We start from the raw sequence: 59,227 nt of genomic DNA on the forward strand, positions 1-59,227 counted from the left end.
AATATGTAAATACTATTAGGTACATAAAATAATAATAAATATAAATTAAGTAGGTACCTACTTAAAGATATAAAAATAATTTAATAAAAAAGTACGATTCAAATTTTTTATTATTATTTAGCTCTACGACTAAAGTTAAATAAAGAATAAGTTATTTATATCTACAGATGTATCTAACTATTAAATAATAATAAAAAAAATAGTCAAATATATTATTTATACCTATAAGTTAAGTAGTAATTTATTTTATGATTGACTGAATATAATTTGTTATTATTACCTAATTCAACAGAATAAAATAATATTATGATATTCTATTTTTAAAAAAATTAAGTGCCTTGTGTAACAGACTTAAAATAATAATTGAAACACCGATAGGTAAGAAAAACGGCCCACATATACGTTGTTATAAAAAATCATGTTTTTTTAATATAAAAACTAGAAAATTAGGCTCATTTTTAAATGAATATTAAGACCCACTTTTATAATCGTTTTAATAATAATACTAAAAATAAGTTATCTATAAAATAAATATAATAAATTGACTGAAATTTAGTTATTTTTGTAAATTTAAATTTAAAAGCTATATTTGGGCACTTTTTTTTATCATTGATTCAATGTGGTTCGTATTTATTATTGTTAATTAATTATATATAGATAAACAATATCATTATACTTTTAAAAACATCTATAATTTATATTATCCCTATTTTATTTTTAATATAGCTTACGTATGAACTAAATTCATAAACAAATATACTATAAACTATTTAAGAATACCACTGTACTTGTTTAAGTGTTTTATTTCTGTATTCAATAAAAACAGTATATTACCATTAAAAAACTAAAACATAATTATTACAGATATATTTATACTCCCCGATCTAATAGTCTAAAATATGTTATGAATTGTATTGATCAGTTAATTTTTTTTAATTTTTTTATATATTACTGTAAAAGATTTATTGTTTTTTTTCTATTTGTAGTAATAGTCTTTTATTTTTATAAATTGTGTAAAATGTATTTTTATTATATTTTCCAAAATTAAGTCTACAACATTACAAATAAATATAATTAATCTACAAAACAGAATTCATCCTTGTTCAGATTCTTTACTCCATAGTCCATACGGGATGCATGAAAAAACCTAAGTACATAATTATTACAGTTAATTCGCGTTGAGGTTCATGAAAATGGGATAGTCAAATTACACTTAGATTTAAAAAAGGTAGTGGTCGAACTGCGCACTCGGGTAAAATATAGGTGTAATAATTGAACTGCTATCAGATTAAAAACAGGTGTTCAAAAAATAATGTTTAAACTTTGTAAAACACTAGTTTCTCTTCCCTTTTAAATACAATCATTGGCCTACTAATTATTATTTTTATATTTTAGATTCTGAACGGAGTGATAAATGTATTGATTTTACAATGATTTTTGATTTTTACTTCAGCCCCTCTTTGAAAAGGAAAATTCATCTAGTTGGTACTTTGGAGGGTAAAATGTAAATAATTTCCAGAAGTTTTTAAAAGCGTCAGGAAAAACCCTGAAAAAATAACGGGAAAACAAGAATTTTAACGCATAACCACTTTTCGACAAAATAGATTTTTTTAATTTTGCTGTAACTCAAAAACAAATCATTACTAAATACTTTAAATACTTTAAATTTCCACCAAATATTTATATTAACATTATCTATTTACGATTAAATTTTCAATATATTTAGAATTTTTTTAAGCTATTTATAAACCATTGAAATTTTCGATTTTTCTAAATTTTTTTCTTGAAATGCCGATAAAAAAATTTGGCTTTCCAAAAAATCTTTAAAAATTTAATACAAGGTTTGTTATAAGTTGTACTTGTCGTAGTAAAAAAAAAAAAAATCAAAAATCATTAGTCACAATTTTTGTTTATAAGCATTTAATGTTAATGTTTACAAAATATATCAAAATCGCGAAAATTTGCAAGGAATTTTGCAAGTTGAAAATTCATAAAATTGTTGTGATTTATACCTAAGGTTAAAAAATCCAATAAAAAGTTACCCATAAGTTTTCCTTCTAGTAAGTGAAAAAAAAATTCCAGCGTCAATATAGAAAAAATTTTATGAGCGTATAAAATGAAATTTTTTTTCGAAATAGAGTAAAACAAAGATATATTACAATTTAAATATAGGTAATAATATAATATATCCTACTAATTATCATTGACTGACAAATCGTCTCCGTTCAGAATCATTTTTCGTATACACTAAACAATGATACCTGTCATTGTATTTAAATTTAACACATCCATTATAGTGACCAGTAACCTACTCTCCATCTCTACTATACAGCAGAGCGATACCCACTTGCCCACCTTTTTTAATTTTATAAAATATAATTATTATTATTATCATTATTTAATGAAACTATTTTTGTAGAAATTATAAGAAAGTATGTTATGACACAATATTATATCAAACGTTACTGCTTTTTGAACTCGATTGCAGTTATCCTGAGTGCAGTTCGATCTTTACCTATTTTTTACCCGACTGTAGTTTGACCATTACCTTTTAACTCAAGTACAATTGTTCAAAATGAATGCAATTCCACTTTACCTCATAATATTAATATTTAAAAAAATTAAATAATTTGACAATAAATATTAAATGGCAACATTGCACAAATAATCGTACGTAATCGTGTTGTTTTTGGGGTCTTTTTAATAATCTATTATTTGATCAAAATCGTACAGAATCGTGTTCTCAAAAAGATCAAATGTACGGAATCATGCTTTACCGATGAAAAAGGTACTATTAAGGACTATTACATTAATAACATAAACCCCTGATAAATAATGTCTAGTAAGTTAGTAATATACTGATTACTGGTATCATGTCCAGACATTTTGGGAGGAGATGTTACCTTAATATATGTTAGGAACGACAAAACGGTTGATTGCGAACGATTTCAAAGTCAATCATGTTAGAATTTATTTTTAGGCCACGTACACGAAATATATTATATAGATATGATTAATAATAAAAATTATTTATAGAAGTCGATTCTCAAAGGTGAAGTATATTTTTAGTAGAACTCTGCCGAAAAAGTCTGGTCATCCTTGGTATAAATAACCATACATTTCAGTGGCAGAATAAAAGATGCCATAAAAACGGTTTTTAGGGAGTACAATTATTATTATAGTTTATAACCATAAACTAAGATAAAATATACAACTTTTATAAGTATATCATACTCAATGGCTCAATGCTTATATAAGTTGCGTGTAATATGTAGATTTGCACATTTTATATAACCTATGCTATAATATATAATACAAGTATATATTATATAGCCATAAGCGTTAGGATACATTTTCCTTGCAGAATTTGAGTGTCCGATTTAAACAACAACTATGTTAAAACAAGTAAAGGCACTCTAAAAAAAAATGAATTTAAGTAGCTGCATATAACTCATTAATGACAGCATACAAGATTACCTACTAATATATTTATCATACTTAACAAAGTTTTATTTGTACATTCTTTATTTCTTTATAAAGGTAATATTAAACATGTGAACTAACATTCAGTGGCGGGGTGAGGTAAAATTTATATGTGGGTGAAGTAGACTTAAGGAGGCTCTTTTTTAAATTTTTTTAGTAAACATTATTTAAGAGGATGTCACCGCACTGTTTGTTTTCTCTCTCTAGCCCGCGCGCAACATAGACAAAGCGCATTTACGCAGTCTGAGTAGAACTCGCTCAATTTTGGTTCTAGAGTAAATATACCTATTATAAAATTAAATTTTGATAATATTTCTGAGTACAAGACGATGAGTTTTTTAAAAAAATTAAAATTTAAAAAAGTTAAAGGTTATTTAAAAATGTTGTAATTTATAGCTATTTTTAAACGATATAATTAACGTTGTATTGGGAATAATAGAAAAAACTTATCGTTTTGTACTCAGAAATATTATCAAAATTTAATTATATAATAGGTATATTTACTCTAGAACCAAAATTGAGCGAGTTCTACTCAGACTGCGTAAATGCGCTTTGTCTGTGTTGCGCGCGGGCTAGAGAGAGAAAACAAACAGTGCGCTGACATCCTCTTAAGTAACATGCAATAGTTAGGTATTTAATAAATATTAAGAATATTATAAAAAACTATAAGACGAAAGATAACATTCGGCAACAAAAGTATACACAGTACACGTGTTGGCTATAGAGGAATTCCAAGAAACGACCATTATTAGACATTAATAGTTTAATACTGACAATACTGTTTCTGTCAAATTGTCCTATGACTTTTAGAAATAATAAATCATGTTTCCAATTTTAACTGACGCTCATATATAGTGTATTTCCAATATACAATAGTAACAAAAAAGAACTACATTGGTACAAAAATGTATTCTATTATGATGAATTATTGACGAGTACCTATATAATATGTAATTATTATGTTTATGAATTTTTTTTTATAGTAAAATAATTTCATAGATACAATAATTTTTGTATAGATACTTCTCCCATATTTCTCTATGGTTAATTATAAAGCCCTTTAGAAAAAGAAGCCCTTTGAGGTGCGAAGCCGTGGGAAATGGCCCACACCACCCACGCCTGGCGCCACCACTGCTAACATTAAACATATAAGAAATGCGTAATACGGAAAACTTCGTGTGATAATGTTGTTGTGGGAAAAGAAAGTTCTATTAAAAAAAAAAGCTAATATCTCAACAAATAAGAAATGTTTTAAATTTAAAAAATAGTCAAGAAGTTGATATTTCAATATTGAGATTGAGAAACCTGTTATAGTTAATGATCGTTTCCATATAAGTATTTTCTTTTTAAATAATTTACCAAAAAAGAATTTTAGTACAAAATTATAAACTAAAATTGCATGAATATTGGAATATAGCCAACATTGTATTTTGAACCAACATTTTTTTTAAACTTATTAAATTCAGTATGATACTACCAGAAATACGCATTTCTTGCCTTTTCAATGTACCTCAATTTTAAAAAGGAAAGACTGTCTTGTAAATTTCAAATTTTGGTAACAATTTACTTTTTAAAAATTTATTTTATCTTCATTTACGACGCTTCCCTAAATATTTAAATCGAAATTTAAAATTCACTAAATACTTCTTTCCTTTTAAAATTAAGGTACAGTGAAATAGCAAGAAATACAGATTTCTGGGATATCTACTGAATTTAATCACTTTCAAAAAAATGTTGGTTCGAATACAATTGTATTGTTCGCTGTGCCAGTATTTATGCAATCATAGTTATGAATTTCGTGCGAAAGTACTTTTCTGATAAAATTACGGTTAATATAAATCACTAAGGAAATGCGTGCAACATGTGTCAACTGTACTTAGAAATAAGTAAAAATTAATTTTTTTGAAATTGTTTTTATTGTGTCTACAAAGGAAAATGACTCCTTGAATATTCAGACTAAAATTTGAAATTAACAAATTTTAAATTTAGCTTTAAAATTTAGGAACTAAGAACACCAATCTTTAATTTGATTTCGTATTTAAAATTGTGAGTACCTTACAATTTATTTCATACCTTATTTTATTCATGTATTTTGTACATTAAAATAAATACATAATGACGTGTATTTTTATAATAAAAAATACTTTATATAATTATATTTACCTTAAGCGTTTGGCCTGCAACAACGTAATTTAATAGAATTATAACCACAGACTAAATCAATTTTTCTTATCTACGTGCCTAAAATCATTTTAAATAAAAAAAATAAGGTTGGCGGTTGCAACCAAAAACCGCACAATTTTGATTTTGACCATAAAAAGGTCGATAGACAAAAACCGCACAACTTATCAGTCTTTTTATAGCAGATTACCTTACATTTAGAGTGCGTTAAAACCGCACACTATTTTTAGTGAAAATAGTGAAAAGATAAGATTATAAGATAACGATAAGTACTATACATACAATATAATCAAGTCTTCAGTTGCCACTAAAGTTGCCTATTTATTTTTAAGAGCATTTGTTTCAATTTTGGGATGAATTTTTACGTGATGGAGATCGTGTAAAGTTTTTAAATAACGTCGACAGTCGGTTTTAGTCAATCAAAATTTGAAAGTTTTAATTTTTTTTTAAATAAATATTTTAAAATTTTGAATATATAAATTTTTTTGATGAACTATGATACTAATGAGAATAAATAACAAATTATACATATCGACCTTTTTGGGGTCGAAATCATAACTGTGCGGTTTTTGGATACGACAATTTTTAAAATTGTTCGGTTTAACCGACCAAAATTGTGCGATTTTGTCCTATATTTTATCAAAATTGTGTGGTTTTTGGAGTCAACGAAAACTAAATACATATTTTCATCATTAAGACATTAACATCGTGTTTTAGATACTACTTGAAGATATTGCTTTATTTATTAAAAAATAACGAGTAAGATCTTGGATCACAGAATAATAAACATGAAGACTAGAATAAAGTAACAACAATTTGTTAATTCAAACATTTCAAATGTGCACTCTTAAACAACTCCATACTTTATTGTGGTTGTTGCATCTATTGATAGTTTGATACCATGGTCCATGACGGTAAATAGTAACCACGGTTGCATAATCCATTTAGTATATTGTTTTTATGTCTTTTAGATAATATATATTATATATTTTGAACCATGACAAATATAAATTGAATAGCTTGTAAAATTACGCAATTATACTTACACATATATAGCATGAATTAGTGATTAATTTATAATTATACATCGAAACTATAAGATTCTGACAATTTCTCACTTTGTTTGACCCCTCCCTCCCACCATTCAATATATTTTGTTCAGCTGACACCTCATAACTATAATAAAAAAAAATTCAATAAAAAATTAAACAAAGATTATAAATCATTAACATTTTAAACTAGATGATCCTACATGATGTTCCTCGTGATAAATTACAAAATGCCAGTGAATTCGTTCTAATGTATACTCATAAATTCATAACTATTTTATTTTGATTTCTATCAAAATTATTTAAGGAAACTATTTTTCAAAACTTTTCTTATATAATAGAGAGTTTTAATACAATGGAATGTCGATTATTCACACCAATTGGAACCGAGAAAGAGTAGATAATTGATTTGAACGGATAATCGAATAATGAATAAAAAAATACAATGAAAATAAATTTAAATGTTTTGTATAATTAAATATAAAATTAATGTACTGTATGTAAAATGGGTAAGTATAATCAGGTACGCCAATTTATTTTTATTTTTAAAATAGGGCTGCAAAAATTTTAAGCAAGCCACATTTTCCACCATGGTGAATGAGACCATAATAATAAAAATAGTGAAATGTATAAATATATTACTGTTTTAAAAGATAGGGCTACGTTTCTAGACTATTTATAGAAGCCTAACAGACACCCTACACTAAATTTTTTTTCTTTCAAAAAACAGTAAGCATAAGATTGAAGCTGGCCAATATGTCACAGGAAAAAAGTACGTGCTATAATATTAATTTAAATTTAAAATTCAAAAACATTAAATAAATAAACATTTTTTTAAAAAGTCCGAAGTGTGGATAACTAACGGGCTGGATAATTATATTCGGCGGTTTTATCCATGTTAGCCATTTAGAATTATATCATCAATCTATAAAATGAATCTATATTAATGTAGTTGTAAAAATAGTTTTTCAACGGATTATATGACTTATTAGTTATTATTCACTTGCATCCAATTTTATTTTTATTTTTATTTATTTTTACGGACTTAACACTTTGACAAAAGTAAACATAAGTACATGATACATAAATAATCTTATAGTGATAACAAAGAAATTTACAAACAACATATAAATTACATATTATATACTGCTAAGCTATAGTTTATAGTAGTTGTAATTAATACTAAATACTTATGTATACTTATATATTTTGGCTTCATAACAAAATAATTAGGTCAAATTTAGTTACCTATACTATAAAAAAAAAATTTTATGGATATTAAATACTTACGATTTATCAGATAGATATAGTCACAGTAGCGTAGTTAAAACAGTTATGGTGGGAAATAAGAAAGAAAGTGGTAAATTGTTATATTTGGTAAACCAAGTCAATTATAACATAAATTAAGGAAAAGCTTCTTAGAATTTAGTATTCCCAGGAAAGAGTTAGTAAAATATAAGTATAGGTATTTAAATTTTAAATATTATTAATTACTTTCAATTTTTTTTTCGAACAAATTTCATGGATGTTGTCCTTGAAAGGGGTGGGGAGTGGGAACTGAAATATATATGTTGTGCATCATAAATTTTCACCACACCACTGAATAGTATTGTAATTTTTTATATAATATATGTATAATAGGTTTTGCGTATAACAAGGTATAATATAGGTACCTAATAGTCTTAATAGGCAAAAGCCAATAGGTCTCATACATCTGAGTTTCTGATATGTTAATTTCTTCAATGTGGATCTATTTTATTGTTTATAATAAATTTCACAAATTTTCGGAGGCTCAAATTTATTTACTTTGTTCATATTGCGTAATATAAAAGTCACTGCTTGTATTTTTATAATATTTTTTTTAGAATTATATCAATAGTTTTCACTAAAATGCTCTACGTTGCAATTTTTTATTATGTAGATAGGTACATTTTAATATACATACATTATAAGTTTATAATAGAATAATAGACAGATACTTCTTTTTTAATGTTTAACCGAAAATGCTGCGGGGACTGCGTTAGCATTACTTCTGCGATGAGAATCATAGATACATATTAAATGATTTAATAATTTGTTTTAATATTACTGATATAATTAACAATTAACATTCAATCACTACAATCTCAAATTCTCAATAATAATCATTATTATTTAATATTTATTCATTTTTAATCTTGAATTAGATATATCTGAAAAATAACTGTTTATTTAAACCCCTTTTATGATATTCGTAGGCAATAAATATACGATGTTTGTTTTATCAGAAATGATAAGTAATAAAAGTACTAGAAAAACGTTCCACTGGAACCACGATTTAAGATCTTAAATTGTAACTAGAACCAAGGGCGGTGGTCCTAAACGGGGGGGGGGCAATTTGTTAATTATCAATTAAAAAAAGGTCATCATCTATTTAAAAAAAGAACTTTGTTAGAATATATGATTTTTTTTTTGTGGACGAGGGGGGGAATTGCCCACATTGCACCCTCCCATATATCTACCCTTGACTGGAACACGATCATGTTAGATACTCGAGCTATCTCGCAGAAATAATAGAAATGTGATATTTACCTATACGATTTAAGATATATTTCAAATTGCGGGTATTTGTCTGTGGTTATCACGGTCTTAGTCGTGTTGTGATAAGATATAGTACATTATCACGGTCTCTGAGTAATTTTATTCCTACATGTTTAATATTTACTATCTGTTATCGTCGATAAACGGACGACAGAAGCTTTTTTTCAAATCGTGATTATCCAAGTCTTTTAGCGTATTAATTTTTTGTAAATTATAATACAACCAAATAATCCAATTAAAGTGCGTCAAGATGGTGTACTTACACTTTCCGACGAATCTGACCGAAGAAGAACTCATGCTGCAAAATAAGTATCAAAAATTAAGAAAAAAGGTAATATTACTTAGATGCAAACGTTGTCTTATAACTCTTGATCATGCATTAACTAATTTTATATTCTTATACTTACTTTATCTAGAAAAAAGCATTGCAAGTGCAAAAAACACCTCGTCCTGAACCTGAGCCTTCGCCTGTACTCAATCCTAAAAGACCTAAAGAAACAGCTCGTGACGCCAGAGAAATAGCAAAAAAACTATTGAAGTCTGGTGCTATAGGGCCGATAAAAAAAGTACCCAATCGTACTGACCAGGAATCATTTAAGAGGCCTTGTGGAATGGAACGTAAATTGTTGACTACTACTCAGGCTTTGAGCAGCTATCAACCGTTTTCAGCAGCTTCTCCAGTCAAGGCTGAAGTCATTCCCGATAGTACTCCAAAAGCAACTCCTACCACTAAATTCTCTGTACATATAATTTTATATCTGAGTAACCTATGGTTTTAATTATTTAAAATGTCTTGTGGTTGCAGAATTTGTATAGTAGTTTTGTTTCTTCTACTTCTAAAACCACTCCACCAGCTCCAAGTTCACCAGAACCACCAGTTCCTGAAACACCTACTCGTAAAGATATCACTATATTTGTTGGAGGAAGTAGTTCAATGACTGAAGAATTTTTAAGATCTACATTTAGTAAATTTGGTAATATAATCAACATTTCAATGGAAATAGAAAAAAAGTGAGTTTTATAATATTTTACTTTTTTAAAAATCTAATTCATTAATCTTTTATTTTAGTCGAGGGTTCATCACTTTCAACTCCCCAGATACTGCTGAAAAAGCAGTAACTCAAGTAATTAATTCTAAATATTTAAAAGTTATAATAATAATTTATAAATTTAAATGTTTACATAGATGAATACTACTACAGTATCTGGTATTAAATTAAAAGTTTCAATTTCCCGAAATCAGCCTATTGAATTTGGCGATAAAGGAATTAATTCATGGAATGCCATTGGTAAGCGTTTTATTAATAATCTTAAATTTTTAATTCAATATTTGAAATTATTTGTATTTATCTATATAATATTTTGTATATTTTAAATACATCAAGTGATAATTAATTATAAATTTTTATTGGCAATACTAAAAATTCTATTAATGCCTTGAAATATTTATTCAATGATTTGTATACCTAGTGTAAAAATAAATAAAAAAATATTCATTCAAGTTTGAACTTAATATACTTTTATAGTAGAGATTGATTTTTTAATTAAATCATGTCTTGCCAAAGATTTGTGTTGAATAATTCATACAATATACATCTATTTTATTAATTGTTTAGTTGTTTAGCACCTATGCTTATTATACCATCAATCTATAGAGTGTGTAATTTAAAATTAAAAATAAAAATAAATCATATAATTCGATTTTTATACTATTTAAAGGAATTTAAAACTGAAATGCCATTTTTTTTTTTATATAAAAATTTTATATTTTTTCTAGTAAATTGCAATTTAAAAGATATTTTGAAAAAAAATAGGTTATTAGTAGGGCTTGGATTTAAATGCCCTTAAAACCATACAAATATGTTGTAAAAATAGTTAACAATTACCTTAAAAAATGCTCTATAATTTTTTTTTTTTTTTATACAATTTGGTAATTTATAAATTGTTTATATATATATATATTTTTATAATACTATTTTTAAAATGATTAGTAATATATTATTTATTGAAATATCGATTTCTAAATAGCATTTGTTATTGAAAATGTATACTGAAATGCACGCCATAAAATAAAAACATTAAAAATGGTTAAAAGTATGAATTTTTGCACAAAAATGGAGAATAAAAATCTCTATAATTGACAAAATGTACAAAGTATATATTTTTAATTTTAAAACTTGCCAATCTATAGAATTGTTTTCTAGCATAGTCTGCTATAAACTAAGTGCAAATAAAAGATATGCAACTCCTACAACTTCAAAGCCATAATTATTATAACCAAGATTTAGAGCGGTGTTATAAGATTATGATTTATTACAATCTACCTCTAAAGTGTCTTAGCTATATCCAACTGTTTAACCTACAGTCAACCCCCTTATACATTGTCTTATTAATGGAATGGTGGCTATGAGACTTTATTCTGGCCCACAAGAGAATGCACCTAGGTGGCAACCAAAATCCATCTAAATTTGCATATCCTCTATCAAATTCATATACTTGTAACGTTATTTAATATTGGTCATTACTGTCAGTCTACATGTGCGAAACATAGTTCTCTTGTGAACCAAAGTATATACTAAATTTATCTTGAATTTTTATTTGAGTGACCTTTAATAGTCCCAATGTCTATAATTCCTTATTGTTTGTAAAACCTCTGGTCATATAAAATACAACTAACAATGAGTGGTTTCTTGTCCATTGTGCATTTGTCTTGAAAATGGCCAAATTAATGTTGCCATCATAGCTTCTTTTTTCTTTTGACTATGTTATGTTGTTTAAAAAGTGTATAACACCATAACAGCAAAAAAAAATAAATGTTCCTCATTTGAAAAAATGAAGTTGGTATCGCCAAAGAATACTTCTTAAACGATATAAAAATGTAAATAATTAAAAATATGGTCCCTAAGTAAACTTAAAAATTAAAATATAAATGTATTCATTACAAAAAGAATGGAGGTGAGCACTAAGTATGTCCAGTGAATAATTCTGTGTTATAATATTAAGATTTTGATTTAAAATAATATCACAGTTAGTTTTTTTTCACTTTTATTAAATTCATAAAAATAAATTAATAATAAATATATAATATAATCATGAATTAGTTGTGAAAAAGTTCTTCTACTAAGAGATAACTACCTATAACATTATTATATTATAATATTTTTACATAATAAATTAAAATTTTTGAACCTTTAACATAATAATCTATTATGTAGATATTTTTACAGATGTCATGTGCAACAATCATTTAATTTAAAAATGTTTGAATATCAGATATGATTTAATAACATAATTCTTGGCGTGTACCTCTTATGCTAATCTCTCCTTGAATTCAGTTAAAATAATTCAACCAAAAAATTAGTTTAAATTAACTGAAAATATACTTTTATTCAGAAAATATAAACAAATAACTTAATGGTTTCAACATAATTTAGATATACAGATTTTAATTGTCAAAACTAATATGTATTATTTTTGAATTCTAGCTACTAATAAATCTCAAAAAGGAAATCAACGAGATGATCGTTCGCTGGTGACATATGATGATTTATTTTAAACAGTTGTTTTTATTTATTTTAGATTTTAATTATATAATAGAGATTTTTTTTCATGACAGTGATAAAAATGATATATTCATGTAATTTATTATATTGATGTAATTTTTATAAACTATTTATTAAAAAGAAAGTATTGCTGATTTATTGTAAATTAATTTATTGTTAATAATTTGAAAATGAATTCAGTAACCAAGTCATCATAAAATAAGTTGTTTAACAAATATTTTAGTTACCACAAAAACATGGCTTATAATAAAAATATAACTGAGATTTCAGTTATTTACGCAGAAATGGAGATTTTAAATCTAGATTCTAGACAAAATCTATTCTATTCTGTAGATAATCATACGATTTAAAAATTATAATTATAGTTTCACATTTATCTACTTATAAAGCCTTAATGAAACTAAACCTTTAACAAATAAAATAAGATCTATGCCGAAAGTGTTTAATGACAATAAATTGAATGTTTGATGATTTGATTATTATGATTATTGGTACATAAAGAGTATAGATATACTTTATGTGGCTTGTAGTCAAGTTATAGAATTTTAGTCCTCTGAGCATATTTATTGTATTTAGTCTGTAATTTGTGATTTCATATGTTAGACGCTGGTAAAGAGTCAATAGACATCAATAAATTGCGTCCAATAACACTGACTAGTAATAAATCTTAATAGTTCATTTCGGCATTTCTACTCAAACCTATAACTTTATATAATAATTTTATCCTAATCTAAACATTAAGGATAACCCAGTGTTTTTAATTCACTTTACGTTACCCCATTAAACATAAAATAGCGGAATATCATTAAACATTTTAATGAATCAATTAATATTATATTATTATTTAATATTCCTACAAAGTTTAATGCACCTACCTGTCTTTCCTACATAATATTTGTGTTCTAATCATCGCTGTTGAGTATAGCCGGCAATTATTTATTGTCAACGATTTATACGGAGATGAAAAATAGAAAATATATAACTTTCTAAATAAAACAACAAAATGTTGCAAAAATATTTTAGAAAAAAAATAAACGTGTAAAGAAAAAGTTAGGTACATAAACGAAAATCGTATAACTGTATAAGTGTTAGGTGTTTTGAATGTAAGCTCTAAGAATTATCATTTACCGGTCAGTCAATGACAGAAACGACTGTAGTGTTTATGTATAGGGAAAACATATTTTTTAACAACCGTATGCTATACAATTGAATATTAAAATATCGAAATGCAAAACAAAGAAACAACGATCGGTTAGCAACAATAACAATAACAAAAGTATCGCAACAACCCACGATGGGTGGTGTGGTTACTGATTGGGAGGGAATTGAAAATCCCAGTGGTGATGGTGTATGGTCTTCTCGTTTCCGAAGCCTAAGATCAACAGACCGGCGAGTATGATGCTCAGGAAGCACAGGGCGGCTTGCAGGTCACGCCGCTTCTCCGTGTCCTCCGGGACCACTTGCTGGACTACTTTAGTGAACAGACTGCATACGTTCGAGTGACACAACCGGAACAGCTGACAACTGAGTTCGGTGATAGATGGGTCGGCGGCGGACAGATCGACGGCACCAACGGTTCCTGGTGGTCTGCCATTTTTGCCACGGTCATTACGGTCGGTGTCGGTGGCCGAACGAGGTGAGGACGGAGGTTTACTGCGTCGACGAGGTGGTGTGGGCGCTGCTAACACGCTTGCCCGGTCCTCGTCCGAATCTACTTCCGGATACATGGACGACACGCGCGAAGACTGAATCGACGCATTGTCGTCCTGCAACAGCGACACGTGCGTTGTCAGGTCGTCACCTGCAGGCGCGGCTTGTACAGCGGCGGCTGCGGCATTCTGCTGCAGCTGCTGCAGAGACGGATGCTGAACCGCAGTAGCGAACTGAGCGATCTTCAGACTCGATCCGGACACGTCGTCGACGGCCATTCGCTGCCCGAGTATATCGGCCACGATCATCCTACCCACTTGTAGCTCTTCGACGGTTAAGCGTTGCGCGCGCACTGCCGCGACACCGCTCGCGGCATTGGTCGTTTCAGACACCATTGCGTAACCGTTGCAACTGCAGTCGTCTGCCGTGTTTACCGACATACCGGACGTCGGTCGGTCAACGTATTCGGTGACCTGGGACGACGTTCGAGATCTAGTTTGGTCGACGGGGGCGGCGGTGGTCAGCGTTTTCGGGGTGAGATGTTGTGACGTTGTTGCTACAGACTTTGTTGTCCGATCGTCCAACTCGGCCGAACAGCATGACCTGTCGTCGTGGTCGTCCGACGCGTAATCGTCCGGAGACGGGTCGGTCTGAACGGCCACAGACACGTCGTCGGTGGCGGTAACAGTGTTTCTAGCGGCAGACGCCAACAGAGCACGAGAAACGTCGGCAAAAAAATCGTTAGACGATGTTACAGACGTTTCTCGCCGATCTAAAAAAGGGACTAGTGCCGAATCGGTGTTCCTGCGCCGGTGTGGTTCGGGCGTAGCGGCGTCGTCGGCCGCTCTCGACTTCCGAGGTGGCGGTGGCGGTGACGGCAACGGCCGGAGTTTCATCTTTTCGATCACGTCGCCCGAGCACAATGCCGCCGCCGCTTTGGCCGTCCCATCGATTCTGTCTGCGCCGTCGCCTTCATCGTTGTCGTTGTGGCCACCGCTTCCGTCGTCGGTCACGTCGCCGTACTCGTGTTCGCGGACCGGTAACCGGCGCCGAAGCGGTCGAGACGGTCCAAGCGTGTTGTAGGCGCGTGCGGGTCTCGACGGCGGTGGCAGCTTTAGCGGTACAGCTGGTGTCTGCATCTGTGGACGGCCGCGCATTCCTGTCACAATAGCTGTATGACCTCGGTATGGTGAAAAACGCTCCAAACTCTTGACTTTTGATCACGTCGTATGATTTTTTCCTCCTGTGACGCACCGGCGACTGTGGTGGTAACAAAAGCGACGCTGAGGACGGCGACGATTTATCCACCGTCGCATAACCAGCGACTGTGGCCGATGTCGTTGTCGATTGTGGTGGAGGTGGTCGCGGAGGCGTGGACCTCACGGCTGCAGTGCCGTTGACCACGTGTACGGCTGTCGCAGACCGCTCTTCGACGTCTACATCTGACGTCAGCGACATTCGCGAACGGCGCAGCGGCGGTGTCGGCGCTCCTGCGCCGCTGCCGTTTACTGCCCACGAAGGCCGGCCGCCGTTATCGGTCACCGCCAACGAAATATCGCGGTCGGAACCGGCCAACGAAGTTCTGGAACGACGCATCGGAGCTTTTGGCACGGTATCTGAAAAGTTCATCGATGGCTGGAATCCCTGTGACGAAAAAAAAAATTGTCAGATTTAAATTAAAGAATTAAACTATGTATAAATGGTATACTCATATGGTTGTGTGTAGCCCAATTCTTTAGACCCGATAATATTTTCTAAAAATTATATATTATATTTAATACCTAACCTAGCTGTTATTACTATTTTTAAATTTTTTTACGCGTAGTTACGTCTCGGCAGCCGTTTCAACAGTTTTTTATGTGTTACTTTTAGTACGCCATTGTCGCCATTCGTTATGTGTTTGTTTGAACACAATACTAAAGTTATAAATAAATTAGAGAGAAATTTGAAGTTTATATACGTTTATGTATATAAATATATCAACTTCTTTAAGCCTATAATAAGGTTGTGTTGGAGTGGAGAGTTATCGATCGAATTACACAATATAAATAAAAAATAAAAAATCGTATAGGTAGGCTACGACGCTACGTTTACACTTCTAAGTTTATACTTGTTTTTGACTTGGGCGGACTAAGTTCACTCCAATTCGCGCTAACCTGCGTAATCTATACCACCTATATTACGATACCGTCGTCCGTCGACCGACTTCCTTTTGTTATATTATTATAATTTATATTTTATACCATCGGTTATTTTATTGCCATAAAACTATGAAAGTGTGCCATTTATTCTAATTAATTATTCGATTATTGTGGTTAAGTTACGCGAATTGCATACACTTATCATACGAACGGAATCGTTTTATAGGTAGATATTTCTACCTACATTTGTGTAAAAAATAGGAGCGCAATTTGACATCTGTGTGATTTTACCGCTATGACTTATGTTTCCAGTGTTTAATAGCTTATTCATTTTCTGACAAAGCGTATTTCGGTTAAAATAATGACATAACTACTACACAAGTGCATATATTATTATACAGCCAGTATTATAGGAAATTTTTTTTTAGCTGTAATTAACTTACACATTTTTTTTCGAGGCTAGCCAATCAATTTTATGGCTAAATTTATTTAATATAATATATTATACTATATAAGCCTATAAAAATGTTAAAAAAAACAATGGTTATGAGTTTATAACATTATACTAGTATATTTTATAGTGACTTACACAACTACACAGTAACGAGATCACTCGAAACACACTATATAGCAGAAGCGAGTTCTTTAGCTTTTATTTTTTTCACACTAATAATGTTGGATGCACAATTAGTTTTTCTATTATTGTATATATATATTATTTTATTTTCATCTTTAACTTTCAATTTTCATGACTTTCACTCATAAAGTCCTTTATACAATATCCTTTTTTTTATCCATTCTTTAATTTATTCCAATTTGTATTCTTGAATCGATTTTATTCATATTTATTACTTTAGTACCTACATATTTACTATTTTTTTTTTATCAAATTACAACCACCGTTGTTTTAGATATGATTGTACATTTACAACTGTGGTAACATCAAATATTTTCAAAATTATTCACTTTTGGTATTTTTTGTATACACTAAGATTTTAAGTATTCAGTCGTCAGTCAATACCTAATACTGACGTACCGAGCCAAAATATTTTGAAAATGTTGTCATGTATAGAAAGTGCGCCAATATATACAACATACAAGTATTATTGTTTAAAAAAAGGTAAAATTGAATAGTCAAACAGGCGTTGTATAATATTAGTTAATTTCCGTTGTTTTCTCCAATTTAAAATTATTAAGAAAAATCTTTCCTATGTGACCCGAAATTCAAAATACAAATTGATCAAAAATGCTACTAAAAACCACCATTGGTTTAGATGATTGGAGCAAATCTGATAAAAATCGTAACAACAGTAATAAATTTAAATTGAAAAACCGATATATTCCTTGCTTCATTTAGAATCTAAAATTACAAACATATTAAAACATTTAAAACAAATCTTAAATAACTAAAAAATAAAACAACAATTTACATTTCATTTCTTCATATTAAATAAAATATTCTTAGATTTAGTTATATTTTTATATTTTTAAAAAAAACATGAATATCAATACGTGCGTCCTGAAATTCCTTAAATAATAATATAGGAAAATATAGTATATTACTTAACAGTTAACGCATAAACATATAAACATATATTCGCCTGGTAGTCGGTAGAAGGTTAACATTAACAAACGTATGCAGGAAATAATATATCTATAATAATTCTATTTATAATATACATATGGTTTATCATAATATATAAGAACCTTAAGTAACTTTGTAGTGATTTACGAGATATTTATTTGATATTTTTTATATTAATAATTTTGTTTTCAGAAATTAATATTTTAGATCCATATTTCGTATTTTTATTTTATTACAGTTAACAATTAATGTTAACAGTATAGTCATTAGTCACAGAATAAATTAAATTTAGATTTTATCTATTCTGTGGTATAGTCTGTTAAATATCAGTCAAGCTTAATTTATTGTTTAAGACAATCGCTTTTAAAATAAAAATAAAATAAGTGTAATCTGTGTTAGGTATATTGGGAATAGTTTTCAAATATTTTTTTATTTGAGAAAGCATAGTCGTGTCTAGTAAATAAATTTAAAAGTAATCTATATTTTAAATAGTGCTATGTAGTATAAGTATATATAAAATGTATATACTTACGATTTGTGACTGGCTTCTCTTTCTGGATAAATCAATCATTGACCGCGTGTCAAACGTGGAAAACTTGGCCATGCGTTGTCTAGTCGGTGGTTTTGGCGGCATATGTGTGACAGCGGCAGAAGTAGTCTGCCTCACGGAAGTTCTCCAGGGTACCCCCGATGGTAGTATTGGATTTTGCGATGGTTCAAATGTCTGACTGGTGATGATGTTCTCGGGGGTATAGTCTTCCACGTCTTTCTTCGTCGGCCTGGTGCCACCGAACGATTTTGGCATCGTGCTGAACCGATCAGCGACATAAGATCGTTCAGTATTCGCATCAACTGCAGTATGCCGGTTAGGCCTCCTCAACGAATTGGTCCGCGACGGTCTCACCGGCGTGGAGATACCACTACTTGAGTCGCGGTTGTTTCTTGCACTCGTACCGTTGTCGTTATCATTAACGCCTTCCATAGACCGTGTCCGGTTCGACCGGAAAACGTCTCTGATCTCTGATGACAAATAATTGCTGATGTGCACGTCGCCGCGACTTAGACCTTTTTCGCGCAGGAAAAATTCGTCAGAATCAATTTCTTCAATTACACCCGACCGGTGTTCGGACAAGCTCTTCGTATCCTTCGATCGGCAGTCATCGCTCAGTGATATCACCTCCTGTAGATCGCTGTCGCCAAATTCCGCCAACGATTCCTTGGATACCTGTAGTGGAGGCTCATCTAGCTCTTCTTCCACAGCCAGCGTGGCTGTCTGTTCGTCTGTTGGAGCTGGCGTTGACTCTTTGTGTGACCGAAAGAAGCGCCGATGAAATGAGTCCTTTCGTTTGTAGTTGTTCTGTTCTGGCTCTCCTCCGTCGGAAGATGGTGGTGGCGTTTTTGCTTTGTTCGCCACGTTTGTTTTTCGACGTTTCGAAAATATCCTCGGGTATGTGCCGAAGTCCATTATCCGAGGTTTTGGACTATCCGGTTTCGACACTTTCGAAGCATCCGACCAAGTACGTGGCCGGAAATTCGGTATAGACAGTCGGGAACCACCGATTTTTACGGATTTTGATGGTTTCGGAGATTCCGACGACATCCTGGATAATCCAAAACGTGGCAGCGAGAATCGACCACTTTTCGTCTCATCCCGCACACTTTTTGTTTCGTCCGTACTAGATTCGTTCGGATCCACGGATCTTCGCGAAAAGTGTCCAAAGCTGTGGATAAATTCACTTTAGGTGCGTTAAATGTGAACTTTTTTGGCAAAGTGGCGAACTGGCCGAACTTGCGACGAGACTTTTCACCATTAGGCGCGTCTACCACTATTTTTTGCTTAGGTTTACGTTTGGTTACCCCTTGCAGCTTCGTGCGTAGTATGTCTGCTTTGACTTTAACTTTTTGTTGGAAGACCTTCATACGTGTGTTACTGGACTCCACATCGCCCACAGATGAGTTTTCGTTTTCACCCTCATAAGTTGATTCGTCGGATCGTACAACTTTTTTACCGACATTTCCGTCGTCGTCGTCGTTATCATTGTCCTCTTCCTCATCATCTTCTTCATCATCGTCATTGTCGTCGTCTTCGTTATCTTCTTCTTGTCTAGCTAATCGTAGTTGTCGTTGTTGTTGCTGATCACTTTCTGGTTCCGAACCCGTGTCATCGGCCATCACGAGTTCTTCGGTCAATGGTATGCGTAAAAAATGACGATTATCGTCTTTTTTCGAATTCGTGATGGGCAAAGATATCTGGTCAGCGTTAGCTGCTGGCGTGACAGGTTCGTATACGTGATCTCTAAAAAAAAAAAAATGTAACGTTATCAAAAACAGATCGGGCCAAACATATTTTAAATATTTGCATTAAAAATAATGGCTAGTTCACGTGTGAACGAACGGACGCAGGAAAAAACCAGTGTAACGACAGAAGGGTTAAATTTATTTATTATTTGGCGACAATGACAGAGACAGAGGATTCGACATGCCAAGAATCCTCTCGTGAGAGAGCAAAAACTTATTTATAGGTGTCTGTTGGTCCGGAGCTAAAAGTAGACGTAGAGTGGATAAGATCCGTCGTGTACCTATATACTATACAGTGTTATTATTTTTTTTTTTGTTAATTTATTCATTTGGCCGATAATAAAATATTTAAAATTGATATATCATTTCGTGATGGTATTATGTTCAATTTAAAAACATAAATTATGTATTCACTTACAATTTAAACGCATTGTCTTATTGATATTATATTACACAAAATATAATTTGTTGTCGTACAAATATAGAACAACTATAAAAAAAAATGTGGATAAAAAACGCTAGATTTATAGCTGTAAAATTATGCTTATTAATTATATTTATACACACCCAAATATAACGACCTGATTTTAAACTAAATATTCAATTTAGTAACTTCATAAATTAATATATTACATAATATTTTAAATATTTCTCTCTTTTTATTTCGTTAAATGGTCAGATCAATTTAATGATGTTGTTTACTCACCCCATGTCTGTACGTGTCTTATATTAAATCATGCAGTACAAATTTTCAAGTTAATTACGAATTCAACAGTGTGCTTGGCATCTTTGGAGGAAATATAATCTGTTGTTCAATGGTGTCGGAAGACCAGCGGCTGCAAATGATTTCCGGACTACACTGAATCGTCGTAAGGCTACATTCCCCGGTTTCGACATCGCCGCCACGCGCTACACAATCGCGCTCGATTATACGGAGAAAAAAATCGAAATTACCGTAACGGTTGCCAAATGTGTTTTGGCCGTCCGGCATAACCCGAATATTCAGACAAGAAGAGTGCTCGTTTTTTTTCACTACCAAGTTCCAACTAATATCATCTCTGGGCCAATATAGTTGAGATTTTTGTCATTTTACATAGCCAAATGGTATATGTACCGCAGTCTGTTGCAGGTAGTTTAATAATATACAATAGCCTGAGTGTCAATGCACTCGTTATTAAATTGATTAAAATATCGAGATCGAAATTGTAATCGAAATAATTTACTCACGTTATATTTATAAATATGTATTGTACATGAAATAATTAAGTATATTATTCGATACAGACGAATATACGTTTGAAAAAGATAAAATTGTTTTAATAAATACATGTATAATATTATACATATGAATTAGATCATATATTATTGTCATAAACATCCGGTGAAAACAGTTATATACTATAATATAGTCTTTAATAAAACAGGAAACGCGAATAAAAACCTAAAAACTATTGTGTCTTGATTATAAAATAGTATTCAATAACCTTAAGCTTAAAAATATAATGGACATTTTCTTTGGTCATATACTCTAACTTAACATTATAATATTGTTTGTAAATAAACAATAAATACAAAATTAACACGTACCACATGTTATAGGATTGGAAATCGTGTGAAATATTTATGGAAATTATAATAACTGTACATTAATAATAATAATTATTATGAAATATTATGTTTATCTATTAAGTCACGTGAAAATACTTTAAAAGCGACTCCTTGATGTGTAATTAATCATTATTATTGTTGTTATTATTATTATTAAAAAGTAGTTTAAACATTGGATTTTATACACAATATTATACTTGACCAATTTTAAATACTCAACGAGTGGTCGACCGTCACTACAGATTATGCATAATATACGAGTACAACAGCCGTGTAATTTAAACATAGATGGACATAAATTTTCTTTCAATCAAAAATCGTATTTTATTTTCGATTTGGCATTGTTTTTTTTTTTTTTTTTAACAAAACACCTACTAAAATAGGCGATAGCGACGAACTCGTTGGCACACATTTTGACAAGTATGATGCAACATATTACGCAACTGCAGATATATAGTTTTTATTTGATTTGTTTTCCATTAAAACCATAAGCTGCAAACTTTAATGGGATGTCGACGGCGTGATTGACGCCTGACGGTGTATACTTGCCTTTCATACTTCACCCAAGTCTTTTCATCGAACGGTGGCTTGTTGAGATGCGTCCATGGATACCCACCTACAGACCGTTTTCTCCTCACTTCCTCCCAGTGATAGGTGGCTGGTGGAACGGGCGGTGGTTCGGGGGTCGTCGACCTGCTGCATCCTGAAGTAGACCTGCCTGATGTAGATCGACCCGGGGTAGATCTACGTGAAGTAGACCTACATGGTGTAGACCTAGTCGACGGAGACCTGCATGGTGTAGACTTAGTCGACGGAGACCTGCCAAGAGTCGATTGGTTCAGCGTCGAATAATAAGGTCCGTCCTTGCCGCAGGAGATTGATTTACGTGAATCTAATATACAGATATTACTCAAATATATTTTAATGTAATGATTACTAACGAAATATGGTTTGTGAAGAGCAGATTATTGAGCACGTTGATAAAAAAAAATTTAACGCGATTAAACTTTAAAGCTGTACTAGGTAGATAATTTAACAAATTTCACGGCCGATGGTACCCTACAACTTATGTTGTGATCATTTATATCACCTATAAGGTTAGGTTAGGTTAGGCTCATATAATATTATACGTTATACTGATTCCAAAAAATTCAGTAATAGATAATAATCACACTGTTAAGAATCAATTTATATGTTCATGGAAATTGAATTTAAAAACTAAACTGTGGATGATACTATGAGATATATATTAATTATATATGATTTACTTTTCGTTAAATATAACAAAAATATAATTTTTAGTTTATTTTTTAAGAATCTTGTTTTTCAATCATTTTGTTAAATATATATTTGAAAACGTTAAAAAAACATGTTAAAAAATGTCACACTTCCAAACATTGTTTACTCGAGGCAATCGTGTCATTTACACTCCTACCCTCGAGGACTGGATTAACGCATATATTGCATATATTTTTTTTGTACTTATTCTACAAAGTCATCAATATTATTGAACACGAAAACATTTTTATTTGTATTATCTAGATTCATATAACGTTATAGTATTAATATGTGCGTGTATACAGTTTGTCTCAAAAGCCTCATATAAGTTTATAACCCTAAGTATCTTCGCGAGACTGTGACACATCAATATAATATTTAAATGCTATTTTTTCAACAGAAATCTATAAGAAAATTCCAATTTATTTGTATACATTTCTTATAGATTACCTATACTGTTAAAAACAACATTTAAATAAGGCCTAACTTATTGATTTGCCAGGAAGTCACGTGGACAATTTTGGGATATACGTACTATATAGACATATAAGTACCGACCTGGTTCTTCCATCGTCACACGTCATACGATGAGACTTACGCGATGACGGGTCCAGGCACAAGTATCATTCGCACAGTTTAATTCTTTATTCGTTTCAAATGCGTTTCAGTTTTAATTTTTATTGTCTTTTTACAGAACTTGTTGTTTGACTTTGACGATTAAGTTGACACGCACACGAGTCGGATCTCGCGCACCGGAGGCGGAAAACCGTTTGCGTGATGCATGTATGCAGCTCGTTTACGACGTGGTCCCAGCGCTCAGACATGTTTGGACTGCGTCCAATTTCATCAATTAAAAATAAACTCGACCCTTTGGATTTGTCATATCGCGAAGTGGCCCATATCTTTCACTTTTTTTACTTATTTTCCATGCCGTCGTTAATGATCGAAAATGAAAATCGCAGCGTTTTAATAATCGCGATGTTTATCCCCCTCAAGGTAACAATACAGATAATAATAATATGACTTTAACCGTCAAGTTATTCAAACAAAATTCTAAATTTTTATATTGATTTTTTATAAACAGAACGGGCCAATGTATTGCATTTTTTTGAAAATATATTATATAAAAGTAAACAGTTTTCGGCTGATTTATTGAGTATATATAATAAACAATTGCATACTGCGCTTATAACATTAAATTATATAATATATAATATATATTATGTATATGTGAGTAGTACATACTCATTTCTCACGCATTTACATCAGCAGTACATACACGATATAGACACGATACACGTAAATCGTACTCAGCTCCATGAAGTATAACATGCGAGATAAAAAGGGATTACAAGAAACAGTATACAGAAACAATAATAGTTTATAATAATAATGACGATAAAACATTTGTATAATAAAACTAATTTAGGGTATTTGGTTCTTATTAAGCAGTAATGTTTTTTTTTTTTTTTTTTTTTTTGAAACCAAGTAGTTTTATAATATAAATATATTAATGAATTTTATAAAAAATACTGTACTTTATTTCGCTAACAATTTGTATATAATGCAATTTTAAGAGATTTTTCGTAGTACAAAATGGAAGATTTGGAAATCGATTTATTAATTTAGAAAAAAATTAAACTATTTATTATTAGAAATTTAAAAAAAGAAAAGTGTTACAGTTTTTTTTCAAATTTAATTGGTACACATAACTTATATAATAATATAACATTGTAGTTTGGTACTTTTATTCACGTATTTAAACATTATAGGCTTTATTAGCGCTTATATACGTTTATTGTACTTTCGATCGAACGTATTTTGATTAAACCATAACACATTTTTAAGTTTCAAATATTTTACGATGGAGTTAAATAGTTTTTAACAGATTATACGAACAAATAATTAATTAAGCCATTAGGGCCTAAATAATAAAAATAATAATTATATATTATTGATACAATGTAATATAATACATCGTGATTCCTCAAACATGTCCCCCCTATTTTTTTTTTAAATACACTTATTCAAAATCTAATTTTTGATATTAAAAAAAAAAAAACATATTTTTGAATGCTTGAATTGTTTATACCACTTAATGAGTATCTTGTTATAGTGAAAAATTATATTTTTAAATGAGAACCCTTTATTTTACTTGAAATTATTCAGTAAACCATTTATTTTTAAATTTTTAATATAAATGTTTAATCGAAATTGAAATTCAACCAAGTAATTTATAAATTATTAAAATATATATTAATCTAAGAATAAAACTCCTTAAAAATGGTTTTTCAAAAATATAAAATAGATATAATATTGAAACTAGTATTTATAATACTAAGACAATGTCTACAAATTTTAAAATTCGGATAGATTAATATTCATTACTATAATTTTTAAATCATTAGAATCCCAACTAAAACCTATAATCACAAATTTATTATCCTTAATACATACTGTTAAATAACTCAGAAACTATAGGTATGTTCGAGAATTAATTTAGATACATCAAAATTCTTAAAAATAACCTGCTGATTAATTTAAACTTTAAAGTAAAGAAGGGTGGTTTGGATTTTAAAAACAGAAGTTTACATCACCATAAAACACTTCTCAAATGATATAAAAACTATTAAGTATTCAGAAATATAGTCGTTAAGTATATTTAATAATTTAAAAATTAGATTTTGAATAATTCGATTACTAAAGAAAAGGGGATGTGGGCATCCTTAGTGAGTCATCTCATCTATGTATAAATATAATATATATATTATACCATCAATATTTAATTAGTATTTTTTTTAAATATATAATATATATACATATAAACATATATTTAAAAATATATAAATATATATATATGTATACTATATATTTTTAATCTAGATACTACTATTTAACTGAACGTATATAATATAGGCATGTAGAACAAATATTGAACTCTGGTTATTGAAAACAAAACAAATAATATGTGGGATAAACTAGACGAATTGTATCACCACATTTTACGTACGTTTGGTCGAAATCAAGATTTAAAATAGATTTAAATATCGTTGACATACATCGTATCCGAACAATTTTCACACAATATGCAGGTATAGGTCACACACGAATTTCACGAATTTATACAATATTTATAGAAACATAATATTATAATATATGGTATACTACACGCTATGTATTATAATCAAATAACAACAATAATAATAATAATAATAATAATAATAATAATGATAATAATAATTATCATTATTTTTATACTGGAAGAAGTTGACGACCGCCGAGCAATATAATAATAATAGTGGGTCGTGAAGATCATTCGAAGTTTTCGAAATGTGACAAAACGTCCAGGTGTTTGGCCAACTCTCTGACGTATTTTTTCAGAGATATCTCGTCTAAAAAGCTGGCCAAAGGCAAAGGCGGCTGACACCGCGGAAGATACTGTTCTCCCTAAAAACAGAGAAAATGTTTATTAGTTTGTAAGACTATTACTATTTATATAGGTAGGTAATACATGTAAAAAAAAAAAAAAAACAATAAAATAATAACTCAAAATATTATTCCTGATCTCAAACAGACACATTATATTTTCAATGTATCAGATACTTGTCTTTTCTATTTTATATATATTTGAATTTTTAGATGAAATATTATTTTTTTTTTTAATTTGAATTTTATTAGTAAAATTATATGTATGATAACTTATAAGTTCATATGTTAGAACAAATAGTAGACATTAGTACAAATAACAGTATTTAATCGAATAATCTATAATTATCACAGATATGAATTAAAAAAATAACTTTAAACTCTTTAATAGCATTTCAAGTTATTGCGTATAAACTAGAATTAAATACGCTCGAATTTCGTAATTTATAATAATTTATAATACTTGTGCATTGTGCAATGTAGATGGTCTAAAATATATGAAGCATATTATTTGAGTATAATATACACGCACTATTGCCACTATTATAACTAAATGTTTTTTTTTTTTTTTTTATAAACGTTGGTTTCAATATTTATTAGACTTTTACATCCGAAGAAAAATTATTTTTAGATTTTGTTGCTGAAATAACGCTAATCAATCACAGAATACCACTTTAAAATTTAAAGTTTAAATAATAATATTATTATACAAATACAAGAATAAAAACAAAAGTTATCTTGCCAAAGATATATTCATAATACTCATAGTTGTATTATTATTTATAAATAATTTGATTAAATAATAATTTAGTAAATTCATAATAAAATTATATAGGTAATACCTATTTAATATATTTTTTGATTTTTTTATTACATCGTGGATTAATAAAAGAAAAACATGTAATATATAAATGAAATGAAATTTTAGGGATTTCTAAAATTTTTAGAAATCCGTAAGATTCCGCATATTGGTATGGTGTTTGCAAAAGTTAATATATATGTATATGTTTAGTATATTCAAAAATAGCACATTTCATTATCGCAAAACATTTCCACAATGCGTATAATTTGTAGATACTGTTTATGCCAATGTCTAAATTAAAACATATTTAATATATAAGTATGTTGTATATAATATATACTTATGGCATGTGTGGTATGTAACTATACTGTACACTATTGTCTACCAACTTGTTATTTTTAAGATTATAAATATTAAATGCCAAAAAGTATAATTGTATATTTTATGTTAAATATTAACGAAAATATATAATACATAACACGAGTTTACTCAAAATGAATAATTTTACATTATTTATGGACGATAAATAAAAATAATAACATGGTCATTAACTCACAATAAATGCTCGATGATGACGAAGTACAACGTGGCAAAAGACGTACCGCAATAATAATAGCCGTAAAAAGTCGTCACCAAAGAACTGTATGTAAGACACGTCTGAAATAAAAACAATAAACAACGTTTATATATTGAGTTATACAAAACAATTATTTCTGGAATCGTATATTATTTTAACTTATTTTATTTACCTGGTTTCACTTTGCTAGTAAATAGACGGCTAGCTTCCGTGATGAATCTATCTACGTACGAATTGGCCCTCTCCCATAAATGCATTTTAACCGTTAGGATGTTACATATGAGACAAAATGCAGTCAAAGGGCTATGCAAAAATAACGTGAACAAACTTCCGTTGTGTTGTAGTTGTTCTGTTGGAAAAAATAAATATTCTAATAAAGATCACAAACCTATTTAAAATGTATAGTTTTTAAATTAATTAATATAATAATATAATAATACAAAACTATATAAGACAATTTAATATTGAAATATTTATTAGTTGACGATATTTAAACTTTATGTATTTCTAAAGGTTTATGTTGTGTGTCGAACTATCTATATATTTTGTGAATGATTTGTTTAGTCTGCTATTACTATTTTCAATCGTAAACTATAAAAAAAACTAAACAAACCCTGTACCAACAGGATTCTAAATAATAGTTTAGCCAAGTTATAGTAGAGTTAAAAACTAAAAAAAAAAACATTAATGTATATAAAAAAAGTTATACAGTTAAAAATAGAAAAAGAGAATTGTTTTCGTAAAAATGTAATGAAAAATATATTTAAGATTTGAGTGTAACGGGTTTTTTTAAATAATCAAATATTTATTTTTTTATTTATTTTGTAATATCAGTCATCACCCTTCGGAGAAGTAAAATTACTGCAATACTTGACTTTGTGGGTTGTTATGGTAAAAAATAAGATCTAGTTGATACATTTTTGGTAATTGGAAATGGAAAGATCAAAGTTCAAAAATGTTTAGTCAATTTTAAAATAATCTGAAAAAAATTAAAATCAAATATTTTTACACGAAAACGTAATGCTCACCCAAATATTTATACTAGCATAATCTATAAAATGAGATATAATTTTCAAAATATCTCGGAACTGAGTTATTTATTGAAATTTAATATTTTTGACTTGTATAGTTTTTATTTAGTCTTTTTTTATCATACAATTTTTATTTGTGGATGTAAAAACTTGAAGATAAAATAAAAGATTCCTCATAAGTCTTTTTTACTAACAATTTAAAAAAAAAAAATTATTTATAACTTTATGAGCAATTGGATTTTAAACTTCGACAACATTCAAACTTATAAATAATAACGAACTATCTTATAGATTTTTGATATAAATATTTTCTTATTATTCAAAAAGTAATAACTACAGGAATTTGAACATTTTACTATCAGGCACTTAAATTATAATTTTCTTACAAAATTAAATTTTCAAAATATTTAATGTAGTATAAGATATTTAATTGATAACGTTTTAAAATGGCTATCCTTTTTTAGTTCTTCGTATAAATATGGTTAAAAAGTGTTATTTTAGATCAACAATTTTGAAAGTTTAATAAAAGGTTTCTCATAAGATGTAGTTACAGAAACATAAAATTTTCGACTATTTTAGTTACAACTTTTCTTCGTAACATATATATTATTGTTTTCTATACTCGTAAGTACATGATTTATTTTTAAAAATATTTAGATAAATTTTCAGCTATTTATATAACGAGTCACGACTATTTATTCGCACCGTTCTGAAGTACATAGGAAAACAATACAGAGTGATTCATTTATCATAAAACACTCGTTATTTCAAAAAGTATTCATGTTTTTGAAAATATTTTTTTACATAGTTTCAAGTTATTAAAAAACAACGTTTTTATTAAAAAATTATATTTTCAAATATTTCTTATCCTTAAATTTTTTTAAGTTTTTACTTTTTTGAATGACAACATAAAGTTTTAATTTCATATTCCAAAGCAGAATAATTTTCTGAGTATTTTTATACATAAACATCGAATTTAGGATGAGTAGTTTTTGAGTTATACTTGTCTAAACTTTAAATACGTACAACTCATAAACTACTCGTTCCTAAATTCGATGTTTATGTATCAAAATACTCAGAAAATTATTCTGATTTGGGATATGAAATTAAAACTCTGTTATCATTCAAAAAAGTAAAAAAAGTAAAAACTTAAAAACGTTGTTTTTTAAGAACTTGAAACTATGTAAAAAAATATTTTCAAAAACATGAATACTTTTTAAAATAATGAGCGTTTTATGATAAAAAAATCACCCTGTATTGGTGTATGAAAAAATTAATATTTGTTTTGTTAACAGATGATTCAGAATAATAATTTAGAATTTTGATAAAACACAACAAAATTCATAATATACGTCCATTTTTATAGAAATAATATTATTATATTTTTTTATTATTAACTATTTATTATTATATCATGTTTCCAACCGTGAAGTTTATCTGGCAACTCTTGGGGAGACATGAGCACGACGAATGGATGGCCGAAATACCTCGGTATGTATTGAAAGGCAAAACTATTATCGGAATCGATAATTACAAACAATGGTTTTCTAGTAAACGGGTAAAGATCTCCAGGATATAAGCTGTTGGATGAAAAAAAAATATTTATTTTAATGTTTGAAATAATAGATTGGTTTGAACATTATACAAATTCTCACCAATGGATCTCTTTTACATGTACACCTTTTTTATTGGTCAGTTCCATTTCTCGTTTGCTACTTGCCATGATTCCTCCACAGTCATAACCCACTGAAAAACAATTGTCTATTAGCTTTTAATTACACTTTAAATGTATATCACGCAAGACACATGTAAATAATAACATATATCTGTGCATAATAAGGTACCTCAATGAATGAAGTGTCCTAGGTAATTATTTATACTAAATTAATTATTTACTATGAATAATGACAAAGTATAGAATAAAAATATCATAATATGTGCTATGTAGGCAATGCTTTATGTCACTTGGAAGTTATACGTTATAGTGATTCCGTCAATCTAGATTTCATGATGATCAAATTATTATTATTTAATTTAGTCTCGTATTGAGTTATATGTATATATACTTATTTATAATGTATTTAATATATTCTTTATTATTTTAATGTATTAGTATTTTTATTATTATTTATTATCGAGCATAATTTAAGAGTTTTACCCAGTGATAAATATTTTTTAACGTTAAAATTTACAATATCGACTGTTGATATATTGATAATATTTTTATACTTGAGTTTTCATTAAAACGATTTGAGAAATTATTAGTTTTCTAGTTTGTATAGATTAATCTACCAGGTACATCGTACATTCGTACATGATATATCATATAAACATACAAAATATTCAAAATGTGTCTTTTAGAATAAGCTATACGTATTTATAAACTTATATGTATTTAAGTTAAAAATATTTAACTTACAATCATTTACATGTTTTGAGGTTTGAAAGCATCCGTCTGCTGAAATGTACATTAGTAGCACACCGTTTGCAGGAAGCTCTTTAAAACCTTAAATAGAAAATATTAAATTAAAAATAAATTAAATATATAAAATTGATATGTTTAAACCTGTTGCTAAAAACATCATTATTTGAGTAATAGTTGGTTTATAAAGTATATATTTGTGAGGATTTTCTCTTCTTGAACTATTCACGTCATGGTTCGCCATCATTGGGTACGCTAAGGTTTTATTACTAGTTATCGAGTAACTTTTTTCCTATAAAATACATTAAAAATTTAGTCAATTGTCAATACCGTTATATAATTTATATTATTAATATGCCTATATAATACCTATAATAACAAAGAGAAATTAGTAATACTACTACACTGTAGAATCTATAGCATCTAAATGCATAGTTGTATTTTGTATATAGATTCATTAACAATATAATATTATATAGATAAAAATATTTAATGTGTTCTGTTTATCCACATAAAAATAAACTGTGTAATAAAATATGATATTGGAATCAAAAAAAAAATATCAAACTTATAAATGTCTTATCTAACATTTTGATTAATTTGATACAGGCTATTATAATTTGTACTATTTAATATGTATACTGTGCAAAATATTCCATGTATTGTTTTTAATTTAAAAATAAAACTAAATTTAATTAATTTCACGTTTGATCGGGATGACTCACAAATGATGCTCTCGAAGGGGGGTCGGATACGTGATTAACTTCGTCTCGGTTTTTTTCCCTCTCTAGCGTCTGCATCATTCTGAACATATCTATTGTCATTTCACTGAACTTGACCTACAATGAACCATTTTAATATTATAATGTGTATTGATCATTATATCATACCGTTCAATATTATTAGCTATCATATATTTTTTATAATATTATATAATTCGATTTTTTGTCTACCTGTTCCGACGCATTTCCTATAAGTATGATTTCTTGCAACGAGAGATTCATCATCGTAGATTTTTCCACCGGTGGCGTAGTCAGCGGTGTTAGCCTGTAAACATAATTTGTATCTAGCACTGAAAAAGTTTCTTTTTATTGCATATGTGCGTGTCAAACACATATAAGGAAAACGAATCATGCGTTAACACTTTTGTACGTTGTATGGTATCATTTGCGATGTAACAAATACAAAAATAAATTAAATGTTGGCTGTTGACAGAAGGAAATTGAACGGTAGGAAATACTGCAGACACGTACTGCAACCAATATTCACTTAGCTACAATGCAAATAGTATATTCTCCAAGAATTCCATAAAAAAGCTCATTATATTTATTCCCTTGAAGCCAAAAGGGGTTTTTTCTTAGAGAACTCTATGATTTCAGCTCATTTATAAAATTTCTTTTAAAATTTTTACGTTTTATGGTGTTATATTATTTTTAAATGTATTATTGAAGCCACAGTTAGGTAGGTACATCATTTTAATTTTAGTTCTTTGGTAGTTTTTTTTTTAATGATGATAATAATGTTTTTGATATAAAATCAATATACAATTTAATTATAATATTAAATATTATGTTATATCTCCATAATTTGTTTTTAATTTATAAGACATAGGGCATCATATTATTTAGTTAAATATATTAAATCGATTCAAAATAAAATACATGATATATTATATTAATTGAGGTATTAGGTTTTTAAATTCTTTAAAATAGTTAAAAAATTTATGTTTATTCCGGATTCTTATCATATGAATAATATATCATAGGCAATTAGCTTTATAGTTTTAATTTTGAGCTAATAGTTTTCAAAATAGGTCTTAGTTATAGATATTGAATAAGTTATAAAAACGAGCTAAAAACCTTTGTAGCTGGGCAACAACCTATTACATAGGTAAACACAGAGCATGAATACGCAAAGTATGTATATTATATCAGTGTATCGCGAGGTTACTGTATGAATATAATATTATATTATGTGTTATATACTTATATCCTTATATCGTATTTAGTTAAATTATATTGTTAACCTGTGTGAAAGTATGACACTGCTCTGATCAGCGTGTAAAACATTTACAATACTATCAGCTTTTACGAATGTCTTGATTTCTTCCAAAACTAAAGACCATTCCAACTGGTCGTCCGGTTCATATGTACTCGTGTAGTCTACGATTTGCTTGTCGAGCTCCTAAACATAAAGTACACAGTCACAAATTTATATGATATAAGAAAAAATACGTGTGAGTAAAAAATAAAAAACAAAACGATGCTATTCGAGTAAAATGTTATCGATTTTTTTTCTCTTCAATAAGCGTATAAAGCGAACGATACTATAAGAACTGACTTAAAATATTTTCATATTTGGTATTAATAAAAATGATTGCTTTATACGTACAGCCAATAATTCGCGAATGGCTCCTACTCTTCTTAGCAACAGACACACCACAATAAACCTAGCGTAGTACCTCAGTTTTTTTACCATTAGATCAGATCTGAAAAAATAAAATTGATAAATTAATATCACTAAATTATATGATGCAAAAATAGCGTCATGTTGTACAAATTAAATTTAATAAGGTTCATATATTGACATATTGTTATGACCTACAGGAAATAATATTATGTCTGATAAAATAATACTTCTATTTAACAAATATAACATTAAAACACTAATGGGTTTTGAAAATGAACCATTCTATTTACGGTATAGTTGACATTAGATTTATAAATATTATTTGTCATTTCATATAACTATGATACATAAATATATTATGCACCTACTTGTCATTATATGTATATATTATCACTTTAATGTAAGGAAATATTTTAAATTTAAATAGTTAAAAATAATGAAATAAAACTTATACTATACGTTTTATTCAATGCATCTATTATTTATTCATTTTTACGATAGGATATTCGACATAAATATTATAATTGATGTAATTAGAATACCTTTTGGTATTACTATTACTATTGTTTATTATTTGATAATTATAAATTAATTTATTGTAACTTACCTATCTTCCTGAGATACTCGAGAATAATATTGTCTTCCTCTTATTGCCGAATAAAACGAATACGCTTCGTTCAAATTGTTCGTATCGCTGGTTCTAAGGCTAAAACGAATTATTTAATTACATTTAAATTATTCCATACAACATACAATATACGTCTAATGGAGAAATGGAATAAAGGATTAATGATTAATGGATATAAGAATAAATTGTAAATAAATGTGAGGGTTTTGTACAAACCTATATAATATAATGTATATATTAAATTAAATTTTTCACGGATCTCGTGTACCTAATGAAAATTTATATTATACAATGGCCAAAGAGTTTTAAATCGATAAGTGAATTGTGTAAAAAAAAATAGACCCGTCACGCTCGAGAGACATGCCACGACACTATTGTTTTATACTTGAAAACTATACCCCAATCCCTTAAAACTCCCGTTAAAATAAAAAAAAGTAAAAACCTATGTACAGGGTGTAATAGAAATAACTGACATGTGTAAATGACTAACTATATCATAACTTTTATTCTTGTAAATTTGTTTTAATCAAGATATTATATTATTACTATTATGATTTATAAATTTAAAAAAAATACGTAATATTGATAAGAACAAAAGTTATTAGTTTATTACACAGTTAGTTAAATATATTTGTTAACTATTTCTGTTACATCCTATACATATAAGCCGACAAGTCCAAGTATGACCGCGCTTGCATCGATTTTACGTATTATGTAAAATAAGCTATATAATGGAGTGACTGCCATACATTATAATAGGGTACCTATATGTATAAATAATATATACATTATAAACGCGTAATAGTGTAAAACGGTAGTTTTTTCCCCGAGATCACGTTCAAAAGTGGATAATATAATTAAAACCCTAGACCGATAATTTATAAGAATTACCCACAAAAACCTTGAGTAGAACCTAGCAATGTCGAATTCAAAATTAATTTAGGTTACCAGTTTTCCATGTAGGGGATGTCATCCTGTATAACGTTGGCTTTTGTACGATTTTTTTTTATCTTTTCACCACGTTAAGTTATAGAAAGGATCAATAATTATGGGCTCATCGGATAGTGTGACATTTTTATGCCTGACTGAAAAATATGAATATACTCACTAGTAATGATAATACAGTTGACCTATTTTCGAGGCTATTTCACCTATTTGCCATCGCTTTAAGCCATACTTTGTATCCAACACTTGTCTAAAACAAAATATTAAATATTAAAACATAGTTAGACTAGGTATATAACTTAAAAGGTGTGAATAAATATAATACTAGGTATATTAATAGTCACAATAATTTAAGCTGCACAGTATAACAGTACAACAAATTATCTTTTATTCTTAAACTTCAAAATATATCATCAAAAAACTGTTAACAAAATACCAAACAGTATTGTCAAAAGTAAAAACGAACGAAAAAAATAAGGATTAAATTGTATAATATTTTTTGTTAAACATTGAACACACGAAAGGAATATTAAATTATAATAATAAATTTGCATACATTATACCATTGTACGTGTGATTATTTGGTTATTATGATAGGAGTTTCTAAATAATTTATTTGCTTTAGATAAAAAAAAAATTTAAAAAAAATTGAGATGAACGTTTTACATTTCAAAATTTTTGTAAACAAGGAAAAAAATGTATTTTTCTTTTCAATCGTAATCGTATATTGCTGTGTACAATTAAGCGATTATACGTAATGTATATTAAATTTATAATTAATAGTTATTACTTTATTAGTTACTGATAAAAATGTAACGTCAAAATAATTAGACTATGAAAAAACAAATTTAAATTTAATAGGTAGCCTGCAGTATTATAGTGCAGTAGACCGAACAAAACGGCTTGACGGACAAATCCGCCTGATGGTCATCCCTCATGTAGCATATATATATACGACCAATTATTATAATAATTGTGCAGCTTAAATGTAAAAATTATATAATAATTATATAATATATATTTACGAATTACCTATGTTGCTGTTGAAACTTCCAAAGTTTCGTGTAAACGTCGAAAGTCTTTCCGAAATACCCTTGCCAGATTTTTTGACCGCATTGTGGAAGGTCTCTGAAAATATGATTTAAAATTAAAAATTAAAATCTTACTAGGAACCATTTTACTAACGTCTAGAATAAAAACAATACACAATTAGTGAGTATCACTAGATCAGAAGTATTTTTTTTTTTACTAGGAATAACTCACAATAGCTTTTTTTATAATCGCAAATAAGTAATATAATAGATTCTTTTAGGGTATTATTAATACACATACTGCAGTCTGCAAGTGGAAAATAATAATATTTTATTTTTTTTAAGAAATATTTATAATCTATAGTACACATTAATACTGATAGAATAAATAATTAACTAATTCAATTATAAATATTGACGTTTTGACGTTTGGAGAAACTACATTACAAGTTTTGAATTCAAGCGCTAAAATATATATTTTTATTTTATTATGATTTGTTAGTTGTAGAGTGACATAAGCTAAAAATATCAAAAGAGATCCTTGTATAGTCGAATTGCGTTTAAGATGTGAAGTTACTCAAGTTAGGTTAAGTTATAAAGGGTTTGTAAATGAGTAGAGCTTGGATAGCAACGGATTTATGTAGACTAGTATAGTGAAATGAGATATATTCTGTATAGTTGAATGTTTGGTTAAGAAGAGTTTATTTTTCTTAAATATTTTTTAAGTGAGTGGTTACTATAACGTCGTAGGTTATGTACCATGATGTACCTGTTACCAAGAGTATATTCATTAACTGAATGACTTTGTAATGTTAATATTAGATTTGTTCGCTGTATCTATCCTAGTATCGAATATTCAGATATACCATACGGCATAATAAACGATTTGTTTATAGGTTACATAATTTTGGTTTATAGTAAGTAGACATACTTGAACATTGAAGGTTTTTTAGCGTATGGAGATCTAGCCACCTAGAAGACCTACTAAACGTACTTACCTAGCCTAACCTAAGGTATGTTAAACGATTAACGTTTACATGGGCGCCCGCAGAAAATTTATCAGGGAGGGGCATAATGAAATCAAACACCAAAAAATACATTAAAAAAAGTCTATTCCTTGTAAATTACAACATTTTTTAGAATTATATGAAATCAAATATCAACCCCACACACTAAATTAAAAATATCGATGAAATGTTTATAAATCAAAATAAAAGTTAAAATGTTCAACATTTTATTTGAATTTCAGGGGGGGGGGCAAAAGTCCCGTCTTGTCCCCACTCCGGGCGCTCATGAACGTTTAGTAAAAATATGTTGTGCCCACCATTTAGTAATAAACATATACCTAACAAAATAATTTTTTTCTATTGGAAAGGAAACATATAATTATATAACATTAATATAATATATAGGTACACAGCACTGATCGTAATGAAGAATTTAAATCACTGGAATGTCGTTTTAAGTTGACGTACTTTTCTAATCGTCTTCATTTACTATTGTAAATACAATTGTACAAATGATTAATTAGCGCTTAGTATCTATACAATTATTTTACATACGTATAAATCGTATCATTCACTAGTTATAATCTTTTGAAATATGCGTTTATAAGTAAGTAATGTCTACAGTTGATTTAAAAAAAAGATCCTATATAGGTTAACACGCTGTTAAAACTTAAGTATTTAGTGAATAATATGATACGTGTAAAACTAATTTAGCACGTGTGGGATAAAATCGGTTTGTAAAAAAACGTTTACCTCTCTAGTAAAAATCTGAAATTATGTCAACATTCCCGGATTTATGGAAAACGGAAAAAATCGAATCCGTGCATACTCATAACGATTTATACAATACGATTATACCTGCATACAAGACACCCGGTACGTGACTCGATGGTTTCGTTCTATTTTTTTAAACCCTTCCACGCATACACACACAAACACACTATTACCAACGACTAAATCACGTCCCACGTTTGAATATAATATTCGTAAGACCATCATTTCAAAAAACGCTAAGCACGAAATAACGTAATCAGAGTAATGGTCGCTTGGTAACGTACTAACGGTATAGTATTTTGTTATTTAAACAGACAAGTGTGTACATGTGTGTATGTATCTGTGTTTTAACTGTTTTTAAACAACGTGAGCACAATAGGTATAAGCTGTACAATACGCACATAATGCCATACGATGACGTAAATACAATTTAATATTATTATCATAATAATGACGTAGGTACTAATAGTATTATACTCGGAAATGTATTTATATTTTTTAAACCTACTCTGTATAAGTGAGCGCGTTGAAATAATTATCGATATCAATACACGGTACGATATGCATCGATGGATCCATTGGTAGTGGAGAGGCTTTACTGCCCCCTCCTTTGGACTTGTTAGACGTCATGCATTTATTAATATATAAATAAATACGTGATATATCAATAATGCGTAGTTATGCACTAAAATTATTATGTTCATATTTCTTTTTTAATAGAACCCCCCCCCGTATGTTTGGTGACGTGCTATTTCAAAAAGTAGTATAACGTCGATTATTGGATCGCGTATATAAGCGTGACGTATAAAACATAAAAATGCGAAAACACCAGTCTTGTACGGATATGACGCATACTCGTGTTGAACACTACCCCTCGCGAGACCGCGATAAGAATTACTTCTATCGATATAACATTATAATATTGTATTGCAGTTAACCGCGCACAGGCAAAATATTATACAATCATCACGAATTGTATAATTATAAAATATTATACGTTTATTATATAGATATATGACGACGGACGCGTTTGCACAACGTCCACCATCGACGCAATCCGATTCAACTGGTTTTGATATAGTCAATCGCTGGTATCACATATAGGCGCACCATAACGCATCACTTACCGGAGCCCGTTGAATAGCTGCTTCGACTGTTCGAGCAGTTGACAGAACTCGACGACAATCTTCCGCTCGTGGTCATCCATGCTGGCCATGGTTGCGGCCACGACCATAATTATCACGTACACTGGTGTCGAGAGACGAACTTCTGTGACGGTACAAGCCACCACCGGCGATCACCACGTCGCCGCATCCGCCGCCCACTGCACCTTCGCCGCACAGTGATGATCGTCGTCACCGTCGTCACCGTCGCCGCCGCCGCCGGAGCTCTGCAGCAGCAGCAGTGTTCTCACGTACTAGCGGCGGGACGTGTTCGTACGGCCGCAGCGCGTGTGGACGACCAGTAAGTCCGTCCCGTCGTCTGACAGCAGCAGCAGCAGCAGCAGCGGAGCCGCGTCGCGCCCGATTTGGTCGGCGGTTCGGCGCGGCGGTCCATGTCGGTCACCGCCGACCAAACGACCGTTGCACCTGCACCCGCGACACTGGTACAATACGCGATATTATGACGATATTATTGTTGCAGGCGGTGCGATGTGCAATTTAATATTCTACGCTAACCATCGCGCGATCGACTGTTATTATTTTATGTTCAAAACGTGCGGAGGTTAATGGTTTTGTCGAGGTGTATATTATATTTATTATACGATCGTATTATACTCACGCGAGACAAGCCACGGGCGGTTGCAGGGGTATTGTAGCCGATAGTGGTGCAACCGTGTACACTGTCGTCGGTAGTGTGTGCGGCGAGCGAGCAACGACGGCGATCGCACAATCACCGATCGGATAGACGCGTCTCGTGGGCGGCGGGGGATGTATTTAGCGCCGTATCGCCCACGCACGTGTACGGATCGATGTTCGGCTGCGGCGCGCGCTCGGTCGGCGTTCGTCCGCGTCCGGCGAAACAACGAAATGTAATCTCGGGGCGCGGTGGCACGCGTTTTGCGGGTTTTCGCTAGTGGTAGCAGTGCGTTGGTTGAGGGGGTGGTTGCGTTGGCGGACTGGAGACGGCGCTCGCGTCGGTCGTTTCAATTTCGGTAGCGGCGCGGCGTAGGCGGTGAGCGGACCACGACGACGACGCGTCTCGTCGGCCGAATCCACCGCGCCGGCTTCGACGCATAAGGGTTGCGTCGTTATTGATTGTACTGCTACCCTCCCGCTTACCAACCTCCCGGTCGACGGCTGCACCGCAACAAGAAGGGTTGAATCTGGCCGGCGCGGGGTGCCGCCACCACGGCCGACGGATGGCCGTGAACTTTTTGCCGACCGGCCGACGACGGCGGCGGCGGCAGCAGCGACGCGCAACGCACTGGTTTAGCGATGTCGGCTATTAATGCGAAGCATGTGATACTTACAGATAGCGCGCTTTGGTTTACCGCGCTAATAGATGTCGACACAAGTTATGATTTTTATTCAAAACTTTGTTTTAAAAAAAACTGTTTTTATTACTATATTTACCATCGGCGAGTAATTTATTGTTAAATTAAGTAAAATAAGTTAAAACTTATAACATCGTCACGCATCGAGTTCATAACGATATTATATCTGAGATGAAAAGCCGGCGCTATAAAAAATATTGACCATACAAAATAAAAATATATAAACTTACGTAGGTAATTTTAGTAGTGTGGAACATAAGTAAATTATAAGTTTGGTGATCGGTAATAACAGAAATGCAAACTTTTTTATTAATAGAGAAAGAAACATTCAACCTACAGCTCAAATTTTAAATAATTATTTAAAAAACAAATTAACATAATTACAATACAAGCTCACCGATTTTTGAATAAAATGTCTGAAGTCATGGAAGAGATTATTAAGTTATAAATATCTAGGTATACCAATGAACAGATTACGAGCTAAGAAAATTATAAAACAATATTCCTGATATATGAAGTTTATAACGTTATATTCCTATAAGAAATAAGAAGCATATAGATGGTTAAAATATTTTATTACTACACAGTATTTTAAATTTCACCCAGTTAATACCAAAACACCAAGATTACTAAATATTGCTATAATTAAATCAAATAAATGTAAGTAATGAAATATCACCAAATAATAAATTATTATTACACTAACTTTTAAAATATATGCATTTCGTCAATAATAAAAAATGTCCATATTATAATGCATGAAATGCATTTATAAGTTATAATTGAATAGCCTTATAAAATGATTTACTCAAAATAATTTTTAATATCTTAATTCATAAGTGTATTTTACATGTGTTTAACATACAAGATTTGTTAAAAAAAAAAGTAATTAAATTTAATTTTATTGATTTAGTAACCGCTTAAGGTTCAGATAGTGAAATGGACTTATTAAATTAGTCGTATTAAAAAAAAAAAAAAAAATAGTAAAATAATAACAAATTTAAAAATACATTTTTCACAACATAATAAAAAATTTAAAAAGAAATAGAAATAGATTAGAACTCCTCATTGATATTACCCATAGCCCCCATAGCCACCCTCCACACAGCCATATATTAAAATACTATTTCCGTCTTAAATAATTGCATCTACATAATCTTTCCGATTTGTCGAATTCTCCAAAATACATTGCAACAATAATTATTTCTTCCCCATCGTGGTATAATAAAATTAGTTTAAAAAAAATAATATCATATATTTTATAAACTATATTTTACGAGTATATAAAAAAACACGTTTAATTGACTAAATAAAAAAGACTGATGTGATGTGTGATCCAAGTTTAAATTTCTAGTGATCTGTCACGTTTGGAAATAATGGAATACAACAAAACTGAACTGAACGTAAATTAATAAACTCAATGTGCTCACAAGAAAAAAAAATGTGCACTTGTAAGTCTTACACTCTATTTTTTTATATAAATATCATATCAAATAATAAACAATATCATAATTGACTTCCAATATTGTAATATCGAAAATGAATTTTAGTTGATTTTCCTAAATTCTTTATAAAATATCATTTTATATTATGTAATATATTATTTATACAATATGAAAAACCAATATGACATACAGTGATTCAAAATGTATATTACAGCCATTTCATCATATTGGTAATTATAAAATATTCAGAATAGAGAAAACATTTTAATTCGAAAGTTGTTTATTTAAAAATACCTAAAATAATTAGTAATTGTTATATTTTTTTTACAATTAATAACTATTTTAATTTTAGAACTATATTTAGTATAGGGTTTTGCGGGTTAACTTAAGAAATTTAAATTAGTTTAAGTTAATTTTGAGGATCTACCCTGGCCACTATACCGACCATTGTTATAAATTATAATAAAAGCGTAATTATTTTTACAAATAGATCTCACATCAATCTAATAATGTAATACTTAAAATATAATTGTAAAAAACATAATATTTTATGATTAAATTCCAACTAAAAAAAAAAAAACAGAAGGTACAGAAAAATATATTATTAAATAGTACTTTTTGCATTTCGTTACTTATTTTAATGTTATGACAAACATTATGTCAACAAATGGGGATTGAGAGAATAGCTCCATATCCGGGCGGATCTCGCTTTACTCTCAGGATGATTTACAATCTATATAAATTACACGTCGAATTTGAATGGTACTATTCTCTCGGATTTCAAAACAATAACAACTGTGAATTCAGAGCATAAATGCTGTTATTCAATTTTTTTTCCAATTCAGAGTGATGAAAAAAAATATATACGTGTATATGCATGAATATGATATATTTCATAAATGATTTTTTAGCAAACTTTGTACGATATGAATGTGTATTTTTACCCCATCATCATGTACAATTTCAGTTATATATTTACGTATATATAACGACCTGCACTAGAGAAGGGGTGATTTGATAAATTGTATTTTTTTTATTTATAACTATTTTTACAGAGTTTTTCATGGACTTTAACGTGCTTTATATGTGCAAAAGAATGAATGGCAGGCAAGCGACGAATTGTCAAAATATTCGTTGCTATTATTCATTTTTATTTTGCTTTGCTTTTTGTTTTATGTTCCGCACTTAATTTTCTTTGCTAATAAATACATCCTATAAATATTATTTTATAAAATATGAATAAAATTACTATATTTTAAATTCGTGTATTTTAATTCCAATATACAACACCATAACCATAAATACATTCATAACTACAGTGGTTAAACAAAAAAAAATTGTATCTAATTGTTATTCTGACTGTTTATGATTTCAATTGATTCATTAAGATATAAAAAATACATGTTGTAATATTTATATTATATATAATTCAATAAAATATATGATAGATTATACATATATTGAAGTGATTAACCCTATAATGTTATAAATCATATTATTATTTATTATTAGTGTAATTTGTTTTTATTTTATATGAGCAGTTTATACGTACTCAAATAATAATAAAAAAAAAGTATTTTAATAATTTGTTTTTTTACTTTAATTTTAGTTACATTTTAGTTATAATATTATAAATCATTATTGTTATTATTAAAATGTATTTAGTAGCAAACATGACTTCATTGCAATAACCACAAGTTATTCATTTTTACACCTATAGATAATAACTGTTCCATAAATGAACACAGCTCTGTTACTATGTCGTATGTATAACATGCACTTTATATGGCGCATAAATTCATAATACTTTATGCAAGCTCACGGGGTAATTAGAATTTCACACTAAATCGTATAATTATTTTTCAACTTTTAATTTAGTACAATATTATTTCTAGCGAATGACAATAAAATCAATCAATTACAGTTATTCTAAAAAACATTAAATATTAATATCAATATTTTTATTTTTATTTTTGATAATAATAATACTATATTAATTTAAAAAATACTTATAATAATAATTACTTTAATGATTTTATCGCAAAATACTTTGACGCGTCCAACTTGTCCCGTGCCCCGAAAAAAAGATGTACACGCGTGACGCACCTTTAATAATTTTGATTGGAACGATTCTCACGTGTAGTAGCGACGGCAAGACCTATACAAAATACAGCGGTGGTGCGTAGCGGTGCGTAACGGTAGTGCGTACATAATATTATACTTTACGCGCTGACGCCAACACCGCCGAAACATGTCAAATCATTCGACTCGTCCGCCGACAACATTGCGAACGATATAATATGAAGCGGTGCTGTTGTACAATATAATGATAATAATGATAATAATAATAATAACGTTATAGCGATGTGTACAGAGCGATGGGGACGGGCACGCGCGTCTGGCCGTGACGGACGATCCGACAGCGGCGGCGACGGTGACGGTCGTCGCTCCGTCGCGCCCCTGCGGCGACCGATTGATAAACTACCCTCCACCACACACCCCGCATCGTCAGGGCACCCGAAGATGAACTGACGGGTGGCAAGGAGGGTAAAAGCCCGCCACCGTTTCGTCACGGTGCGCGCATCGCGTTTCCCACACCGTCAGCGACCCGCCCCATAGTTCAAATCACATAATATAGCAATAGTTATGCTTGCGCGCGTCCAACACACACGCTATTGCACGAACGATGATAAATCATGTTAAACGAATGAGAATTATCCTCGTGGTTCTCAAGATGGAAACTTATCCTAAATCTCTGCGCCAAAGGTGAAGCCAAGATATTTACCTCGAAGAGATAAGATAAATAAATCCAGCTTTTGTACAAATTAACAACTAAGACATCTAATCTAATGAAACAATAAAGATGATTCAAAGAAATACTTAGAGAAAACACAAAGATGAAAATCCTAACGGCCCATCACATCTCAACCTCATAAACAAGGTGCTCTCTATTATTAAGTAATATACTACGACAATAATAAAATCGCTATTCTAACTTATGCATGCTCAATATTGGTTGCCACGTTTACCTAACAAAAATAAAAAAATGCTAATTCTTAAAAATAGAATCTTAAAACACTTAAAGCCCATTGATTTGTGTGAAACAAATAACTACACAATAACATGGAATTTTTCTATCTATCAACAGGGTCTTTGGATAATTAATCAGTATGTGTAAAAACATCTAAACTTGCTGTTGTTTAATATATATATATATATATATATATATTAAACGGTTCAATTTTACATATTATGATAATAATATAGGTACATCATTATTATAAAAAAGTAAAAAAGTTCATTCTTTTCCAATAGAAATTTTATTTTTTCAGAAAATTCACCACACTACTTCAAACATTAAATTATTACACAATTTAACAAAAGTAACTGAATAGTAAGTACCTACACATAAATTTAAAAAAAAAACCGATTTTTGCTGTTTAAATAAACACAAGTATTTTATAATAAAAACAATGCTGTCTACACATTCAAATTTAGAAAATTATATTATACTCATGGTATTAAACAAAATGCGGTGGAACGCGTTTAATCTAACCTATGAACTAGTTACTAGGTCCTAGTTCCTCAAGAAACTAGGATATATTATATTATATCGTCATATTGAAGGTTACGCGCGCGCAGTTAATATGTCATATTATATTCTATCCTCACTTAATAAATTATTATACTTATTATACCTATATAGTCTGTGCAGCGAGAGAATGCGCCGATTCTGTGCAACCTCCTGCGTTACTATGCTATCAAAACTGGTTCGCTTATGACTGGGTATCATTGGGGAATGCGCAGAAAAACTGATTTTGGTCGGTTTGTGACGCGTTCTCTCGCTGGACAGAGTATAAATCACTGTAAATTATACGTTTGAATTTTTTTTAATATTTAATATATATATAATGCAAAATCTGAAAAGTACATTTGAGTTCATTTTACGTTAGATTCACATGCCTGTTAATAATATATACAATCCCCCTACAGCCACATCGACGGCACTTACAACGCGCACCCGCGACAATTAGTCACGGTGTCGAATAATTGAGTCGTTCGTGTACATCAAATAACAATATGAATATATATACACTATGCACACGTGGGCCTAAATTCAAATGTAACAATACCGTATTGATACGCACATATAATATATATCATAATAATTATTGTGTATATATAGACGTCACGCCGGTGTTCCTCTCGTGCTCTACCAAACGCGCGTCATAAATATAATAATACCCAGCGCGACGAATCTTGCCAACTCGACATTATATCCGGTGGAGTATATTATTTCGCGTTTTAACGACCGACCGTAGAAATCACTGAGTGAAAGTTCTCACGATACATACAGTATACATGTAAATAATACATATAATATATAATCGCCTCGCCACAGACACGACCCTGTGCATTGTATGTGATACATGTTAACACTATAACATATAATTTTACACACTCGATGAGCCTGTCCAGTGGCAGAACGAATCGTGAAATACCAAGATAGCAATTCGAGTACTTATATAAATATAAATATAAAGATTAATATAGAATATACTATACACTATATATGTAGTACCAATAACTGCGCTGGAAAAATCTGAAATATTTCATTATTTATGGATTTACCCAGTTGGATAAATCACATCATATAGTTGTAAGAAATTATTTAGAAAAAAACCAATATTTCATTACACTTCACTTGGAGTGGTTTTAAATGTTACCGACTTACATAAAAATTATAATATGCAAATAAATCAAATACATCATAAATGAAAATAATATGATTGTGTATAAAAAACTGAAAAGTAAAACATTATAACACTGTGTTATTAACACATACCAAAATATATACACTTTATTTAATACAAAATACTTCTAACAGTTTATAGGTGAAATATAATATATACGCTAGATTTTCAAATAACGTTGTAGACCTATTATTATTATTATTTATAATAATAAACAATAGGTAATCAATATAATTAAATTTAATAGGTAGTAATATCATTAATTATTTGTTCTATACCCCCACTTACAGTTTTACCCAATTTACAATTTTTTTTATTACATAACATACGTTTTTAAACTTTAACTAAATGATTTTTCTACAAGTACATATATCAGATACCAATTCATAAATGTATTAATATTTTAAGACCGGTCAAGCAAAAGATAACTTGAACTCAACTTAATAGCCACAATAAACACTATCCAAATTATCCACTATATACCGTTTTTTAATATGATTATTATACTTCTTTGAAATTATTTAGGTTCATAAAAGACCAACAATTTTGTATGTCTATTACAAAATAAATATTTAGATATTTATGATGTCATAAATTGATTCGTTTTTAATTAAACTTTATATTATAATTAATTATATTATACCTATCTATTTATTAGAAACCAAGAATAAAATGATCAATTATCATACCAAAATATATCTACACATAATTTTATATTTTTTTTTATCGATTTTTATGTCATCAGTTATGGAAGAAAGGTAATAGAAGTCTACTTCTAAACTTTTTAAAGTATATATAAATCAGAAGCTGCATATAAATGTAAATTAGCAAAGTTAACTGACAGAAAGAAATGCAAGTTTAACCAATGAAAAGTGTTTTAATAACGACACGCCCAACCTATAAAGAAGTTATTATAAGAAGGGGACCATTTTGATCCCTGCTTGTAGCTTAAAAATGAAGTCATTAAAAAACATTGCATTAATTTAAAGCTAAATGAGTCGATGCAAATATTGTATAAATATATACAGCATTACAACATTATAGGGTAAAAACTTGTAACAAAGTATAAATATTCAAAGTGTATCATCCATTACTTAAACTAAATTTTTATTTTATGCAAATAACTTTAACGTTTTAAAATGTTGAGTAAAATAAATATAGAAATATTTTGTTGATACGACTATATTAGGGTTTAAGTTTGTATTTTATAAAATATTATTAATATTTTAAGTAACCTGTCAACCTAGCACATAATATATTGATATATTATATAATTATTAACAGAAAACACTTCTAAAAGCAAAGTGTTTGTGAAATTATGAAAATAAAATTAGGTTTATTATATAAATCATTAACAATTGATTGAAAACTGACATTTACAACTATATTGATTTGTTTACTAAATTGTAAACATAAATCAGGATTCAGGGGTGTATTGCGGTACGCAGAGTATACATTTGCGTACCTAAAATTATAAATTATAAATTTTGGCCCACATGGCCCACTCGGCCACATCACAATAATGTCAAATATGTCGAAAAAAAATAAATAGTGCCCTGCTCAATATTTATGCGTACCAAAAAAAAAAATTAAAATGACATAAATACATGTAATATTTTACATACATAAGCAGTATAACAAGTGATTTCAGATAATATCAACATATCGATATCCTATTACTTAAAAAAAATAAACTTGACATAAAAAAACTGAAATAGCGATGATAATAGAAGGAAAACATTATTAAAAATCTTATTAAAGCGTAACTATAGCCTGTTTCTGCGTTTACACGAATTAATTAAAAATAATTAATTTATTATAACAATCTGTGAACGTCAGTAGATTTTTAGTATAAAATTACGTGAAAAAGAAATCATTAATAAAATAAAACGCAAATTAAATAGTATTGTTCTTTTACTGATAGGTAGGTGCTATGCATCTAAAATATAACAAGAAAAAAAATAACAACAAACAAATATTTTTCATATTACTTGTTTTGTTACAGTACATATTATTCTGTGACATTGCTCGTGACTGTTAAAACGAAATGGCTTAAAGGGTTATACGATAAAAGAAAATCGGATTAAAACATGTTGTGGTATGAATACAGAGTATTACACAAGTGTAAAATCACCGAGGTTTATATTTATCGAAACGAGCACATCGAAAAACAAGGGTGCGATTCCGAGTGGGTAAACGCACACCCTGCAACCCTGTCAACACGTGAATTCTGGGCGTATACGTTAATATGTATAAACAAGTCAATACCTAAATAATATGGATCATACGTTAATATTTAGGTATAAACACTAGTAATAATGGGTGATATATTGATATCATATTTTAATCTTGATTGTACAATTTGAAATTTGTTGTCACTCTCCCACGTTTCCGGTAAATCAAAAATTTAACAATAACACTATTACAATAATATTAAACAAGAAATCTATTTAAATATGTATCTGCAAATTGGCCATCATTTTGTTGCCGACATAGTAATATTATAAATATTCTTTGGGTGATCAGAGAAAACCTATATTAAGACGACTGATAAAAATTATGCAAAATAAATAACCAACTTAATCACGTGAAAAGTATAGTAAGTTCTTGATAATAATACTCGTATTATAATTTAAAACTAGAACTATGCGGGACATATTTCATTAAAAATAATCGAAATATGTTGTAAAAATCGTGAAACATGATTAAAAATATGCAGCTAATTTTAGATTCTAAGCGAACCGATAAATGTATTGATTTTAGAATGATGTACATGTATTTTTTCATATGTTCATCTTTAGGACAATAAAAATAATATTTCAATTTTAGGACTAGATTCTAGTAGCAAATTGGATCTAGTTAATACTATGGGAAGTCAAAATCGACTTTATTTTCTTGGTGTAATCAAAAACGAATAACCTTATATATTTTAAATTTTGACCAAACGTTTATATTAGCTTAGAGCTACATTTATTTTCTGCGCGTTACTGATCCCAGGAGCGCTACTGGTTATTCAAGGGAACCGTAATAAATAATATAGAAATTTCTATTTTATAGTGAGGAGATCTGTAACGGTGTCTATAACGGGTATTCGTAAACACCTATCTTTATGGTACACAAAAAAAAAACTTGTAAGTTGTTTTTTTTTTATTCTAGGTGTAAAGTTTTTTAAGGACAATAATATGAAAATTTAACAATCTCAAATCATTGTTGAAAATATAGTATGTGGTATAAGTTATATTATATTATATTATTATATCGATTTTATTTAAAATAGGTACATATTATGTAAATGTCTACGTAAATATACACAAAAATTGTATTAATTATCATTTAGCACGAAAAAAAATATTTTTATTAAGTAATTTAATTAAATTTTATTTGACATGAATTATTAATAAATTTTAAAATTAATATAATATGACGTGCGAATTATAAATATAACTGTATTTTTGTTGTTTATTTTTTTTTTAACTAGCTAATATATAAAAAATACTTATAAGAAACTTTATTCGGCCAAATAAAATTTTCAACACACATCAAAAATAATTGAAAAACCAGGGTATTCATTCTGCTGTATTTATAGTAGGTACCTAAGCGTCGAATGTGTCTCGTTGTTGAATAGGTAATGTATGGATTAAATTTGAATTAATACAATGATAACTTATTGCATACACCAAACGATTCCGAGCAAAGATGGCACAGTCCGTCAGTCGTATTTTATTTTCTAGAAGTAAAAAAGTCAAAAATCTAAACTATATCACCTTCGTGTACACCGGTAACATAAAACTAAGACAACGAAAAATAATAATAATTTCTACGTAACATATTGTGTATAAAAAAAATCCCAAGTTTTCACGGTTCGCACTATAAGGTTGGGTCACATAGGTCTCAGTGACGATGATGTTAGCACTTTTATTTATGTTTATATACCAGCGGTGCAGTGCATTAAGTCCATTATCGCTGAACGACGTTCACAATAATTATTTCACATCGCAGAGACGATGGCGAGGTGCCTCGCGTTGTCGTCGTCGCCGTTGTCGTACGGCTCGTAGGCCGCGGCGCGGCGGGACCGTGGGAGGTAAACGTTTCGCAACCATCGCGAAAACATCGCGAACCATTAACCGCGGACAATATGCCGAAACTAGCTAATTTACCGTTTGCCCGAGGACCACCGCCGGCGTCTGTTATGGTGTTCGGCCGCCGCTCGTCGATAATTTTTTCACGGCACCGCACGCCTGGCGCACGTGGCCCGGCACCCCTCGCTCGCTGCCGGTGGTACGAATCTATATGCGAAGGTCGCGCGCGTATATAATGTTATATTATTATAATACGCGCCCGTCCGCCGGTCACGTGCGCCGCGCAACGACGTCGGCAGCGGAGTGCTCGTCCGCGACCGGATGAGCACTGTATATGTATATACACGCACATGTATTTTAATCGTACGATGCGACCGTTACTCGTCTGTGTGTATACGAACAATAAATATTATGTGTGTATATGATATGGCGGTGCGCGGCGGGAGTGCGCGTCCGAAAATATTGAAAAAACCATACTCTTGAACACGGAAAATAAACGCGATGATGGGTTGATTGTATTAAAGTATATTGTGTTGTGAGGGACGAGTCAAGTACGACGCGATTATGACGGGATTATACGGCGCAACAACGTTTTTAATCGGTGACCGGTGACCGTTGCGGTATACAGTAGAGCGCAGTTGTACGAATCTAAATATCGTGCATGCCGTGCGTTAAACGGTTAGCCGATTATCTGTTGTCCGCAGTAGATCGAAATGAAAATTTGTATCCTTTTCATCGATAACTTCGATAATATAACAAATACTTTGAAGTAATAATAATACCTACCGTAATACTGATAATAACTATATCATGATGTCCTATGTACAGGCACGAACGCAGGGGGGATGTTTAAACCCCCTCCAAAATATCATCAAGAACAAAAAATAAATTACCTGACATACATATGAATATAGTATGATATTTATGTACATTTTTTCAAAAACACCCTCGACATTTTTACCTGCGTTCGCGCTTGCTTATGTACATCTAAATTTCCACGGCTTTAGAAATTCATCTATAGTTTTCTGACGGATGTCATGACACTCGTAACGCGTTCAAGCTTCGTATACGCGTTCTATAGAATTTTTCGCCAAGATCTTCGGTATCGGTGAATTAATTGATTGCGTTGTGGTATTATTAATTTCAATACGATTATTGTTTAGGCTTTAATTTTAAATAAAAATATTTTACAGAGTTTTTTCTGATTTATCAAACTCGCTAGATTATGGTAAATAGACAATAACCGTGTGGTTCATTTCCATTAGTGTACTTAGCATTATTTTTAAGCAGATATCACCATATACTGCAATGTGGTTGTGTGCATATATGCATATAGGTACTGCAAATTTTTAACAAGAGAGTATATTAATTTCAAAACAAAATCAAAAGTATTTAATTTTAAAGGTGATGTCCGAATTGATATTAAACATTATAGGCTCATTTTATACAGGAAATATTAAAGAGCATTTATGGACCGGGAAATGTATGAACTTTAAATTAATAAGAGATATGACTGAAAAAGGGGAATGTTAGATTTTAGACCACTAAAAAAGTTTGTCTACGATCAGCTAAATACACTGGATTAAGGAGACATTACACCATTTAAATTTGCTGTTTCCATCTGACAAACGTACAACATAGCAAAATTAAATTTAGTAAATTCGATTTTATATTATTAGCATTATATTACAGAAAATTTACCTGTAATCAAACTTGAAGATAAAAACTTTATCTGTGTTCGTACTTACAGCAGTTGACGAACCGACGACGTATGTAAAATCGCAGTTCTTAGTTGAAGCCGTCGGATAGGACAACAGAGAGTATAACGACAAACGGTATAAAAGTTGCCGGGCGGCGACGGAACAGCCGGCGAAGAAGCCGGACAACAACGATAAAAACATTAAAAACGTACTAAAGCGTTTAACGTCGAGCGGGTTGCCACGAAGCGGTGGCACACTGGGGCGGAGGCTGACTGCCGAAGACGCATAAAATTAATACGGCGACCGATAAAGCAGCCGATCAAAATTGCAAATGGTATTTTGCGGTCGTACAGAAATACGATGCCGGGTGTCGGAGACGTCTCGACAACATATTGTAAAAGTAAAAGAAAAAAAATGTCTCGTGTGACATGGACTGCGGGAACATACAACCAACAGTCAACAAGTCTTTGAATGTAGTGACAATGTGTAATTGCAGTGACACGGCGGCACTGAACGAGATACATATATACATAAATATGCTGACTGTAGCCGCGATGGTGACGATATATATACTTATTGTGAATCAAAATACTGTGGTGACATCACTGACGTCGGGTCACGGACTATATGTGATATTAACGTAAATACGTCATTGATAACAATAATAATAAGCACGGCGATTTCGATGTGATGCGTCGTCCGGTAATAGTGACTTTGACGGGCCGCAGCCCGTAGGTATTCATAACGAAACTGATGCGCCACCAATAACACACGAGGTTGACTCATATATATATATAATATGATTGCGATGCAAATTACATACCAAGACGTTAGACGAATGGTGAATCGTCGAGCGGCCGTACATTTTACGCGCCAAAACGATATATGGTTTTGAGTGTACCAAACACTCGTCACTCGATCTACACTAATTGATTCTTAATCCTAATTTGTATATCATTTATTTTTTCAATACACGTAATAAAACTTTATTATATATTTATATATATTTTATGTATATAGATTTACTATATTATTATATTCTTAACATAACGACTAAAACTTTTCTATAACCGATTTTCAAAAACACCCCCAAAACTTTTTTCTGCGTACGTCCCTGATATTTAGTATCTTATAAAGTTAAATTTAAAGCGTTTTAGTGAAGTTGTTCTAATTGTTAACTTAAAACAAAAATGTGCTGACTGAGAAGAAAAACAGAAGCCAAAAAAGGAAAGGCACATTTTAGCCGAAAAGAAGGTAGCCTAAATACAAGGTTATTTGTTCCATCCGACATACATATTATATTACATACAGTGGACGCCACTTATAAGGCTCTCTTTGGAACCAGCAATAAATGAGTTTTATAACCGGAATGAACGTTATAGAGAAAGCTTAGAAAAATTAAAAAAAAAAAATGAATTGTTTAAGTATAGATATTCATAAAGTATATATACTCGGTTCACCTCCCTCACCTCTAAAAATTGATTTTTACTAATTTTAAACTATCAGCAACTCTCTTATTTTAAAAATAATATTTTATTATACAATAATGTACGAATAACTGTATAATGCTAATGCCAACAGTCTTTTTGACTTAATTGTATGTATTATATATGAAATCAAGATATAAATAATAATGTTTTATAATATTTCAACGTGGAGTCGGATAGTCGGCGAAACGTGACATGTATAATTAAATTAAAGTTTAAAACAGTAATTAAGCCAACTCTTGTTTCAAAATTTCATTCGCACGGCGATAAGGTTTTAATGTAGTTTTTGAGAAAAAAATATATAGTACGCAAGGCATATATATTTATAAACATATATATTATATACGTAATATTATTACCAAACCCGCCGTCAAAGATTTTCTTCGTTTGTATACATGCGATTACAGAAAATAATAATGATTCAACGTTCCTATATATACATATATATATAGGTATAATAATATTATAACTATAAGTTATAACCGAGTGAAGCGCCATCCCGGCGGTCGGGTCCAATCTGCGAAAGTTTATTTTTAATTAAACCCGCGTCCGGTTGATGATAAAAACTTTGGGTAAAGTTTCTTTTCTAAAATTGCAGAACTTGGCGGTGAGGGTATATTTCACGAATGGTACGAATTATCGGGTTTACAACCATATAGTGGCAGTAGTATAGGAATTTAATATAATCTCGTGGTGTACGTAGTGATTTTGATATTGATTTATATGTATATAGTGGTTCGTGACTCATATATAACATTAATGATATCACAATTATTAAAATGTATTATAAATCAAACAACTATGACACCATTGACATCCATTAATGTTAAACCAAGTAATAATATGCTAAACTATTTTCAAAAATATCAAGATGGATCTAATAATGTAACATTACATGTAACTTTCCCTTGAGTTTAAAAACGTGAATCACCTCACCTGTACTGGCCGTACTACATTTATTACATAATGTAGGATAATACCGATACCTATATCGGGCGTATGATCGAAATATAAAAATCGAATGTCACCCTGCAACCGATTTTGTTCTTCTTCGCGATTTAACGAAAATCCGTCAATAAAAACGACCGCCGAAAACATTAGGTATACATGGCGTTAATATTATTATAGCGATTACACATGTGGTTTAATGTACAGGGTCGCGATTAGGTTGAAAAGATTCAAAGAGTGATTGTATGTATTTCACCCGTTCACGCGCGGAGCAGAGAAAACGCGATGCGGCAGGCTCACAATTTTAACGAGAGAGTGATTAATTGTGTATTTATGTATTCACGGGATTATTTCTGCAGCCATTGCGTCGCGCCTCTTCTCACACCACCACCACAGCCGTCGTGGTGAAAGCGTGTAAAAGCGGCGATCGTTGCACGTGTCTTATCTTGCGAATTTAGCTACCCCTGTACACCGTCACCACCCGACGACCCAAAACCGCCCCCGCTCGCTTACCAAAATTACAATATATACCCATACCCCTTTCTCCAAAAGCTACAAATCATAAACACCCCAAAACTATCAGCGTTCCCGTTACACACACATAATATATACATATCATAAATAGATATAGATATAGTGACGCATATACACCCATGGCGCATTAATTTCAACCGTACCTCTCTGTACTGCGTATCGTCAGGGCAGTACATAATAATAAGATTAATATTGTTGTATTATATGAATATTGTACGACCTCGGTGGTTGTACTTTAACCCCGCCGACATGAAGATGTTCTATATGTATATATATCTACATATTTACATATGGTATCATATAATACATAGGTAATAAACACAATGCAAATATCTAACGTCCACATTGTGTAACGTTTAGTTTGGAGCTCGTAAAACTAAAACCCAAAGGGACCTTTTGAGAAAAGGATCGATTGTGTAAATGGTTAGGTTAGGCTATATATATATATATATATATATATATATATAATTTGATAAAGCGTAATCTTAAATTTTGAGCGAATAGTTTGCGTAAAAAATACACTTACTATATTATTATGTAAGTATACACTATATGGTATGTCATAGAAATTAGAAATTCTTTTTAGTAATGTATATTATATAATATATTGTTCACCATTATTTATTGTTCATCCCATACTCAGCTGTCTACTCTGATCGTTCATAAAATGGTTGTGTATTGTGTATATACACGTAGGCTAAGTGCGTGTATATGAGTATATATTTTATACATAAAATATAAATATAAAGTTATAATGTTTATACACCAAATATAGGTATAGGTTTATAGGACGGTTGACGAGTGCATACGTCCGCTCGCTTTCATTATAATGTAGGTACGGAATCCCAATTAACGCGGCAACAACATAAACTACTTAACTTTTTTTTGTTTAAAAAGTGTTGTATCTTTCTAAGTATGGAGAACTTATTTCATATTTATAGGCGGTATAAGACAACGAAAACTTCGTTGTTATTTTACGTGCGTGGATTCCGCGTCTCTGATTTATAACATCGTTCTATGAAGGAAAAATGCAAATTTTATGAGTATAATATGAACATCTCATTTACGACGTTTATATAGCGAAGGAAATGTCAGTGCGTATGAAAGTATATGATTTATACTCTTTTTCCAAAAATACATTAAAGTTATAGTGCAATGGTATGCTCTTTAAATAATGTGGCCATAAAATGCAATATATAATATATATATATAATATTATATTATTAACAAATGATTTAACGTTATAAACCTAAAATATAACAATCATAATATGGTAAAACACAATACATAAAACATAACAACGAAATACGTATATAATTGATTATTGTTCACGGAATAATATCGTAAGCAAAAATATATTTATGAAGGTAATAAGTACTAATTAAATTAAGATAAATTAAATCAGATGACAGAAATGGATATCAGACATTATCAATATAGGATCATATTGTATTGTAACATAATATTAATATTATTCATATTATATCATATATTAATATTATTCATACAATATAACATCAATCTAAAATGTTATTAAAAGCCTCTCAACAGTACTATATTATGTATAGGTAATTAAATCATATATTTTAGGATTTATATAAACTAATTATCTACATTTTAATAATTTTACACTAAACACATAAATGTACAATTTTCATTTGTTATCCCTTCGGAATAGATAATCAGCACGATATAATATCACAAACCAACTATAGGACTGCATACTGTACAAATTAAAATGTCTATTGCAGAATGTGAGTAGAAGTCGTAAAAATACGACAATATTATGTAATTTCTAAATACCTACACGAGTATCAGAATTCTCAGAAAATAATAAGATCCAAAGATAAAAAACCAAAAATTATTAATTTGGCATCCAAAAATGATATAATTGTTTAGTTATTTTGGTATTTATTATCACATAACTTAACTAATTTATATTTTCTTAGATATATATTTTTTTTTATGTTGAACTAATAATTTTGCAGTATTTAGGGTTGGACAAGATACTCAAAAAAAGAAGAATCATGATACATGTATTTAGTGTATCTATAGATACAAGATACAAGATTGTGAATGTAAAAAAGATACAAGATACATGATATTTTTAAAATATAACTAATTTTATTTTGTTGACTATTAAACGTATACACTATACACTAACCATTGGGGTATCTTAATTTAATTTATGTTTTTCAAATTCTTTTACAAATTTGTTCGGTAATTTTTTTCGTTATCAATAATTTCAGCTCAATGTATGCCTGATGGAAAATGTTTCATACAAATTTAGGGATCCGCAATGAAATTATTTACAATAATGCAAAATATTATATGTACAAAAATATATGCATCTATGGCACTATTGGCACTCAAAGGTTAATAATACACACACATACACACACACAAAATACTACAATTATTGTTATATTGATTTTAAGTTTCAAGTATCCTGTAAATCGAATTCAAATTTCTTGGTTGGTACTATTCACTATTCAGTATACAAGTGTTTATAATTATAGCATCTTTTATCTTTCGGCAAAATAAGATAACTGTGATAATACTTGATACTTTAAAATTATGTATCACGATACAATAAGATATAATAGATCTACTATTTTATCTTTGATACTGCCCCACTCTGGCACCGTAGCGGTATTCTGAATGAGATTTAAATATTGAAATATTGTAAAAATATATAAAAATGTTAATTATATTATTATATATTATAATATGAACACTATATTATAGTAAAAAATAATGACTATATTGACTACCTATTACAATATTTTATACAACTCGGATGTTGAAATCTGCTCAACACTAGAGAGTGACGATCGTTTAAAATGATTCGACAGTAATTATTGGTCTAAGAAGGTATTATGCCCAAAAAATCAAGGACAAAACTATTAAGGAGCCGCTACACCAGCACTTGTTTCGTCTGTCTATCTCCCACATAATATAGAAACAAAGATACTGTGTATTTCCACGATTACGACTCTGGTTCAGTTTAGGGCAAAAGCAAGCACTTATTATATATTTTATAAAAAAAGAGTATTTCTTGTGCATTGACCGGATAAATTTTTAACATTTACATTTTTTATAAATATATAAGCATGTTTTAATTTAAAATAATTTTGATTATTTTTAACCATTATAATAATTTATTCAAAATTGTAAATATTAAAAATCTATCCGGTCAATGCACAGGAAATACTCTTTATAAAATATGTACTAAATGTATTTGCCCTAAACTGAACCAAAGAGTCGTAATCGTGGAAATACGGAGTATCCTTGTTCCTATATTATGTGGGAGAT

At 30.0% G+C, this 59,227-nt stretch overlaps 3 protein-coding genes across 3 annotated transcripts; 1 reads left to right on the forward strand and 2 right to left on the reverse strand.

The window, feature by feature from the left end:
* The first annotated feature begins 9,277 nt into the window (after positions 1–9,277).
* On the forward strand, positions 9,278–12,943 carry LOC113553004 (negative elongation factor E). Its single transcript, XM_026956098.1, has 6 exons — positions 9,278–9,624; positions 9,710–10,033; positions 10,099–10,304; positions 10,363–10,417; positions 10,480–10,582; positions 12,779–12,943. The coding sequence occupies exons 1-6, from the start codon at positions 9,544–9,546 to the stop codon at positions 12,847–12,849; spliced, it is 840 nt and encodes a 279-aa protein (XP_026811899.1). The 5' UTR covers positions 9,278–9,543; the 3' UTR covers positions 12,850–12,943.
* A 917-nt stretch (positions 12,944–13,860) lies between these two features.
* Positions 13,861–24,174, reverse strand: LOC113552098. Its single transcript, XM_026954787.1, is given in 6 exon segments — positions 13,861–15,621; positions 15,623–16,150; positions 18,765–19,951; positions 19,954–20,528; positions 22,688–23,030; positions 23,975–24,174. Coding segments are annotated over 6 exon segments (4,104 nt in total). The 5' UTR covers positions 23,988–24,174; the 3' UTR covers positions 13,861–14,163.
* Positions 24,175–25,781: 1,607 nt separating this feature from the next.
* On the reverse strand, positions 25,782–40,588 carry LOC113551444 (protein SCAI). The gene is made up of 15 exons (XM_026953691.1): positions 39,596–40,588; positions 36,689–36,784; positions 35,820–35,906; positions 34,691–34,789; positions 34,066–34,162; positions 33,701–33,858; positions 32,628–32,721; positions 32,400–32,513; positions 31,819–31,966; positions 31,672–31,758; positions 30,908–30,998; positions 30,678–30,832; positions 28,394–28,570; positions 28,201–28,301; positions 25,782–26,863 (listed from the first exon to the last, which is right to left on the reverse strand). The coding sequence occupies exons 1-15, from the start codon at positions 39,700–39,702 to the stop codon at positions 26,729–26,731; spliced, it is 1,746 nt and encodes a 581-aa protein (XP_026809492.1). The 5' UTR covers positions 39,703–40,588; the 3' UTR covers positions 25,782–26,728.
* Between the last annotated feature and the right edge of the window lie 18,639 nt (positions 40,589–59,227).

This window comes from Rhopalosiphum maidis, chromosome 2 (assembly GCF_003676215.2).
Source record: "Rhopalosiphum maidis isolate BTI-1 chromosome 2, ASM367621v3, whole genome shotgun sequence".
In the NCBI taxonomy this organism is placed as follows: domain Eukaryota; kingdom Metazoa; phylum Arthropoda; class Insecta; order Hemiptera; family Aphididae; genus Rhopalosiphum; species Rhopalosiphum maidis.

Bases quoted from the DNA above. Each gene is read 5' to 3' on its own strand.
- LOC113551444 (XM_026953691.1), bottom strand. From the start codon at position 39,702: ATGGTCGTGGCCGCAACCATGGCCAGCATGGATGACCACGAGCGGAAG. The intron at 35,907-36,688 runs GTAATTCGTAAA...ATTTTGTTTTAG, and splicing joins AAGTTTCAACAGCAACATAG to ACAAGTGTTGGATACAAAGT. The intron at 32,722-33,700 runs GTTAACAATATA...TTATGTTTACAG, and splicing joins AGTGTCATACTTTCACACAG to GCTAACACCGCTGACTACGC.
- LOC113553004 (XM_026956098.1), top strand. From the start codon at position 9,544: ATGGTGTACTTACACTTTCCGACGAATCTGACCGAAGAAGAACTCATG. The intron at 10,418-10,479 runs GTAATTAATTCT...ATGTTTACATAG, and splicing joins CTGAAAAAGCAGTAACTCAA to ATGAATACTACTACAGTATC. The intron at 10,583-12,778 runs GTAAGCGTTTTA...TTTGAATTCTAG, and splicing joins TAATTCATGGAATGCCATTG to CTACTAATAAATCTCAAAAA.